General features: G+C 46.3%; 1 protein-coding gene across 6 annotated transcripts; it reads left to right on the top strand.

Annotated features, from left to right (window-relative positions):
• Positions 1-22,727: 22,727 nt before the first annotated feature.
• Positions 22,728-60,947, top strand: LOC144687537 (serine/threonine-protein phosphatase 4 catalytic subunit). Of its 6 annotated transcripts, none has more exons than XM_078553810.1 (9): positions 22,728-22,822; positions 32,325-32,471; positions 40,972-41,023; positions 43,038-43,088; positions 43,435-43,536; positions 47,428-47,601; positions 48,806-48,932; positions 52,501-52,690; positions 56,770-60,947. In XM_078553810.1, the coding sequence occupies exons 2-9, from the start codon at positions 32,374-32,376 to the stop codon at positions 56,897-56,899; spliced, it is 924 nt and encodes a 307-aa protein (XP_078409936.1). In that variant the 5' UTR covers positions 22,728-22,822; positions 32,325-32,373; the 3' UTR covers positions 56,900-60,947. The 6 variants fall into 6 exon arrangements, with proteins under 6 accessions (XP_078409936.1, XP_078409939.1, XP_078409940.1 ...); XM_078553811.1 differs by lacking the exon at positions 22,728-22,822 and adding an exon at positions 22,849-22,972; XM_078553812.1 differs by lacking the exon at positions 22,728-22,822 and adding an exon at positions 28,679-28,804.
• Positions 60,948-71,508: the final 10,561 nt, after the last annotated feature.

Raw genomic sequence — 71,508 nt, 5'->3', positions numbered from 1 at the left:
CGATTGGTCTGCCGGGACAGTCCTGTTTGTGGATTTTGGGTAGGAGGTAGAAGCGTGCCGTCCGAGGTTGGGCGACTATCAGGTTGGAACGTCAGCTGTGCTCTTCTCTGCCAATGCTGCCAGACCTGCTGAGTTTTTCCAGGTATTTCTGTTTCTGTTTTTGTTTTGGATTTCCAGCATCCGCAGTTCTTTGCTTTTATCAATAAATCTGGGGATTCCCTTCAGTATACACCAGCCAGTGGATCCAGTATGATAGTGACCTGCGGTATGTTGCACAACAGAGCACGGCAGAGAGGACAGGAGTTCCAGGAGGAGGAAGGTGCTGAGTATTCTGCCTCTTCAGAGGAGGAGGAAGTGAAGCAAAATGAGGAGGAGGAAGGTGATGGGGTGGGCCCCAACAGCCATGTACACAGCTGTCCAGGATACCTGATTCAGGTATGGTTCACTTAGTGAGAGGGAGTGTAACCCATAAGGTTGTCAAGTCCTAAACATACTCGGTCCTGCTAAACCTCAGCACAAGAAGTCCCGCAATCAGCAATCTATCCCTTCCACATACACCCGTTGTTCCTGTGTGTCAGCTGTGGCTCAATTGGTAGCACACTTGCCTCTGAGAAGGGGCGGGCAGGGGCAGGAGCTCAATGTCCGTCGGGTCCAATGACGACCCGGTGGCCGATTCAAAAGCGGCCGCGGCTGCCATGCGAAGGCTGCCATTGACTTGGAGGACCCTCGTAATGGAGAACCTCTGTGCTGAACACAGCAGGTGGGAGGGGTGGGTCGGCGGGGCAGTCGGCCATGTGTTTTCCTGACAAGAGTCTCGCTGCCCTCCTGGAGGAGGTAGCAGCATGGAGAGAGATCCTCACCCCCCAGGAATGGGAGGAGGAGGCCCTCCCCATCTCACCAAAAATGCCTGGGAGGAGTTGGCATCCAGGGTGAGCTCCCATGATGTGAGGCACACATGGGTGCAGTGCTGTAAGCGCTTCAATGATCTCCTGCAATTGGGAAGGGTGAGTACCGTGTTGGCATGGGTCACTTAGCACAGCAGTTAGAAGCGACCCCACCCACCCCACCACCCCACCCCCAACCCCCCCAGCCCTTCTGGACCTCAGAGCTCTTAGAGTGTGAGTGACAAATGTCAGTGAGGCATCTTCTGGCCAAGGGGGTGAGCCCTGGCTGCTTGGACTGAGTTCCTTGCGGCTCCAGGGTCACGAATCGGCTGAGCCCTGCGAGGTGTTCCTCAGGTGGAGTTGGCCAGGCTGCAGTGGTGCTGCAGGTACAGGGTGGACTGATCAATGCTCCTCTCTCCTTTCAGGAGAAGACATCCCACAACAATGCTGAAAGGTTGTGGACTGGCGGGGGACCACCCCACCTTCTAATCTTGACCAGATACGAGCAGGAGGCACTGGAGCTGGAGAGGCGCCATGCGCCTAGATCAGCCTACCGCAGTGAGGCTGAGGTGCCACAGGGAGGTAAGAGTGCAGTGCACTGAGGTCAGAATGTCTGTAAGAGCGACCATTCCACAGTAGTCTCTATATTGATGTGAGCCTCGAACATGGAATCCCCATTGATAATGGAAAGACGAGGACACCCTTATCCGGGTGCCAGGCAGGCACAGGAACAGTGTAACGACTTTAACAAATGACATGTCCTTGTTCTTCCTTTCAGGCTCACCAGCTGCCTGTCAGGGTCAGGAGCCTGAAGATCCGCCGCTCACTCCAGAGGTCGCAGACGATAGAAGCGCACCAGCATCACACCCTCTCAGCCAGGCAGACACCAGCACAGATACCAGCACCTTGGTGGGCATTGGATCATCAGATAGCATCTCGATGCACATTGGTGAGGGCACTTCACACTTGCTTGAGGTGCAGGCGGAGGCAGAGAGTGCCCAGGTTGCAGGCAGTCGGAGGACTGCAGGGGTCCAGGAACATGCTCAGTCGGTGGCTGATGATGGGCCTCTGGAGTTGTCCCTGAGGCAGCAGATGCTGGATGTCCAGCAGGGAGTGCGGGAGGATCTGGCGAATACATGAGGGAATGCATGCCATGGTCTCCATAACGGAGGAGTCCATGCGGAGCATGAGCAATGCAATAACCCTCATGGCCGACCACAACGCCTCCTCCATGGAGAAAGTGGCAACTCTCACGGAGTGCCTGCTCCAGGAGCTGAATCAGGGCTTCCTGGGGATGCACTCGGACCTGCAAGCCCTCACACTGGCAATGACCTCAGGTGGTCAGTGTCAGTGTGGGAGATGGATTGGGCACCCAGTATCCCAGCTAGGTGCCCATCCATCAATGACGAGTAGGGAGGTCCAGAGTGACCTCACATTGGAGCGTGAGCTGCTTGTCGTCTCTGCGGGCTTCTCTCAGGGCACTCTGGATGAGGGCAGCAGCTCCTCCACCCCTATGCCAGTGACCGTTGAATCCGATGGTGCTGCAGCGACTGGGGAGATGCCAGCCATGCCACTGGCCGCACCCTCCCAGTCAGGGCCAGCACAGGCTCCACGGGCCAGAGGACGCACGCCAAGGTTATCAAGGCCAACAAGACAGCAGAGTAAGCAGGCTATCTCCAATGCCAGTGCCAGCGAGGAGGAAGCACCTAGAAGTAGCACCTGCAAACAAAAACTTAGGGGCAGAATTTTTCAGTCGGCGTGCGGGTGCGTCCCAACGTCACCGCATGCCATTGCAATATTTCGGAAGGCGAGCGTGCTATGAATTCAGAGGCGCACCCGCCATTAATTAATGGGCCAGTTAAGGTCCTTGAGGCAGTAACTGAATATGATTTTTCGCAGCCCATGTGATTTTCAGTGTGTCGCATGGGCGCAATGGGCAGGCAGGTAGGACACATTTTCAAAAACCTCAACCACGGGCGGGTTAAGAGGGGTGAGTAGGCTTAGGCCATAAGACCATAAGACAAAGGAGCAGAAATTAGGCCATTCGAGTCTGCTCCGCCACTCAATCACGGCTGATAAATTTCTCAACCCCATTCTCCCTCCTTCTCCCCGTAACCTTTGATCCCTTTACCAATCAAGAACCTATCTATCTTGGTCTTAAATACACTCAATGACCTGGCCTCCACAGCCTTCTGTGGCAATGAATTCCATAGATTCACCACTCTCTGGCTAAAGAAGTTTATCCTCATCCCTGTTCTAAAAGGTCTTCCGTTTACTCTGAGGCTGTGCCCTCGGGTCCTAGTCTCTCCTACTAATGGAAACATCTTCCCCACATCCACTCTATCCAGGCCTTTCAGTATTCTGTAAGTTTCAATCAGATCTCCCCTCATCCTTCTGAACTCCATCGAGTTTAGACCCAGAGTCCTCAAACGTTCTTCATATGTTAAGCCTTTCATTCCTGGGATCATGCTTGTGAACCTCCTCTGGACCCTCTCCAGGGCGAGCACATCCTTCCTGAGATACGGGGCCCAAAATTGCTCACAATATTCTAAATGTGGTCTGACCAGAGCCTTATAAAGCCTCAGCACCACATCCCTGCTTTTATATTCTAGTCCTCTTGAAATAAATGTCAACATTGCATTTGCCTTCCCAACTACCGACTCAGCTGCAAGTTAACCTTAAGAGAACCCTGGACTAGGACTCCCAAGTCCCTTTGCACTCCAGATTTCTGAATTCTCTCCCCATTTAGAAAATAGTCTATGCCTCTATTCTTCCTACCAAAGTGCATGACCTCACACTTACCCACGTTGTATTCCATCTGTCACTTCTTTGCCCATTCTCCTAACCTGTCCAAATCCTTCTGCAGCCTCCCCACCTCCTCAATACTACCTGTCCCTCCACCTATCTTTGTATCATCTGCAAACTTAGCTAGGATGCCCACAGATCCTTCATCTAGATCATTAATGTATAAAGTGAAAAGTTGTGGTCCCAACACTGACCCCTACGGAACTCCATTAGTCACCGGCTGCCATCCTGAGAAGGACCCCCTTATCCCCACTCTCTGCCTCCTGCCAGACAGCCAATCTTCTATCCATGCTAGTACCTTGCCTCTAACATCATGGGCTCTTATCTTACTGAGCAGCCTCCTGTGCGGCACCTTGTCAAAGGCCTTCTGGAAGTCCAAGTAGATAACATCCATTGGCTCTCCTTTGTCTAACCTACTCGTTACCTCCTCAAAGAATTCTAACAGATTTGTCAGGCATGACATCCCCTTGATGAAACCATGTTGACTTTGCCCTATTTTACCATGCACTTCCAAGTATTCTGAAATCTCATCCTTAATAATGGACTCTAAAATCTTACTAACGACCGAGGTCAGGCTAATCGGCCTGTAATTTCCTGGCTTTTGCTTCACTCCCTTCTTAAACAGGGGGGTTACATTAACGATTTTCCAGTCCTCTGGGACCCTCCCTGACTCCAGTGATTCCTGAAAGATCGCCACTAACGCCTCCACTATCTCTTCAGCTATCTCCTTCAGAACTTTGGGGTGTAATCCATCTGGTCCAGGTGATTTATCCACCTTCAGACCTTTCAGTTTTCCTAGCACCTTCTCCTTGGTAATGGCCACCATACTCACCTCTGCCCCCAATTCTCTTGAACTTTGGGGATGTCACTCATGTCTTCCACCGTGAAGACTGACGCAAAGTACCTATTCAGTTCCTCCGCCATTTCTTTGTTCCCCACTACTACTTCTCCAGCGTCATTTTCCAGCGGCCCAATGTCCACTTTTGCCTCTCTCTTACCCTTTATATATCTAAAAAAAACTCTTGCAATCTTCTTTTATATTACTGGCTAGTTTACTCTCATATTTAATCTTCTCCCTCCTTATTTCTTTTTTAGTTGTCCTCTGTTGGTCTTTGTAGGCTTCCCAATCCCCTGGTTTCCCACTGCTCTTCGCCACATTGTATGCTTTCTCTTTAGCTTTTATGCTGTCCCTGACTTCCCTTGTCTGCCATGGTTGCCTCGTCCTCCCTTTAGTATGCTTCTTCTTCCTAGGGTTGAATTTTTGCTGTCTCCCCCAAATTACTCCCAGAAATTCCTGCCATTGCTGTTCCATTGTCTTTCCTGCTGGGCTCATCTCCCAGTGAATTCTGGCCAGCTGCTCCCTCATGCCTCTGTATTTGCCTTTATTCAACTGTAAAACCGTTACATCTGATTCCAGCTTTTTCCTCTCAAATTGCAGGGTAAATTCTATCATATTATGGTCACTTCCTCCTAAGGGTTCCTTCACCTTAAGCTCCCTTATCAAATCTGCCTCATTACACATCACTAAATCTAGAATTGCCTGTTCCCAGTGGGCTCCACCACAAGCTGCTCCAAAAAGCCATCTCATAGACATTCCACAAATTCCTTTTCTTGGGATCCACTACCAACCTGATTTTCCCAGTCTACCTGTATATTGAAATCCCCCATGATCACTGTAACCTTGCCTTTCTTACACACCTTTTCTATCTCCTGGTGTATCTTGTGCCCCACATCCTGACTACTGTTCGGAGGCCTATATATAACTCCCATTATGGCTTGCTAATGTGAGTTGTTAGAACTTTAGTTTGTTATTACTGCTGCTTGCTCGTGTGAACAGGACAACTTCATTTTGCTTCAGAGCTGCTTTGACAGAAATAACAGGCTTCAGTTCAGGACTTCGGAGGAATCATTACATTTGGGGCCTTCCAGGAATCAGACAGCCTACCTTTACCCTGGGAATAGGGGTTGTGGTCTCTGCTGGAGACATCTCCTCTGAGGAGGAAGAGAGGGCCAGAACGGGGAGGAGGCCAGGAATCCATATTCAACCTCCAGGGGAGCCACCTGTGGGAGGAGAGGCACAGGCACAAGAGGCTCAGGGCCAACAGGAAGTCCAATGTGCAAGGGGCCGCAGAAGACGCCACTATCCTGCTGCTAGGTATACAGGCGGCGAAGCAGCTACCTCAATATGTCTGAGGTATGGTGCTGAAGGAGGCTCCACCTCTCAAGGGAGACAGTGACCTCCATCTGTCAGAGGGTCAGCCCTAAGATCAGCTCCAATTGTGTGGGTGGACACCCCATGCCAGTGCCGCTGAAGGTCACTGTTGCCCTCAAGTTCTTTGCCTCTGGCTCTTTCCAGGGGTTGGTGGGCGATCTTTGTGGAGTCTCCCAATCAGCTGTCCACAGTTGGGTCAAGCTGGTGACAGACGCTCTGTTCAGGAATGAATTGGAATTCCTCAAATGGACTGGCCGAAAGGGCAGTTCAAACGTTCGAGGCAGGCATGATGAAGTTAACTGGAGATTCCTTAGTAACCAAGCTAGCACGCTTTCTTTTCCATTATAGGACCATCTCTCACACAACAACAGGTGTCACACCTGAGGAATTATTGATGAAACACCATCTCAGGATGAGATTGAGCTTAATAATGCCAAATTTAGGGAGGAAGGCGGAAAGGAGTCAGGGAAGTCAGAAAACTAGACACGACTGGCATAGAAGTGAGAGGAAATTTACCATGGGAGAAACGGTATATGTGAAGAACTTTGGAGAAGGACCAAAGTGGTTACCGGGTGAAATTAGTGCAGTGATTGGACCTCTATCTTACCACGTGGAGGTGGAAGGCCGAGTTATATGGAGACGTGTGGATCATCTAAGGAAGAGAGAAACAATGCACCAAGAAATGATTTTACCAGTATTCACGACTGGATCAGCGTTTCCTGTTGAGAGAACTCAGCCCAGTACAGACATATCTGATATTCCTTCAATAATGAAGGATACAGATCTGCAGGAGCCCACCAAAGAACCTGATGTTCAGGCAACTCTGGAAAAGGAGGTTCCTGACAAAGCATCTGAAGCTGTAGAGCTGAAACGCTCTACACACATAACGAAACCCCCAGAATGACTGAATTTCTAGATTACTTATCAGTATAAATATTTTGTTATTTTGAGAAAATTGTAAATGTAAAATGTATTTCCGAGTAAAAGGGGAGGGATATGGTAATTATGGTTTTATCTGATGTGTAATATACTTTTAAGAAGAATGTTAGTATGGAAGATCACATGATCTTAGTATCCAATAGGAGAGTAGCATGGGCTACCTCAGTAGTTAGTTGTGTCGAGATAGAGTTTGAAGTGTAAGCACATGTTTAGTTGCTGCTGAGTACCTTTGTAAAGAAACTAAGTGTTTCCACCTAAGAAGTGTCTATTGATCAACTCTATCAATAGCACCTACTCGACCACCACTCACAACAAGCTGGTGACAAGGATCTATAGGATCCAACACAGGCCTAGTTTCAAAGATGGAAGTCTGTGTATAATTGCAGCTGTTCCTTGCGGGTGAGCCCAGAACAGGAACATGAAGGAAATCAGACTTCAACTATGAGGAGATTGGAGTGGGGGTAGGTTGGGTGGAGGGGACTGAGAATGAGCTGACATATCAAGCAGCTGCAGATTGAGAAAGCCGTCTGCATGGTTTGAGTGTGTGAAGTGGTTGCTATAGTTCCCAGAAGGTTGCATAAAAACAAACCCCGCCTATTGGTCGAAATCCAGCAGGGTGCTGATTGGTACAGTACGTCAATATGTTATACTTTATTTTCTTTCTTAGTTCCTCTTATAAAGAAGCTGATTCTTGATGAGATTCTGTCTCAGGGGTTCCAATCGCCCTGCAGTAACTTAACAGCACTGAGCTGTGTGCATTACTGGATTTGAGTCCAGCTCTCTGGGGCACAGGCAGGTTAGCTTCTGCCCGCCAGGGTGACTGTGATTTTCAAAAGTTAAAACTGGGACACCTTGACCATGTCCTGGTAATACTGAGTTTCACATTGAGGGGATGTAAGAATCTGTGTGATTGTGCCCCATTCCAGTGTCATACTGAGCGGTTTCTCCCCCGCTCCCCCATTGAGAGCTTATCCCTGGAGCTGCACCACCTACCACACATCCTCCACTGTCAGCGGGCTCAAGGTTGCTAAAAGACGCTGTGAACAATACCTCCAGGAGAGTGGCCCAGACTCACGAGAGCTCCTGGAGCTCAAGCCGACTGGGGTTGTCTCCTTGGGATCAGCTGTCAATTGTCCCAGGGCGTACACCCCCAGCCCAGCTGTATCTTCTTGCTTCACATTCCGGTTGCATTAACATTTTGCTGCCACCTTGTTCCCATTGGCATAGTTTGTCCAAAAAGTAAAAAAGCGAAAACCAGACATTTGATAAAGTTTGAGGAAATTGTTACGACACCGGGAATGTTTAATGAAAATTCAGCATTGTCCCGGCAATACCAGGACATCTGATCACCCAATGCCTGCCTAATGCAGAGGGCTACATCCTTCATCCTCACTTATCTGCAATTAATTTCATACAAGAGCAGTGCTGCGTAGGACCATCAGTTCCCGACAGTTTTCCAGTGGGGTTGGCCCAGCCAGAATTCCGGTTTAGTATCTTTGGATACTCAGCCGGCTAAAGCTATTTCTCAGGCTCTCTATCACCATGTCAAAAAAGGCATCACTCGCTCCAGTTGACCTGGAAGTCAAAAAGGGCAGATTTGGGATGCGGACGCCTATATTAACATGTCCGAGCGGAATGCATGAACAAGAAAAGGACATCCCCCAACCCTTCCACTCACACCCCCCCCCCCCCCACTGGAACAACCCAAATTGCTTAGCAAATTCCCACCACTTTCGAACCATCAACAGAATAAAACTCAGATCAGCCTATAGTGAAACGACCTAAGTCTGGACACTGGTTGGTCAACTGCAGTTGGGCTCAGCTCATCAAGGCCAGAGGCAAGAGCAACTCCTGCAAACTGTGTGTGTGGGTGTGTTTGTGTGTGTTTATTTTTGTGTGCATGTATATTCTGTGTGCTTATGGGTGTGTTTGTGTGTTTACTTGTTGGTGTGTGAATGTATATTTTGTGTTTATGAGTGTTTGTGTGTGTTTATTTGTGTGTATATGTATATTTTGTGTGTTTATGAGTGTGTTTGTGTGTGTTTATTTGTGTGTATATATATTTTGTGTGTTTATTTGTGGGTGTATGTATGTTTTGTGTGTTTATGGGTGTGTTTGTGTTTATTTGTCAATGTGTGTATGTATATTTTGTGTGTTTATTTGATTGCATATATGTTTTGTGTGTTTGTACATCTCTGTGTGTGTTTGTGTGCATATATTTGTGTTCATGTGTGTTTGTGTGTGAGCATGTAATTGTGTCAGTGTGTTTATGTGTACATTTGTTTTCGTGTGTGTGTGTGTAAATATTTGTTTCCATGTGTGTGTGTTTGTATGTATATTTGTATGAGTTGTGTGAGTGTGTATAATTATGTGTTTGTGTAGGTGCTTGTATGTATATTTGAGTGTGTTTGAGTGCATGTGTGTGAGTGTGTGTTTGTGTGTATAATTATGTGTTTGTGTAGGCGCTTGTATGTATTTTTGCGTGTGTGTGTGTGCGTGTGTGTGTTTGTGTGTATAATTATGTGTTTGTGTAGGTGCTTGTGTGTATATTTGAGTGTGTTTGAGTGCATGTGTGTGTGTGTATGTTTGTGTGCATGTGTGTTTGTGTATATAAGTATGTGTTTGTATGGGTGTGTTTGCATGTGTGTGTGTTTGTGTGCATGTGTGTTTGTGGGTATAAGTATGTGTTTGTATGGGTGTGTTTGCCTGTGTATTTGTGTGGGTGAGTGTGAGTCTCTGTTTGATGAGGTAATACTCACATGGAACATACTGGATCACATCCATGTACAAGGCGTTAGAGCCTCCAGAATGGAATAAGCGATCATTGAATTATTTTTGATCTAAAATAAGTTATAAGCTAAAAAGACTTGCATTTATATAGGGTCCTTCATGATCTGAAGACATCCCAAAGCACTCCACAGCCAACGAATAATTTTTGAAATGTTGCAAAAGTGTTGCAATGTATGAAAATTCAACAACCAATTTGCGCACAGTAAGATCCCATGACCAGCAATAAGAAAATCTATTTTAGTGTTGTTGGTTGAGAAACAAACATTGGCCATGATAGAACCATAGAAAAGTTACAGCACAGAAGGAGGCCATTTGGCTCATCTTGTCCATGACAGCCCGAGGACACCCAGGTGCCCTTTCTAATCCCACCTTCCTGCACCCGGCCCATAGCTCTGCTTCTTACAGCACTTACAGTGCAAATCCAGGTACTTTTTAAAAGAGTTTAGAGTTTCTGCCTCTACCACCAACTTTGGCAGCGAATTCCAGACACCCACTACCCTCTGCATAAAAAGGTTCCTCCTCATGTCCCCCCTACACCTTCTGCCACTTATCTTGAATCTATGTACCCTGGTTCTAGAATTCTCCACCAAGGGAAACAATTTTATCCTGTCCACTCTCTCAATTCCCCTCATAATTTTGTACACCTCAATCAAGTCACCTCTCAGCCTTCTTTGTTCTAAGGAAAATAACCCCAACCTATCCAATCTCTCCTCATAGCTACACTTTTCTAACCCTGGCAACATTCTTGTAAACCTCTTCTGCACTCTCTCCAGAGCTATTACATCCTTCCTGTAATGTGGTGACCAGAACTGCACACTATACTCCAGTTGTGGCCTCACCAGTGTTTTATACAATTCCAACATTATATCGTTACTTTTATATCCTATACCTCTGCCAATGAAGGAGAACATCCCATATGCCTTCTTTACAACCTTGGGGTAACTCCCCTGTTCTACATTGAATAACAGCATGGAATCCTCTATATCCCCCTGACAGAGCTATTAGGGCCTTAGTTTAACATTTCATCCAAAAAATGGCACCAAAACAGTGTACAACACTCCCTGTGTACTGCACTGGATTATTAGCCTACATTATGTGTGGAGTGTGACTTGAAAAACATTTAGGAGAGATTCCAATCACTGAACCATGACTGACTTAAAGGAAAAAGGAAGTGATTTTTGGTTTTATTCATATTCCAGTGACCAATCAGACTATTGCAGGAACATAGGAGCAGGACTAGGCCATTCAGCCCATCGAGCCTTCTCTGCCATTCTGTACAATCATGGCTGACTGTCCACTTCAATGTCTTTTTCCCACACTATCCCCATATCCCTTTACATCATTGATATTTAGAGAACTGTCAATCTCTGCTTTAAACATACTCAGTGACTGAGCTTCCACAGTCCTCTGTGGAATTCCAAAAATTCACAACCCTTTGAGTAAAAATGTTTTTCTTCATCTTGGTCCTAAGTGGCTTCCCCCTTATTTTGAAATGGTGTCCCCTGGTTTTAGACTCCCCAGCCAGGGGAAACATCTTACCTGAATCTATCCTGTCTATCCCTTTAAGTATTTTGTAGGTTTCAAGGAGATTACCTCTCATTCTTCGAAATGCTATAGAATACAGGCTCAGTTTCCCCGATCTCTCTTCATAAGACAGTCCTGCCGTCCCTGAAACAAGTCTGGTGAGCCTTCGTTGCACTCCCTCTATGGCAATAATATCCTTCCTAAGGTAAGGGGACCAAAACTGCACACAGTACTCCGGGTGTGGTGTAACCAAGGTTCTAAACAATTGACGAAAGACTTTGATACGCCTGTACTCACTTCGTCTTGTGATAAAGGCTAAAATACCATGAGCCTTCCTAATTACCTGCTGCACCTGCATGTTAGCTTTCAGTGACTTATTGACGAGGACACCCAAGTCCCTTTGTACATCTACACTTTCTAATCCCTTACCATTTAAGAAATACTCTGCACATCTGTTTCTCCTACCAAAGTGGATAACCTCACATTTTTCCACATTATAGTCCATCTGCCATATTCTGCCCACTCACTAAGTCTGTCCAAATGCCCTTGAAGCTGGTTTGCATCTTCCTCACAGCACAAATTCCTAGTTTTGTGTCATCCACGGTCTTGGAAATATTATATGCGGTCCCCACATCCAAACCATTGATAAATATTGTGAATAGCTGGGGCCCAAGTACTGATCCTTGCTGTGCTAGCCACTAGTCACAGCCTGCCAACGCGCGAATGACCCCTTTATTCCTTCTCTCTGTTTTCTGCCTGTTAGCCAATCCTTAACCCATGCCAGTATATTACCTCTTATCTCATGTACTTTAATTTTCTAATCAACCTCCTGTGGGGGGCTTTATCAAAATCCTTCTGAAAATCCAAGTATACTATGTCCACTTTTATCAATTCTGTTGATAACATCTCAAAAAATTCCAACAGGTTCGTCAAACATGATCTCCTATTCATAAATCCATGTTGATTATGCCCAATCCGATCATTATTATCCAAGTGTCCATTTATCACATTCTTTAGAATAGATTCTAGCATTTTCCCTACCACTGATGTAAATTTAACAGGCCTGTGGTCCCCTGTTTCCTCACTCCCTCCTTTCTTAAAAAGTGGGTGACATTGGCAATCTTCCAATCTGCAGGAACCATTCCAGAATCTATAGAATTTTGGAAGATGGTCACCAATGCATCCACTATCTCCATAGCCACCTCTTTCAACACTCTGGGATGTAAAATATCAGGTCCCGGGGACTTATCAACCTTTAGTCCCATTAATTTCTCCAATGCAACCTTCTTAATAATACTAATTTCCTTCATTTCCTCATTCTCCCTAGTCCCTTGGATCTCTAATTCTGGAAGGTTTCTTGTATCTTACTCAGTGAAGACAGACACAACGTAATCACTTAGCTTCTCTGCCATTTCTCTATTCCCCATTGTAAATGCTTCTGACTCTGCCTGTAATGGGCCCACATTTGTCTTAGCCAAACGTTCCCTTTTTATGTACCTATAGAAGTTTTTACAGTCTGTTTTTGGTTTTTGCTTGTTTACATTCATATTATATTCTTCTTTTCTTAATCAGTTTCTTGGTCCTCCTTTGCTGTATTCTAAAATCCTCCCAATCCTCAGGTTCACTACGATTTCTGGCAACTTTATAGGCCTTTTCGTTTAGTCTTATACAATCCTTAAATTCCCTTGTTAGCCATGGCTGACTGGCTTTCTTTCCTTATCCTTTCCAGAAAGTACTTGAGGAGCCACTGTCCTCTTCTCTGAAAATCCAATCACTCCCTTTCAATCCATAGAAACATAGAAACATAGGGAGCACGAGTAGGTCACTCGGCCCATCAAGCCTGCTCCACCATTCAATATGATCATGGCTGATCCTCTATCTCAATGCCATACTCCCATCCTCTCCTCATACCCCTGATGCCTTCACTCAGAGGGTGGCGAACCTGTGGAGCCAAGTCTAGAAATCTATCTATTTCCTTCTTAAATAGATTCAGTGACTTGGCCTCCACAAATTCACCACCCTCTGAATGAAGAAGCTTCTCCTCATCTCAGTCCTAAATGGTCTACCCCATATCCTGAGATTGTGACCCCTTGTTCTAGACCACCTGAGCCAGAGGAAATATCACCCCTATGTTCAGTCTGTCCATCCCTGTCAGAGTTTTATATGTTTCAATGAGATCCCCTCTCGCTCTTCTAAACTCCAGTGGATACAGGCCAAGTCAACACAATCTCTCCTCATACAACAATCCTGTCATCCCAAGAATCAGTCTGGTGAACCTTCACTGCACTCCCTCTATGATAAGCATATCCTTTCTTAGGTAAGGGGACAAAACGGCACACAATATTCTAGGTGTGGCCTCACCAAGGTCCTGTACCGCTGCAGTAAGACATCCTTGCTCCTGTACTCAAGTCCTCTCGCAATGAAGGCCAACATACTATTTGCTTTCTTAACTGCTTGCTGCACCTGCATGTTTGCTTTCAGTGATTGGTGTACAAGGACACCCAGGTCCCTTTGCACATCAACATTTCCCAATCTATCACCATTTAAATAATACTCTGCCATTCTGCTTTTCCTACCAAAGTGGATAACTTCACACTTATCCACGTTATACTGCATCTGCCATGTATTTGCCCACTCACTCAACCTGTCCAAGTCGCCTTGAAGCCTCTTAACATCCTCTTCACCGCTCACATTCCCACCTGGTTTTGTGTCGTCAGCAAACTTGGAAGTATTATATTTGGTTCCCTCATCCAAATCATTGATATATATTGTGATTAGCTGGGGCCCAAGCACTGATCCCTGTGGTACCCCTCTAGTCACCACCTGCCATTCTGAAAAAGACCCATATATTCCTACTCTCTGTATTTTTTTATTCATTCACGGAATGTGGGCTTTGCTGGCTGGGCCAGCATTTATTTCCCATCCCTTGAGAAGGTGGTGGTGAGCTGCCTTCTTGAACCACTGCAGTCCATGTGGTGTAGGTACATCCACAGTGCTGTTAGGAAGGGAGTTCCAGGATTTTGCCCCAGTGACAGTGAAGGAATGGCGATATATTTCCAAGTCAGGATGCTGAATGACTTGGAGGGGAACTTCCAGGTGGTGGTGTTTCCATCTGTCTGCCCCCCTTGTCATTCAAGATGGTAGTGGTCGTGGATTTGGAAGGTGCTGTCTAAGGAGCCTGCAGTGCATCTTGTAGATGGTACACACTGTTGCTACTGTGCGTCGGTGGTGGAGGGACTGAATGTTTGTGAGTGTGGTGCCAATCAAGTGGGCTGCTTTGTCCTGGACGGTGTCAAGCTTCTTGAGTGTTGTTGGAGCTGCACTCATTCAGGCGAGTGGGGAGTATTCCATCACACTCCTGACTTATGCCTTGTAGGTGGTGGACAGGCTTTGGGGAGTCAGGAGGTGAGTTACTCATCGCAGGATTCCTAGCCTCTGACCTACTCTTGTAGCCACAGTATTTATATGGCTAGTCCAGTTCAGTTCCTGGTGAATGGTAACACCCAGGATGTTGATAGTGGGGGATTTAGTGATTGTAATGCTATTTAATGTCAAGGGATGATGGTTAGATTCTCTTTTGCTGGAGATGATCATTGCCTGGCACTTGTGTGGCACGAATGTTACTTGCCACTTGTCAGTCCAAGCCTGGATATTGTCCAGGTCTTGTTGCATTTATACATGAACTGCTTCAGTATCTGAGGAGTCACAAATGGTGCTGAACATTGGGCAATCATCAGAGAACATCCCCACTTCTGACCTTATGATGGAAGGAAGGCATTGGTGAAGCAGCTGAAGATGGTTGGGCTGAGGACAATACCCTGAGGAACTCCTGCAGTGATGCCCTGGAACTGGGATGACTGACCTCCAACAGCCACAACCATCTTCCTTTGTGCTAGGTATGACTTCAACCAGCGGAGAGTTTTCCCCTGATTCCTATTGACTCCAGTTTTGCTAGGGCTCCTTGATGCCACACTTGGTCAAACGCTGCCTTGATGTCAAGGGCAGTCACTCTCACCTCACCTCGGGAGTTAAGCTCTTTTGTCCATGTTTGAACCAAGGCTGTAATGAGGTCAGGAGCTGAGTCGCCCTGGCAGAACCCAAACTGGGCGTCAGTGAGCAGGTTATTGCTAAGCAAGTGCCGCTTGATAGCACTGCTGATGATCCCTTCCATCACTTTACTAATGATCAAGAGTTTACTGATGGAGAGGTAATTGGCAGATGCCAGTGTTGTAGCTGTACTGGAACAGCTTGGCTAGGGGCATGGCAAGCTCTGGAGCATAAGTCCTCAGCACTATTGCCGGAATATTGTCAGGGCTCATAGCCTTTGCACTATCCAGTACCTTCAGCCATTTCTTGATCACGTGGAGTGAATCGAATTGGCTGAAGACTGGTATTTGTGATTCTGGGGACCTCCATAGGAGGCCGAGATGGATTATCCACTCAGCACTTGTGGCTGAAGATTGTAGCAAATGCTTCAGCCTTATCTTTTGCACTGATGTGCTGGGCCCCCCCACCATTGAGGATGGGGATATTTGTGGAGCCTCCTCCTCCAGTGAGTTATTTAATTGTCCACCACCATTAATGACTGGATGTGACAGGACTGCAGAGCTTAGATCTGATCCGTTGGTTGTGGGATCACTTAGCTCTGTCTGTCACTTACTGCTTATGCTGTTTGGCACACAAGTAGTCCTGTGTTGTAGCTTCACCAGGTTGACACCTCATTTTTAGGTATGCCTGGTGCTGCTCCTGGCATGCCCTCCTGCACTCTTCATTGAACCAGGGTTGATTCCCTGGCTTGATGGTAATGGTAGAGTGGGGGATATGCTGGGCCATGAGGTTACAGATTGTGTTTGAGTACAATTCTGCTACTGTTGATGGCCCACAGCACCTCATGGATGCCTAGTCTTGAGTCGCTGCTGTTTACTGTTTGCTAACCAATTCTCAATCCATGCCAATATATTACCCATAATCCCAAGTGCTTTGATTTTCTACACTAACCTCTTATGTGGGGCTTTATCAAAAGCTTTCTGAAAATACAAATACACCACATCCACTGGTTCTCCCTTATCTATTCTGCTAACTATGTCCTCAAAAAACTCCAGTGGGTTTTCCAAACATGATTTCCCTTTCATAAATCCATGTTGACTTTGTCTAATCCTGTTGATATTTTCTAAGTGTCCTGTTATCATATCCTTTATAATAGACTCCAGCACTTTCCCTACCACTAATGTTAGGCTAACCGGTCTTTAATTCCCTGTTTTCTCCCTCCCTCCTTTTTTAAATAGTGGGGTTAGATTTGTCACCCTCCAATCTGCCAGGATTGTTCCAGAATCCACAGAATTTTGGAAGATGACAACCAACACATCCATTATTTCCATGGCCACCTCCTTTAGTACCCTGGGATGTAGAGTATTGGGCCCTGGGCATTTATTGGCTTTCAGTCCCATTAATTTCCCCAGCTCTGTTTTTTTAGTAATACTAATTTCCTTCAATTCCTCCTTCTCACTAGAACCTCAATTCCCTAATATTTTTGGGAAATTATTTGTCTCTTCGTCCATGAAGACAGAACTAAAATAGCTGTTTAATTGCTCTGCCATTTCCTCGTTCTCTATCGTAAATTCTCCCATTTTGGACTGCAAGGGACCTACATTTATCTTCACCAATTTTTTTTTCTCTTACATTCTTATAGAAGCTTTTACAGTCCGCTTTAATGTTCCTTGCAAGTTTACTCTCATTCTCTATTTTTACCCTCTTAATCAATCTTTTGGTTCTCCTTTGCTAAATTCTAAACCGCTCTCAATTTTCAGGCTTGCTACTTTTTCTAGCAACTTTATACAACTCCTCTTTGGATCTAATACCATCCTTCATTTCTTTTGTTAGCCATGGTTGAACCACTTTTCTTGTTGTGTTTTTGCACCAGAAAGGAATATATAACTATTGCAATGCATACATTAGTTCCTTAAATATTAACCATTGCCTATCCACCATCATGCCTTTTAATGAAGTTCCCCAATCTATCTTAGCCAACTCATGCCTCATAACTTCATAGTTTCCTTTGTTTAGATTTAGGACCCTCGTTTTGGATTGGACTACTTCATTTTCCAACCTAAGGAAGAATTCTATCATGTTATGGTCTCTGTTCCCTAAAGGACCCTGCACAACAAGATTATTAATTCACCCCTTCTCATTGCACAAAACCAAATCTAGGATAACAGTCTACTGTTCCCTAGTTGGTTCTTCAACGTACTGGTCTAAAAAACCATCTTGTACACACTCCAGGAATTCATCCGCCACAGTATAATTGCTAATTTGGTTTGCCGAGTTTATATGTAGATTGAAGTCACCCATGATTACTGTAGCACCCTTGTTACATGCATCTCTAATTTCCTGTTTAATACTGTCCCCTACCTACCACTACTGTTTGGAGGCCTATAGACAACTCCCACTAATGTTTTCCGCCCTTTGTTGCTTCTTTGCTCCACCCAGACTGATTCTACATCTAGATTTTCTGAGCCAATATCCTCTCTCACTATCGCACTGATTTCATCACTGACTAACAATGCCACACCACCTCCTTTTCCTTTTCACATGTCCATCCTAAATATCGAATACCCTTGGATATTCAGTCACCCTGTGGCCATGTCTCTGTAATCACAATCATATCGTACCCGTTTACATCTATTTGCACCTTATTGTGAATGCTCCATGCATTCAGATACATGCCTTTAGACTTGTCTTTTTAACATTTTTAAACATTTTTTTTGTACTATGGCCCTATTTGCTGGTAGCCCTTGTTTCCTCTGCCTTCCACTTTTGCTTTTTAATTTTCTGTCTTTCTTTCCTATCTTTGTTTCCCCCTCTTGTGTCTCCCCGCTCAGGTTCCCATCCCTCTGCCAATCTAGTTTAAACCCTCCCCCACAGTACCAGCAAATACCCCTGCGAGGTTATTGGTTCCGGTCCTGCTGGGGTGCAACCCGTCCGGCTTGTACAGGTCCCATCTTCCCCAGAATCAGTCACAATGCCTCAGGAATCTAAATCCCTCTCTCCTACACCATCACTCCAGCCGCGCATTCATCTGTTCTATTCTCCTGTTCCTGATCTTGCTAGCACGTGGCACTGGGAGTAATCCTGAGATTACCACCTTTGAAGTCCTGCTTTTTAATTTATTTCCTTGCTCCCTATATTCTGCTTTCGGGACCTCATCCCTCTTTTTACCTATGTCGTTGGTACTGCAGCTGCTCTATGACATCCTTGACCCTGGCACCAGGGAGGCAACATACCATCCTGGTATCACGTCTGCGGCTGCAGAAATGTCCATCTGTTCGCCTTAGAATAGAATCCCCCATCACTATAGCTCTCCCACTCTTTTTTCCCTCATCTGTGCATCTGAGCCACTCATGGTACCACAGACTTGGCTCTTGCTGCATTCCCCTGAGAAATCATCTCCCCCAGCAGTATCCTAAATGGAAAATCTGTTGGAGAGGGAGATGAACCCAGGGGACTCCTGCACTACCTGCCTAGTGCCTTTACTCTGTCTGGCAGTAACCCATTCCCTTTCTGCCTGTGCACCCTTTACCTGCGGTGTGACCACCTCACTGTATGTGCTATCCACGAAGATCCCAGCCCTGCAGATGCTCCACAGTGACTCCAGCTGCTGCTCCATATCCGAAACACGGATTGCGAGTAGCTGCATCTGGAGACACGTCCTGCATACATGGTCACCCTGGACACTGGAAGTGTCCCTGACTTCCCAAATTACACATTGCATCCAGAGACCCTTCCACTCCCAAGCCCACCTCAGTTCACAGAGAAACTCAACTTCTGTCAAGTCTCCTTTATTGCCAGTTCCACCTGCAGCTCCAGCTGAGTGCTGCTATTGGTTTCTGGAAATTATAGCCCTGCTTCTCCCAGGGACAGCAATTCCTATATGTAATCCAGAATGAAGAAAATGCTGCTGCTGGAACAGAATGTAGAAGGACATCAATGAAAGTATGTGAAGTATAACAGTTACTGTGGCCCAGATTCATAATCTGCCAAGTTTTAAAATCAGGGCATAAAAATGATTCAGTTTTTATGGCACAGCCACCTCCGCCTCAACGTGTGTCTGTGGCACAGTTTGCTTCATTTGGCATTCCTGTCCCTTTAACACCAGCAAGGGTGCCTTAACTCCAGCATGGTGGGGAAAGGAGCAGTCCCTTGAAAACATGTCCAGTCCTTTAACTCCAGACAGGTCCAGGAGGTAGCAGTTCCTTTAAAATGGACTGGTTTTGGAGGGAGTTGTCCTTCTAACTGCAGGTTGGCCTGGACAGTGCAGTCCCTAAACTGCAGTCTGGTTCAGAGGGAGTTATCGCTAAGCTGGTCCATGTGGGAGTGGTTCCTTTCACACCATGCTTGTCCAGAGGAAGTGGTTTCTTTAATTAAAGGCTGATTTGAGAGAGAGCCATCCCTTTAACTCCAGGCTGATCCAGAGGGAGTGATTCCTTTAACTATAGGCTCGTCTGGGAGGGAGTGGTTACTTTAACTCCACGCTGGTGGGCAGATTATGGCCCCTTTCATTACAGGCTGAATGGGAGAGGATAATCCCTTTAACTCCAGGCTGGTCCAAAGGAAGAAGTCCTTTTAACCCCAGTATAACAATGAGTGATAACCTTAGTTTTAAAGATCAAGATGTAGAATCAGTTTGGGCTGAGATAAGAAATAGCAAAGGTAAGAAGTCACTTGTGGGAGTGGTTTATAGGCTTCCAAACACTAACTACACTGTAGGACAGGTTATACAGGAGGAAGTAATGGGGGTTTGTAAGAAGGGTGTGGTAATAATCATGGGTGATTTTAATCTACACATAGTTTGGATGAATCAGATTGGCAAAGGTAGCCAGGAAGATAAGTTCATCAAATGTTTTTAGGACAATTATTTAGAGCAGCACATGCTAGAGTCAACCGGAGAGCAGGCTAGTCCAGACCTGGTGCAATAACGCATTCTTAATTAAAGATCTTATAGTAAAGGAACCTCGAGGTAGCAATGATCATAACATGATTGAATTTCACACTCAGTTTGAGGGCTAGAAGATTGGGTCTAAGACTAGTGTTTTAAACTTCAATAAAGTCAACTACAAGGGTATGAGGACAGACTTGGCAAAAGTGAACTAGGAAAATAGGTTAAATGGTAGGACAGTAGAGAAAGCGGCAGACACTTAAGGAGATATTCCATAACTCTCAGCAAAGATATTTTCCATTGAGAAAGAAAGACTCTAGGGGAAGGATGCACCATCTGTGGCTAACTAAGGAAACTAAAGATCGTATCAAATTGGAAGAAAAAGTGTATAATACTGCTAAGATTAGTGATTGGATAGATTTTAGAAATCAGCATGACTAAAAAAGTAATAAGGGGGGGAGAGATTAGATTATGAGAGAAAGTTAGCTAAAGTATAAAACAGAGTGTAAGTATTTCTACAAGGATTTGTAAAGGAAAAGAGTAACTAAAGTGAGTATTGTTCCCTTAGAAAGTGAGATTGGAGAATTAATAATGGGAAATAATGAAATGGTGGACACATTGAACAGATATTTTGTGCCTGTCTGCACTGTGGAAAACACAAAAATCATACCAAGAATACTTGAGAATCTAGAGGTTAGAGGGAGGAAGGAACTTATAACAATCACAATCACTAGGGAAAAGGTACTGGGAAAACTATTAGAACTAAAGGTTGACAAGTTCCCTAGACCAGATGTCCTGCATCCCAGGGTCTTAAAAGAAGTGGCTGCAGAGATAGAGGATGCATTGGTGTGATCTTCCAAAATCCCCTAGATTCTGAATAAATCCCAGCAGATTGGAAAATCATTTGTTTAACATCTCTATTCAAAAAAGGAGGGAGACAGAAAGCAGGAAACCATAGGCTAGTTAGCCTAACATCTGTCATTGGGAAAATGCTAGAATCCATTATTAGGGGGTAAAGCAGGATATTAAGAAAATCATAATACAATCAGGTAGAGTCAACATGGTTTTGTGAAAGGGAAATCGTGTTTGACTAATTTATTATAATTCTTTGAGGAAGTAACAAACAATACGGATAAAGGGGAGCCTGTAGAGTGGTGTACTTGGATTTCAAAAAGGCATTCAACAGGGTTCTACATCAAAGGTGACTTCACAAAATAAGAGCTCATGGTGTAGGGGGTAACATCTTAGCATGGATAGAGGATTGGTTAGCTAACAGGAAGCTGAGGATAGATATAAATGGGTCAGCTTCAGGTTGGCAAGCTGTTACTAGTGGAGTGCCACTGGGATCAGTGTTGGGGTCTCATCTATTTACTATCTATATCAATGACTTGGATTAAAGGGCTGAAGGTATGCTAGCTAAAGTTGCTGATGACACAAAAATAGGTAGGAAAGTAAATTGTTGAGAGGACATAAAGAGTCTGCAAAGAGATTTAGATAGGTTAACTGATGGGCAAAAATTAGCAGATGGAATATAATGTGGGAAACTTGTGCACTTTGGCAGAAAGAACACAAAAGCAGTATATATTATTTGAATGGATAGAAGCTGCAAAATCCGATGGATCCCTCTGATCCATCGGATTTTGCAGCTTCTATCCATTCAAATAATATATACTGCTTTTGTGTTCTTCCTGCCAAAGTAAAACCCTTTTACCCAGAGGGTGGTGACTGTCTGGAATGCGCTGCCTGGGAGGGTGGTGGAGGCGGGTTGCCTCACATCCTTTAAAAAGTACCTGGATGAGCACTGGGCAGGTCATAACATTCAAGGCTATGGGCCAAGTGCTGGTAAATGGGATTAGATAGGTAGGTCGGGTGTTTCTCACGTGTTGGTGCAGACCCGATGGGCAAAGGGCCTCTTCTGCACTGTGTGATTCTGTGAGTCTATCATCTTACTGAAAATATAAGATTCTGAGGGGCCTTGATAGGGTGGAAGCTGAGAGGATGTTTCCTCTTGTGAAAGAGTCTAGAGCCAGGGAACACAGTTTGAAAATTATGGGTCTCCCATTTCAGACTGAGGAATGGAGATTTTTTTTCTTTCAGGGGTCATTGGTCTGTGGAGCTTCCTCCCCCAGAGAGCAAAGGAGGCTGGGTCATTGAACATATTTAAGGCAGAGTTAGATTTTTCATCAACAATGGTGTCTTAGGCTATTGGGTTGGTGGGGGGCCACAATCAGGTCAGTCATGATCTTATGAAATGGTGGAACAGGCTCAAGGGGCTGAATGGCCTGCTCCTGCACCTAACACTCAAGTTCTTGTGTTTGCCCTGGGAGGGAACAGTCCTTTTAACTCCAGGCTGTTTCGTCGGGGAGCGGTCCCTTTAACTCCAGCAGAACAAAAACAGAAATACCTGGAAAAACTCAGCAGGTCTGGCAGCATCGGCGAAGAAGAGCAAAGTTTGCCGATGCTGCCAGACCTGCTGAGTTTTTCCAGGTATTTCTGTTTTTGTTTTGGATTTCCAGCATCCGCAGTTTTTTGTTTTTATCCCTTTAACTCCAGGCTGTTCCCTGGGGGAGCGGTCCCTTTAATACTCTGCCTCGGTTTGATTTCCGGTTCCGTGGAAACACTGGACTACAACTCCCGGCATCCTCCTCGCCGGCCACGCATGCGTGCCTCTCTTTTCCTTTAGGCCGCGGCCGTGCTGCCGCTTCCGAGTTTCGCTGGATCCCCGGCCGGCATCAGGTAAAGAGCTTTCACCCCGGCCCCTCTCACTGGGAGTGCCCGGGATCACTGAGGGAGGGACCAGCTCCCTATGAGGACTCGGAGCGCAGGCAGGCTCTGCCAACCGGGGTGGAGGGATTACCTGAGCAAGAGGGGGTAAATGCCCAGGAGGTAAATACCCGGGCTGGGGGGGGGGGGTGATAAATACCCCGGAGTTAAATGGGGTTCAATACCGGGGATAGGGGTAAATATCCAGGGGTTGAATGGGGGTGTTGAGTAATAACGGGGGTGGTAAGTATTGGAGGTAAAGACCCCGGGGGTGGAATGGGGTGGGGGCTGTGAAACAGCCAGGAGTCTGGGAGGGTAATTGTTGGGGTTGGGGATGGGCGGGGGGTCGGGTCAGTAGCCGGGGGAGGTTGGGGGGTGGGAGCCTAGGGATGCTCGGGTGGTGTTGGAGTGAGTGTGGGGGAAGGGCAGGTGGTGGGGATTAAATACCAAGGGCTGTAGGAGGTTGTAGATACCAGGCGGAGTGTCTGAAACACTTGGGGCTGTCGTGGGGGGGAGGGGATGGTGTAAGGGTGAAGCACACAGAGGGAAGAGTGAGTGAGGAGTCAGTAGCCTGGGAAGTAAAGGGGGGAGGGGGTGTGAGGTGAGAGTGCGAGGGAGGGATGGGGTGAGGTGAGAGTGCGAGGGAGGGGGGGTGAGGTGAGAGTGCGAGGGAGGGGGGGTGAGGTGAGAGTGCGAGGGAGGGGTGGTGAGGTGAGAGTGCGAGGGAGGGGGGGTGAGGTGAGAGTGCGAGGGAGGGGGTGAGGTGAGAGTGCGAGGGAGGGGGGTGAGGTGAGAGTGCGAGGGAGGGGGGGTGAGGTGAGAGTGCGAGGGAGGGGGGGTGAGATGAGAGTGCGAGGGAGGGGGGTGAGGTGAGAGTGCGATGGAGGGGGGTGAGATGAGAGTGCGAGGGAGGGGGGGGTGAGGTGAGAGTGCGAGGGAGGGGGGGGTGAGGTGAGAGTGCGAGGGAGGGGGGGTGAGGTGAGAGTGCGAGGGAGGGGGGTGAGGTGAGAGTGCGAGGGAGGGGGGTGAGGTGAGAGTGCGAGGGAGGGGGGTGAGGTGAGAGTGCGAGGGAGGGGGGGTGAGGTGAGAGTGCGAGGGAGGGGGGGTGAGGTGAGAGTGCGAGGGAGGGAGGGTGAGGTGAGAGTGCGAGGGAGGGGGGGTGAGGTGAGAGTGCGAGGGAGGGGGGGTGAGGTGAGAGTGCGAGGGAGGGGGGGTGAGGTGAGAGTGCGAGGGAGGGGGGGTGAGGTGAGAGTGCGAGGGAGGGGGGGTGAGGTGAGAGAGCGAGGGAGGGGGGGTGAGGTGAGAGAGCGAGGGAGGGGGGGTGAGGTGAGAGCGAGGGAGGGGGGGTGAGGTGAGAGAGCGAGGGATGGGGTGAGAGTGCGAGGGAGGGATGGGGTGAGAGTGCGAGGGAGGGAGGGGAGGTGAGAGTGCGAGGGAGGGAGGGGGGGTGAGGTGAGAGTGCGAGGGAGGGAGGGGGGGTGAGGTGAGAGTGCGAGGGAGGGAGGGGGTGAGGTGAGAGTGCGAGGGAGGGAGGGGGTGAGAGTGCGAGGGAGGGAGGGGGTGAGAGTGCGAGGGAGGGAGGGGGTGAGAGTGCGAGGGAGGGAGGGGGTGAGAGTGCGAGGGAGGGAGGGGGTGAGAGTGCGAGGGAGGGAGGGGGTGAGAGTGCGAGGGAGGGAGGGGGTGAGAGTGCGAGGGAGGGAGGGGGTGAGAGTGCGAGGGAGGGAGGGGGTGAGAGTGCGAGGGAGGGAGGGGGTGAGGTGAGAGTGCGAGGGAGGGAGGGGGTGAGGTGAGAGTGCGAGGGAGGGGGGGTGAGGTGAGAGTGCGAGGGAGGGAGGGGGTGAGGTGAGAGTGCGAGGGAGGGAGGGGGTGAGGTGAGAGTGCGAGGGAGGGAGGGGGTGAGGTGAGAGTGCGAGGGAGGGAGGGGGTGAGGTGAGGGTGCGAGGGAGGGAGGAGGTCAGTAGCCGGGGGGGAGGATGGCGCGAGGGGGTCAGTTGCCGGGAGAAAGTTGGGCGCGAGGGGGTCAGTAGGTGTGGGTAGATGGGTGTTAGGGGTTCGGTAGCTGGGGGAAGGTGGGTGTGATGGGGTCAGTTGCTGGGGGGAGTTGAGTGTGAGGGGGGTCCGTAGCTGGGGGGAAGGTGGGAGTGAGGGGGTCCGTAGCTGGGGGGCAGGTGGGTGTGAGGGGGTCCGTAGCTGGGGGGAAGGTGGGTGTGAGGGGGTCAGTAGCTGGGGGGAGGTGGGAGTGAGGGGGTCAGTAGCTGGGGGGAGGTGGGAATGAGGGGGTCAGTAGCTGGTGGGGAGTGGTAGTGAGCGGGTCGGTAGCTGGGGGGAGGTGTGTGTGAGGGGGTCAGTAGCTGGGGGGTGGTGGGTCTGAGGGGCTCAGTAGCTGGGGGAGGTGTGTCTGAGGGGGTCAGTAGCTGGGGCGTGGTGGGTGTGAGGGGTTCAGTAGCTGTCGGGATGTGAGAGTGAGGGGGTCAGTAGTTGGGGCGGGAAGGTGGGAGTAAGTGGGTCAGTAGCCGGTGAGGGGAGGTGGTAGTGAGGGGGTTAGTAGCTGGGGGGCGGTGGGTGTGAGGGGGTCAGTAGCTGGGTGGAGGTGGGTCTGAGGGGGTCAGTAGCTGGGAGAGTTGGGTCTGAGGGGGTCAGTAGCTGGGGGGAGGCGGGTGTGAGGGGGTCAGTAGCTGTGGGGAGGTGTGAGTGAAGGAGTCAGTAGCTAGGGGGAGGTGGGAGTGAGAGGGTCAGTAGCTGGGGGCGAGGTGGGAGTGAGGGGGTCAGTAGCTGGGGGTTGGGTGGGAGTGAGGGGCTCAGTAGCTGGGGGCGAAGTGGGAGTGAGGGGGTCAGTACCTGGGGGCTGGAAGGTGGGTGTGATGGGGCCAGTAGCTGGGGGGAAGCTGGGTGTGAGGCGGCCAGTAGCCAGGGGGGGCCGTGGGGGGTGGGAGGTGGGAGTGAGGGTGTCAGTAGTTGGGGAGGTGGGTGTGAGGGGGTCAGTAGCTGGGGGGAAGGTTGGTGTGAGGGGGTCAGTAGCTGGTGGGGGGGCGGTGGGAGTGAAGTGGTTAGTAGCTGGGGGGATGTGGGAGTGAGGTGGTCAGTAGCTGGGGGGATGTGGGAGTGAGGGGTTCAGTAGATGTCGGGGGAGGTGGGGGTGAGGGGGTCAGTAGACGGTGGGGGAGGTGGGAGTGAGGTGGTCAGTTGATGGCGGCGAGGTGGCAGTGAGGGGGTCAGTGGCTGGGGGAAGGTGGGAGTGAGGGGGTCAGTTACCAGGGGCAGGTGGGTGCGAGGGGGTCAGTAGCTGGGGGGAAGTTGAGTGTGAGGGGGTCAGTAGCTGGGGGGTAGGTGGGTGTGAGGGGGTCAGTAGCCGGCGGGGGGCGGTGGGAGTGAAGGAGTCAGTAGCTGGGGGGAAGATGGGTGTGAAGGGGTCAGTAGCCGGTCGGGGGAGGTGAGTGTGAACGGGTCAGTAGCTTGGGGGAGGTGGGTGTGAGGGGGTCAGTAGCTAGGGGGAGGTGGGTGTGAGGGGGTCAGTATTGGGGGGAGGTGGGTGTGAGGGGGTCAGCAGCTGGGGGAGGTGGGTCTGAGGGGGTCAGTAGCTGGGGGGAGGTGGGTGTGAGGGGGTCAGTAGCTGGGGGGAGGTGGGTGTGAGGGGGTCAGTAGCTGGGGGGAGGTGGAAGTGAGGGGGTCAGTAGCTGGGGGGAGGTGGGAGTGAGGGGGTCAGTAGCTGGGGGGAGGTGGGAGTGAGGGGGTCAGTAGCTGGGGCGAGGTGGGAGTGAGGGGGTCAGTAGCTGGGGCGAGGTGGGAGTGAGGGGGTCAGTAGCTGGGGCGAGGTGGGAGTGAGGGGGTCAGTAGCTGGGGGCGAGGTGGGAGTGAGGGGGTCAGTAGCTGGGGGCGAGGTGGGAGTGAGGGGGTCAGTAGCTGGGGGCGAGGTGGGAGTGAGGGGGTCAGTAGCTGGGGGCGAGGTGGGAGTGAGGGGCTCAGTAGCTGGGGGCGAGGTGGGAGTGAGGGGCTCTGTAGCTGGGGGCGAGGTGAGAGTGAGGGGCTCAGTAGCTGGGGGGAAGGTGGGAGTGAGGGGGTCAGTAGCTGTGGGAATGTTGGGTGTGAGGGGGTCAGTAGCCAGGGGGAAGGTGGGTGTGAGGGGGTCAGTAGCTGAGGGGAGGTGGGAGTGAGGGGGTCTGTAGCTGTGGGGGGGAGGTGGGAGTGAGCGGGACAGTAGCTGGGGGGAAGGTGGGTGTGAGGGGTTCAGTAGCTGGGGGGGAGTTGAGTGTGAGGGCGTCAGCTGGGGGGGAGGTGGGAGTGAGGGGTTCAGTAGCTGGGGGGGAGATGGGTGTGAGGGGCTCAGTAGCTGGGGGGTGGTGGGAGTGAGGGGCTCAGTAGCTGGGGGGAAGGTGGGAGTGAGGGGGTCATAGCTGGGGAGGAGGTGGATGTGAAGCGGTCAGTAGCTGGGGGGAAGGTTGGTGTGAGGGGGTAAGTGGCCGGGTTTGGTGGGGGGTGGGGTGGTGGGAGTGAGGGCTCAGTAACTGCGGGGAGGTGGGTGTGAGTGTGTCAGTAGCTGGGGGGAGGTGGGTGTGAGTGGGTCAGTAGCTGGGGGGAGGTGGGAGTGAGTGGGCCAGTAGCTGGGGGGAGGTGGGAGTGAGTGGGTCAGTAGCTGGGGGGAGGTGGGTGTGAGTGTGTCAGTAGCTGGGGGGAGGTGGGTGTGAGTGTGTCAGTAGCTGGGGGGAGGTGGGTGTGAGTGTGTCAGTAGCTGGGGGGAGGTGGGTGTGAGTGTGTCAGTAGCTGGGGGGAGGTGGGAGTGAGGGGGTCAGTAGCTGGGGGGAGGTGGGAGTGAGGGGGTCAGTAGCTGGGGGGAGGTGGGAGTGAGGGGTCAGCAGCTGTGGGGAGGTGGGAGTGAGGGTCAGTAGATGGGGGCGAGGTGGGAGTGAGGGGGTCAGTAGCTGGGGGTAGGTGGGTGTGAAGTGGTCAGTAGCCAGGGGGAGGAGAGGTTGGGGGAAGGTGGAAGTGAGGGGCTCTGTAGCCGGGGGGAGTTGGGAGTGAGGGAGTCAGTAGCCGGGGTTTGGGGGGGCGGTGGTGAGGGGGGGTTCATGTGTGTGTGGTGAGAGTGAAGGGGTCAGTAGCCTGGGGGAGGAGAGGTTGGGGGAAGGTGGGAGTGAGGTGGTCAATAGCCGGGGGTAGGCTGGAGTGAGTGGGTCAGTAGCTGGTGTTTGGTGGGGGTTGGGGGTGGGTCGTGTGTATGGTAGGAGTGAGGGGGTCAGCCGCCTAGATTCGGCATAGGTGGCCAAATTGCAGCAGTGTCCTCAAGTACATTAGTGGTGCCAATTTGTGCGTATCCTTCTTGGACGTCTCTCCGAAAAGACTATGTGTACTGCTTAAAATCTACCTCTTTGGTCATGTCTCCTAATATCTCCTTATGTGATTTGCTGTCAAATTTTATAAATGCTCCAGTGAAGTGATTTGGGATGTTAGGCTATATTAAAGGTTCTGCTAAAAATACAAGTTATTGTAAAACTGATTGTCTGACAAGGATTGTAACAATCGGCCTGTGTAAATAGCATTGGCTATGGCGAGCCTTGAGCCTAATAACCCTAGATCTTTCAAATTTATCTGTGGCTATTTCGACACCAATTGTCGAGTGCATCTGTTCAACTTCCTTTCTATATGCAGTACTTTACTTTTAAATCTATGTTAAAGATCATCTGCTGCTTGTGTGCTCCTTGATGTATTTTAGTGAGCTCATGTAGTTAAACCTTGGCTCTTGTTTGAGATTTGTCAGCCACTTTGACCAATTAACGTTGAGCTTCTGAGTTGAAGTCACAGGCCCAGTTATGGCAGGGATAGGGGAAGGTGTTTAGATATGAAAAGGGCTTGGATGTGGTTGTAAGAGCTCTGCGGCATTAGCCCAAGAGGCAATGACTAGCTGCGATTGCTGAGTGGATTTTATGTCTATGGTGATGTACATCGGAGTGCTGCAGTATGGCAGGGTAAGGAAAGTCACTTCTCCATCTCTCAATAGTGAATTTGGGGGCAAAAATTATTGCATTTTAAGGAAAAGAGCTTTGGTCAGTTTTGGCTTGAATTGGAAGCTGCAGTTATGCTGTCCACTGCACAAAGTGGAAAACTGATATAATAACTGAGATTTACTTGCCATGTTTTGGGATGTCAAATTGGCACTCCTGTTTGTAGCCTGGTTCCTGTCTCCCAGCATTCAGGGGGTGGCTTGGAGGCTGTGTGTAATGTTGTTACAATGTGATGACACCAGTTCCCTGGAGGAAGCACTGGCCAATAAGCCAGGACTTCTACCTGCAGCCCCAAGTGTTGAACAAAGTTCACCATGGTTCAAACTCTTTCGAGTTATCAACAGTCACAGATTGCAACTCTTTCGAGTACAATCACAGTTCTTGGTTTTCCGGGAGTGGGACATGAACCCACAACCCTCTGATTCAAAGGTGAGGGTGCGATGAACTGAGCCACAGCTGTTCAACTTTTGCACGAGGATGAATGTTGTTAATTGTATAAATTAAGGTTAAATATACACAGGTGGAGGGCAGTAATTGGATGATTACTTGAGCACATAAAATGAGACACTTTGCCCCTTTAAGGGGCAGTTAATCAGTTAACTTGTTATTAGTGCATTTATTTAATTGATGTACGCAAGAGAGCAGAAAGAGACACTTAGGGGAATTCTTGTGGTGCAATGGGTGGTGTCCCTGCCTTTGAGTTAGAAGCTCTGGGTTCAAATCCAACCCCAGGATGGACCTCAAAAGTACATTCATAACGTGACCAAACAGGTTGATAATCAACTTGTAAATCCATCCAACATATGTCAAAGGTAAGAGCAGGAGAGATTCCTGGTCAGCCATGTGATGGAAAGAAAATAGGAGCTTCTACCATCACTATCCATAACTCCAGGCTACAATATGCATGTTGTCATAGCAACTCGGGCTCCTGGGGCCGGGGAGGTTGGGGGGCAATTGGCTTAGTTGGCTGGGTGGCCGGTGTGGATCATGTTGGAGTCAACAGCATGGGGTTCGAACCCTGTTCTGCTGGGGTGGATTCGGCACCTGCTTCCTTGCCCTACCTATGGTGGAACGGTCAGTACTCTACCTGTTTTAAGATTATCAGCCAGGCTTGCAGTGTGGCTCACTTACGCTTGCTAGAAGTTGCAAGAATGTGTCCAGACATTAAGCTTTTCTCAATTAAGCAAAAGCACGGGGGGCAACGACTCCCTGGTGGAAGTTGTGCTGCTGTGGGTTGGACTTGCCCTCGGGCAGACAACTCGAGAAGAAGACTACAGCAGGGGTATGCAAACAGCAGCTTTTGGGTTGTCGGGAGCAATTGAGACCTCAGTGATGCAACACAGCTTACTACAAATCAACCTGCAAAACCTTCCAATAGTCCTATGACAGGCAGTAATAGCGGGAGAGTCATTTGGTCAGCCAAGTTGATGCGGAATGGCACCCCTCAAGCTATAGCCTCTGGAAAACCTAGCAATGGAAACAGATGTAAGCATGTGCTTTGTCTACTTCATGACTCTATAGACACGAGATGCCTTCTAAGTCTAAGAAAATGGTATTAAGAGACACTTATTGACACCTATGGGAGAAGAATTAGTAGCTGTACACTTGTAATGTTTCACTCTGTGACTAAATCTAAAACTGAGTAAAGATTGGCTTCTGGTCTCCTACTTCACCAACTGGCTGTCAGGAGTTTAATAAATGTAACATCAGTAATATCAATTGAGCTTGAAATACCAGCACAGGAGGAGTTAATTGTATTTGGCAAATGAGCTCTGGCTGAGGTGTTGCCATGGAGAATGCATCAGGGAATAGTTGTCTCCCTGCTTTTGTTCAATTGAAAAAAATGTAATGCCTGGACATATTCTTACTGTTTGCAGAGGACAAGGCCCTGGTGTATGAATATATGTGACTTCTAGCAAGAATAAGTGAGCCACATTGCAAGTCTGACAATCTTAAACAGGCAGAGTACTGACCGTATTCAACCAACTTGTGGTTCTAAAACTGAGTATTAGATGTAATTCCACAATTGGACAGCACTTATTGATCAACCACAGGTGTGTTATGAATGACACTAACAACCAATTTAAGTCAGGCTCGCAATGTAGCAATGCCTTGACCAATCACAGTCCACTTGCCAACCAATCAGCACCCTTTTCTCATGCAGTATGAATTGTTGTTCCCTGTGAAATTTGGTGGTATTGCGTCTGTCCTGATCAGTGCAAGATGAAAAACTTCAATAACATGCCTTTTTTTTTAGCAAAACTCAAATTCTGTACTACCAAATGCCTTGTATATTCAGCATCAATTCCTTACATTCTGTGTAGTTCCCCTATAGTTATTTATTTATTTTATTCATTCATGGGATGTCAGCATCGCTGGCTAGCCTGCATTTATTGCCCATCTCTAATTGCCCTTGTTCAGAGGGCATTTTTAGAGTCGACCACATTGCTGTGGGCCTGGAGTCACATGTAGGCCAAATGGCAGATTTGTTTCCCTAAAGGACATTGGTGAACATTTTTAAAACTTAATCCCATTTGTGCTTTGGATGGCTTTTCCCGCCTGTAATTTTAATCTTGAAACTTTGGAAAATTATACTGTTTCGTGTCTTTCAGTCCTTTTCTCAGTGTACGTAATTTATTTCCTTGAACTGCATTTTCCACCCCTCTGCCCACTCTCATAACCTACCTAATCTAATGCAGCCTACCACATTTGGCCACAGCTTGACATCTCCTAATCTGGTGTCATGAGCAGGTTTTGATGAATGTCCAAATTATTGGCAGCTTTAGAGAACACAGTTCTGTATCCCCTGGACACTCCATTGGCTACATCTCGCCAGTGTGAGAACCGTCCATTTAGCCAATTCTGTACCTATGCTGTCACTTTATCTTTGATACCATAGGGCTTCAGTCTTTGCACTGCATCTCTAAAGTGAACACTTCATGAAATGTTTGGAAAACCTCAATGTACCACATTCATTTTGTCAACACACTGCCATTGCCTTAAAGAAATTGACTTGTCAGTCATAATCTGTTCTTCATAGGTCCCTGCTGACTGACCCAAACCTTTTCAAATTCTCACTGATGCTAGCCCTGGCACTTCCTAGAAGTTTAATAGGTTTCCTACCATCAATGTGAGATTAACTGGATTTCAGGTACCCCGATTATCACTTTGTACAATGGCACAACCTTTGTCATTCTCCAGTTGTTTGGTGCAGAGCTGATTCTCAATGGATTTTGGTGGGCGCCTCTTGTTAATTTACTGAAGGGTGTAAGCAGTCAATTTAAGTATTCATGATAACACTGCACGCTCAGACTGATAGGTGCGACCTAATCTATTCAGCATGTGTTCCACTGGCATTTTGTTTTCATTTGTTTTATTTTGGATCAGGGTTTGATGTCACAGATTTGGATCGTTGGTGTTACATTACAATGTCTTTTTAGGGATTTCTTTTAACTGAGCTGTTTTGTATTATGTTTCAGCCAGTTGTTGTGGTGAGGATCTCCTCCCCCCTCATTGCCATTTGTCATCATGGCTGACACAAGTGACCTGGACCATCAGATAGAGCAGCTAATGCGTTGTGAACTCATCAAAGAAAGTGAGGTGAAAGTGCTGTGTGCCAAAGCCAGGTATGGAATTAAGCAGAGTATAACCTGTTGAAGGATTGGTGGGGAGTGAGCTACTTGTTTACAATTTAAATTTTGTGTTTAAGCAATGGTAGCGTTGCACACAGAATGTGTGTTTGCAGCAGGAGGTTGAAACATTTTGCAATTAAAATGAATGAGTCTTATGTTTGAGTTTTGAAATCCAGGAAATCATCCAGGCGAAGGACAGCATTCTATGTTTAATGGAGGTAAGGGTCTGAGTGTTTAGGGTTTTATTTAACCCTGCAGTTTAAGGTCACTTTGACCTTGGAGAGACCTGTCCCAGCACTGCCTGTCGGTGTTCTGAATTACGCAAATTAAATGAGCATCGGAACAGGTGTTTCAATCATGTAGATCCTTGAGCCTGTTAAGCCATTCAATTAGATCATGGCTGATCTGCACCTTAATTCTGTTTACCTGTCTTGGTTCTGTAACCTTTAATACCCTTGCCTAACAAAATTCCTATCAATTAAAAATTTCAGTTGACTTAGTCACTTGGCCTCAGCAGCTTTTAGGTGGGGTGGGGGGAAGAAAGTTCCAGATTTCCACTCCTCTTCGCATGCTCTCTCCTCTGACCTGGTTGCTAGAGGCAGCCTCAAACGTCAAGCACAAGGTCTCTTGTCCAAACCCTGGTCTGTGCTGAGGTAGCTGATCTGAGTTTTGAGAAGCATTCTACAGTTGACCTTTGTCAGCAATGTGAAATCAGCAGGGCATCTACTCCTGACTGCCAGTCAGTGACCCAAGCAGGAAAATGTACCAAACTCCAGCAGGATGAGCTATGACTACCATGGTTTCCACAGTTGGTTAGCCTATCATCATTTTCTTTCTATCCCCCCACTACCCTGGCCCATCAGTGCTTTCCTTTTAGGCTGGAATTCAGCCAGGTGGCCGAACAAGTACTCTGTTTGCACGATTGTGTAATACATGCACAGTCCTCTAGAATCCTGTAGATCTTCAAGGCCTGTTTCAATAGCAACAGTTTATAGATTCTGTGGCAAGACTACTGAAGATAATGTGTCAATGTAATTAAGTATCTCAAAAAAAGACAGCTTATGTTTAGTAAAATTAAGCCTTTTAAACTTTTAAAAACAATGGACTGTACACGCTGCTGCTTGCTATTTATAATAACTGTGTCTCACCTGATGCTTCAGCTACACACTGGTGGTATTTTAATTTAAAGTTGATACTTAAAACAGTGGACCTCTTGTTTTAGTTCAGAGTTTTACGTGATGAATGTACAGTTAAACTGCAGCATAGAATGGCAAATCTTCTGGTATCTTTAAAGATGAAATGATCCCTGTTAACAGGTAAATTAAGGCAGACTTGCATTGAAGAAGAACCCTTTCATGACCTCAGGACACCCCAAAGCACTTTCTAGTCAATGAAGTGTAGACACTGTTACAATGTAGAAAATGTGATGGCCAAAATTGCACACAGCAAGCTGCCATAAACTGCAGTGTGATCAAGTCCAGATCATCTCTCTCGAGTTGGTAGAGGAATAAATATTGGCCAGGAATCTGGGGGAATCTCCCTTGCTGTTTCTGAAATTGTGCCCTGGAATGTTTTAAGTACACTTGCAGATCAGTAATCAGCTGCTGTAACATTCAACAGTGTGCACTCTGCTCACTGGCATTTCTAGGAAATGAGAAAACTATACTCTGATTTTCAGTTTCAAAAAGAGTAATGCCTAATCTTGAGATTTTTATTGGGATATGCAACCTGAGTGTACAAGTTGTGAGATGCCTTCCAGTGCAAATCGCTGGGGGCTGGAAGTTGTCAGTTTACACCATTTAGAGCATCAATCGGGTTGTGCAGGGCAAAACTGCTGAGGGGGAACTGGATGATGGATTCTGCAGCTGTGGAATTGCGAATGTGTACATGGACTGCTGCAGGGCCTGTTGTTTTCCTGTATCATGCACCAAGGTGAGACCCAGTGAACCTTCAATAAAATCGTGCTTCAGTTGCTGACTGCCAGCTGGAACCCATGGGGAAATCTGAATCAGTGCCTCTTTCACATGCCCTCGCCTTACTCTGAGACAGAATGGGTAAATGTGTGGCAGAAGGTGTTCAATGTGTGAGGTCATTCATCCACTTTGGATCTGAGACACATCACATCTTCGCGAGAAGAGACTAGGAATTAGTCTGAGTGAGTGCTGTTGACCGCATCTTACAAACTACTGCCCCATCTTCAACCTCCCTTTCCCCTCAAGTCAGTGAATGTGTTCTTGCCTCCCAGATCCACGCCCATTTTTCCTGCAGCCCCATATCTGAATCTCTGCAATCACGTTTCTGCCCTTGCCATAGCACTGAAATGGTCTTTATTAAATTCATATGTTGTCCTATTTGTCTGACCATGGTAAACTATCTCATCTCCTCCTCATTCTTGACCTGTCTGTGGTTACACCAACTTCCTCCAACACATCTCTACCATTGCCGAGATAGGTGAGACTGCCCTCACCTTCCATTCTTATCCCATCTGCTTCCATTCTTATCTATCCAATTGTAGTTGGAGAATTGTCTGCAATGGACATTAAGGGATATGAAGAAAAGCAGGTAAATGGAGTTGTGTACAGATCAAACATAGTCTCATTCGATGGCAGAGCAGGCGCACGAGGCTGAATGGCCTTCTCTTGTTTCTTTGGCCAATCCTTTTCTCTCTCTACCTGCTGTTTCTTGTTCCCAGTCCTGCTCTGTTGCTACCCTGTGGTGTCATAGCCTGTATTTCATCCACTTTGAGTTCTTAACTGGCTGTGTAATTATTATGGCATTAGTTTGGGTTCGATTTGGATTACCTGATAGATTTTTTTTTTAGTTCATTTTATGTGGGCGTCACTGGCTAGGCCAGCATTTATTGGCCATCCCTAATTGCCTTTGAGAAGGTGGCGATGAGCTGCCTTCTTGAACCACTGCAGTCCATGTGGTATGCACCCACAGTGCTGTTGGAAGGGAGTTACAGGATTTTGGCCCAGCAACAGTGAAGAAACGGTGATATATTTCCAAATCAGGATGGTAAGTTGCTTGGAGGGAAACTTCCAGGTGGTGTTGTTCCCATCTATCTGCTGCCCTTGTCCTTCTGGATGGTAGTGGTCGTGGGTTTGGAAGGTGCTGTCAGAAGGGCCTTGGCGAGTTTTTGCAATGCAACTTGTAGATGGTACACACTGCTGCCATTATGCGTTGGTTGGGGAGGGAGTGAATGTTTGTAGATGGGATGCCAATCAAGCGGCTGCTTTGTCCTGGATGTCAAGATTCTTGAGTGTTGTTGCAGCTGCGCTCATCCAGGCAAGTGGAGAGTATTCCATCACACTCCTGACTTGTGCCTTGTAGGTGGTGGACAGGGTGCACCTATATCACATGGACTGCTGCAGTTCAAGAAGACAGTTCACCATCACCTTCTCAAGGGCAATTAGGGATGGGCAATAAATGCTGGCCTAGCCAGTGATGCCCAAATCCCATGAATGAATGAAAAAAAACATTTGTCAGGGCCCATAGCCTTTGCAGCGTCCAGTGCCTTCAGTTGTTTCTTGACATCATGTGGAGTGAATTGATTGGCTGAAGACTGTCATCTGTGATGCTGGGGACCTCTGGAGGAGGCCAAGATGGATCATCCACTTGGCACTTCTGGCTGAAGATTGTAGCAAATGCTTCAGCCTTATCTTTTGCACTGGTGTGCTGGGCCATCATTGAGGATGGGGATATTTGTGGAGCCTCCTTTTTTAGTGAGTTGTTTACTTGTCCACCACCATTCACAACTGGATGTGGCAGGGTTGCAGAGCTTAGTCTGACCTGTTGGCTGTGGAATCGCTTAGCTCTGTCTATCACTTGCTGCTTATACTGCCTGGCATGCAAGTAGTCCTGTGGCTTCACCAGGTTGACACCTCATTTTTAGGTGTGCCTGGTGCTGCTCCTGGCATGCCCTCCTGCACTCTTCATTGAGCCAGGGTTGATCCCCTGGTTTGATAATGGTAGAGTGGGGGATATGTCAGGCCATGAGATAACAGATTGTAGCTGAGTATGATTCTGCTGCTGCTGATGGCCCACAGCGCCTCATGGATGCCCAGTTTTGAGTTGCTAGATCTGTTTGAAATCTATCCCATTTAGCCTGGTGGTAGTGTCACAACACCGTGGAGGGTATCCTCAATGTGAAGACGGGACTTTACCTCCACAAGGGCTGTGCGGTGGTCACTCTTTCTGGTACTCATGGACAGATGCACCTGCGGCAGGTAGGTTGGCAGGCATCTGCAAGTTCCATTGAATGAAAGGTTAGTAAGCTGAATTTGAAAATAACATTTCCCTCTACTGATTGGAGGCACTTGGATAAAGTGGAGGCCTGGGACTTGTGAATTAGACCAAGGACTTTACATGACTGGGTCACCTGGACCAGTAATAACATAAAAGGGGAAAAGGTTTGGATAGTAACTGAAGCAAGGCAGGAGTTTGTAAACTCTGCCAGTAAAATACAGAGTAAGCAATTAGAAGCTGTAAGTATCATTACAGACCTCAGTAATTCACTTGGTTTCCCCTTTGGTTGCTGTGGTTTCACCCAAATAAATGGGGCCATTGAAACTACCTTGTTCCAATTGGCCAGCATGTAAATAGATTAGGTTTTACAACTTGAGGTCATGAAGAGATTGACTTTTGACTTACACAGATGGCGTTGAAAGAAAGGCAAACCCTGTTAATATAGTGTGTTAGTGACCGCTTGTCTGTAATTGTGAGAGGAGACATTCCTGTCAGTACAGTGTATTAGTGACTGAATTGCTCCCCCTTATTTTTTCTTCCTACCCCCCGTCCCCCCCTCCCCCCCCCCTCCTCCCCCCACCACACACTTTTAAAATAAAACTCGGTGAATCCTGTACCTGTTCATGATGCTGTGCTTCCTGCTGCTTGGCTTTCTAGTGGGGACGGAATGCGCATTCAGTTGGTTTAGTTTGTAGTTGCTAAATGGCCATTTGGATAAGAAGCCCAAAATGTGCTCATTGGCTGTGGAACTGCACCCCTGTCCCCCCCCCCACCGTCCCCCCCCCGTCCCCCGTCCCCCAACCAAACGTTTGGAGGAAGGAGACGAGTAGAATATTGAATAAGAAAGCACCTCTGATCGCTCTGATCTGCTGTGGCATGCCTGTCTATAGTTGGAGGCACGGATTTCCAGGCCAAAGAACTGCTACATTCACCTTTCTCACTCCACAACAGGTGGAAAATGCTGTCATGTATATGAGATTACTTTGCTGCTCCCTGGAGGCAGAGCTGGCACTGCAACATTAGACACAAAAAACAAAAAATGCTGGAAGAGCTTAGCAAATTGAGGGAAGTGCTTGAAAAGGGAGTTTGGGCCCTTGGACGGTAAGGATGGGGGAAGTAAAAGGGCTGCTCCTTTACTTCCCCCCCACTCCTTCCTGTCCAAGGGCCCAAACCTCCTTTCAAGTGAGGCAGTGCTTCACTTGCACTCCCCTCAATTTAGTCCACTGCATCCGCTGCTCCCAATGCGGTTTCCTCTACATTGGAGAGACCAAACGCAGACTGGGTGACCGCTTTGCAGACCACCTTTGGTCTGTCTGCAAGCCTGACCCAGACCTTCCAGTCGCTTGCCATTTCAGCACCCCATCTTGCTCTCATGCCCACATGTCCATCCTTGGCCTGCTGCAAAGTTCCAGTGAAGCCCAGTGCAAACTGGAGGAACAGCACCTCATCTTCTGATTAGGAACTTTACAGCCTTCCGGACTTAACATTGAGTTCAACAACTTCAGACCATGAACTCTCTCCATCCTCACCGCTTTTTGATCCCCTCTTTTTTCTATATTCATTTTTTTTTTCAATTTTTATTTATTTCTTTTCCACTTATTTTCATTATTATTTTAAAAATTTATTTCCATTTTATTCATTGTTTTATCCCCAGCTTTTTAGCCTATTTTCGATCTTTTCTCCCACCATCGTCCCCTCCCCCTCCCCACCCCCACTAGGGTCATCTGTCACTTTCCAGAGTGCTTCCCCTGGTCCGGCCATTATCACATTCTGCTTTTCACTCTTAATGTCCCCATCAGCACCACCTTTAGCCAGTACCACCACTATTAACAGCCCTTTGACCTTTTTTATGGCACCTTTTGCAATCTCTCCTTTGCCTCCAACTATCGCTGGCCTTCTATCCAGCTTCACCTGTTCCCCTTAAACAATATTTAAAAATATTTCACCACATTTCTACTTCCCTTTAGCTCTGAAGAAGAGTCATACAGACTCAATGTTAACTCTGTCTTTCTCTCCACAGATGCTGTCAGACCTGCTGAGTTTTTCCAGCATTTTTTGTTTTTGTTTCAGATTTCCAGCATCCGCAGTATTTTGCCTTTATCTTACTGCAACGTTAGAGGCTGGCTCTCATTTGTTCCCCTATTTGAGATAGTACATCTACGAGTATCGCTGTTCTTGCCCTGTGCCCAAGGCCCAAATTATCTGCAGTGCTATCACGTCTCTTGCCAGCTGTGTTTTTCCCTCCGAGTATTTCCCATCTTCTCCAATTCACCTACAAGTCAGACTGTTTGATGCTCTCTGCCCATTGGTCTTGTCTGTTTTATTCAGCTGATTTTGTAAGTGCTTGAATCCAGCCTCTTAAACCTCTATAATCAAAACGTTTAAAGTAGCATTATCCTCTTCCTTGTTTTCAAATCTCTCCAGGGCCTCGCCCTTCCCCTCTCCATCTCTGTAATGTTCCCCAGTCCTACAGCTCCTCCAAGTCTGGCCTTTTGAGGGTCCCTGATTTTAAGCATTCCATAAATCGGTTGCTGTGCCTTTAGTTGCCTGAACCCTAATCTCTGGAATTCCCTCCCTAACCCACTCCCTCTCTCTACCTCAATTTCCTCTGTTCAAGAGACTCCTTAAAATTTGCCTCTTTGACTAAACGTTTAGTCATTTGCCCTAATACCACCTCATATGGCTCAGTGTCAAAAATTTTGTTTAAAATGCCCTAAAGAGTATTATTAATTCATTAGGTACTGTATCAATACAGGTTGCTGTCTAGACTAGGAGATAGTTAGAATCAAGAGTCCAACATTGGCCTCCACTTGAAATTGCAACATATCTCGTGTTGTTTAATGTGCTGTGGGCTCTGTGTGTGTCTGTGTCTGCTGTTGACCATAGCTGAGCTCAGCAGTGCTTTAAACACACTAGGCGATGCAATATTTTAATTTAAGGTACAGGAACTCCACTTTGTCCAGTATGGGCCTACTCATCATAACCAAGCAGTCCCGTATTGTCAATACAGGCACTTAAGAGCCACTGGTTTAGCTCGCTACCACTTGGCACCTAGCTCTTTCACTCAGCTCCAAACACAGCTAGCTGCTTTTTATTAGTTTAACATGCATAATTTATCAAAAAAACACAAATATTGTGCGTTTATACAACTTTTTTTCAGGTTTTTTGAAAGGTAAGGCTATTACAGGCTACAGAAACGAGGTGAATAGAGATACACATCATCCATAATCTAATTAAATGGTGCAACAGGCTCCAAGAACTGAAAAGTATAGGAGAATGCATATCTAGATGATCCATTACGCCCCAGTATACTAACAAATCTCATGTCAAAGATGTAGAAAAGCATCCAGTTATTTATTTCTGCAAAGGGAGGTGCCAACGAAGCATGAGTTAATCTTGGGATATGTTCAGGTCACTTCCCCCATGGGGACATCCTGAGCCAGTTTAGCAGGTGTAGATCCGAATCAATGTTTCAGACCCCACATGAGCTGTCAACAATGCCGGTGTCCACTAATGAAAAGACATTATCTTGATGTTACTCCTCCCAACAACGGAGAGACTTCCTGATGTTTACACATTGCTGAATGCATTGGGGTTTGTTACAGAAGTTGGAATGGAGGGGCTGTGAATTTGTGTCTACAGTATGTGCCCTTCAGGCAAGCACAGTGCTACCTCCTTTCTGAGAAATGTGGGAGGTTTACCAACAGCTGCCCTCTGTGCCGAGGAGGTAGACCTCTGACTCACCATTGAATCACATTTGATTAGCCCTTGCTTCAGTATAAAGCCTGGAAATAAAACACCACCATGTATTTGTACTGGTCTAGCCAGAAGTGCTGTTTCCAACACCAACAAAGAATACTTTAATTTAAAAGGTACCTCTTCACATCTTCAAGTCCTTAAAGATTGCACAGCCAATCAGTTTTGGGGATGCAGTGGCATAGTGGTTATGTCATTGGACTAGTAAACCAGAGACCCAGGCTAATGCTCTGCAATGCCCACATCCCATCAAAAAATATTTTTGAAAATTTTTTTTCTCAGGATACACTGGAACAGGATGGGGTTGGGGGGTGGGCAGTGTGGTGGAGTCCTACAAGTAGCAAGTGAGGATCAATCTGTTTTCAAAAGCGTGTTGTATCACAGCATCAGCAATATGAAGTCAAGGTTAGAGCTGTTCTTTAACAGAGGTTAACAGTGCAGTTGTGTTACCAGAAGAGTCTAATCTCAAATCTATCTTATTTCTAAACAGGGAGATTCTTGCTGAGGAGAGCAACGTTCAACAAGTAGATTCCCCGGTCACTGTGAGTTCATTTATTTATATTTGTACATTAGTTTGGAACTCGTGCAGTGTCTTTGTGTGCATTCATTGTGGAGATGTGGAAGGTTTTATATTTTATCTTGAGGTTTTTTTTTAATTGCTCCTGATTTTGTTTTCTTTTCAGCTTAGAATTATTTGAAGCATGTTTTGTTTTAGCGAGATTAACACCGTCAGGCACCGGGGAACCTAGCAGAGCTGGGACATATCTGGTATCTGAACACCATGGCTTGGGGATTGTCCTGCATTTTAAATGGGTCAGAGTATTTTCCCTCTGCCCCCTTGCTTCAAGGGCCTGAAGTGAAATGAGCTTGTGCAGTCTTGAGCCATTCCCTCGAATATGAGTGTAATGCACTACAGTAAATTCATTTCTAAAATGGAAATGTCTGCAGGTTAGGAGCAGAGGGGAAGGCTAAGATCCTGCTGTGGTTGGGATTCTAAAGAGCTGGCTTTATTCTTTGGGCTATGTGTTGCCTGACTGATTTAGTTATCAGACCAAATAGTTTCCCACCTAAGAAAACACAAAATTCATCCTTACTTTTCCTAAATGAGCTGCTAGGTAATCATGATACTCTGGAACCATTAGGCTTTGCAGTGTTTCTACGAAAGAAATGTCAGTGCTAATAGCACTGTATAAAAGCGTTGTCGAGCAGTGATAAAGAAAGTCACTTGTTTCAGCCAAAGTTCTGCACCACTTAATTGATAAGTCAAGTTTTTCAAAACTTCTCCAATTTGTATCTTGTTAAACAGTAATCATTCAAGATGACTAAGTATCTTGAAAGAAAATTTCCAACTAAGATTTTAGCCCCAGTCTTGGGCTGCAGGTGTCTTTCTTTTACAGCCATGTACTATCCTGTCAGTGAGCTATAGTAATTTAATATTCACCGCCATATATCTTTGCCCCTGGTGGTACTCGGAAGCCAGTGTATAACCAAACCAAGGATACCAATGTGTTCCAGGTTTGGTTCCTAGGCTGAAAGCAAAAAACTGCGGGTGCTGGAAATCCAGAACAAAAACAAAAATACCTGGAAAAGCTCAGCTGTTGAAGGGTTATTCGGACTCGAAACGTTAACTGTGCTCCTATCCGCAGATGCTGCCAGACCTGCTGAGTTTTTCCAGGTATTTTTGTTTTGGTTCCTAGGCTGTGGTATGTTAACTTAACTTGTGCTACGATTAGACATTACACCCCTGGACTGAAGGAAATAAATCTGCTATGGTTCCCGTTGCCCTCTGATCACCTAGTGCATGTGTGCAAATGTTGGGTGAGGCCTGTATTGGGCTGAGATGCCCTGCAGAATCCCACTAATATTACGTAGGGTTGCTTGAAGAATGGATGACCAGCTGTAGGATGCCAGGAGCACGTAGAATTGAACTCCAGTAGGAGACCTATCACCACATGGATTGCAGGAGTCAAGAAGAAGGCACCTCCATCTTGTGGAAAGCTAGCGATGGGCAATAAATGCTGCTGTAGTGAACCACACCCTCATCCCAAGGACAATTTTATTTTCAAAGAAGTGTCATGCACTATTCTTCTAGTCATACGAACTAGGGGCAGGAGGAGGCTACTTGGCCATTCAAGCCTGCTCCGCCATTCAGTAAGATAATGGCTGATGTGATTGTGACCACCTGCCTACCCCCGATAACCTTTCACACCTGGCGAGATGTGAAACGCATCCACCTCCAGTTTCAGGAAGGACTTTAATTCCTCTCGGACCCCCTAAGGAGATTGAGTGAACGCCACCAGTTTGGGGTTTCCCCTGATATTTAAGCGGTGGCCCAGTATTTGTGGATCCTACCATTTTTTTTCAGGGAAGCTGAACTTTTTGAAGGTGCATGTCAAAAAATTATTTCCTCACCTTGTTAACCAGCCCTTTCAAAAGTGTTTACTTTTGAGCAATTGAAAATGTTTCAATTCTCCAGGAAAGAAGCTCTTGGACATTTATCCTGAAGTAATGGCCTTGCAAACGTTTATTTTCTCAGTTGGTTGTTTCTCCTTGCAGGTGTGTGGGGACATCCACGGGCAATTCTATGATCTCAAAGAACTCTTTAAAGTAAGTTGTATTCGAATAAAATTGACAAGTGTTGTGATTTGCATGAGTATAGTGCTGTGTGCACTGCATTAAGAATACGAGAAAAGTCACTGTAGCCTTGTGGGTGCCCATGTCTGTCTGCATCAAGTTGCCATGTTCGCCCTAGGTGTGTGTCAGGCTGCTGCGCACCTGTTCTCTCCCATAAGCCTAAGCCTATGACTGAGCAGGGCTGAATGAGCTGATAGCTGACTCTTTCTTGTCTGAACATTTGCAATTGGATGCTGCGGGAGTTGCAGAGTTGGGAGTGAATGTGTGTGCGTTTTGCTAACTGTATACTGTAATTTGACATTTACCCCTGCTCCCACAGGTGGGAGGGGACATTCCCGAGACCAACTACCTGTTCATGGGAGATTTTGTCGACCGAGGCTTCTACAGTGTTGAGACGTTCTTGTTGCTATTGGCGCTGAAGGTGAGGTGAACCAGAACTGAATATTTACCCACTCTGCTGTCTCCTTGAGCTGAAGGTGTTGACTCTGGCAGCAGTAAATCCCACGAGCGCAGGCTGTCCTCTGGTTACCCACCTCCCCACCCACCTGGGTTGGCGTCGGCTGAGGAGCATAATGCCTGAGACTACTTGCCCACAAGCTTTTTCCACCAATCATCCCTGAATACTGATGTAGAGTCCCTGGAGTCAGAGCCTGGGTGCTCTGTCTATACAGTGCCCCCTCTGCCATCCAAGCTGCTTCTGTTGGTTTAAAGCAGATTGCAATTTGGGGTTTTTATTTCTGTATGTAATCACATTCTGAAGAAGGAATCTTTAACCACTGAGCTTGGAATTTTTTTAAGAAGGTCCTTCATTTTGCAACATGTCACTTTTTTAATAAATTTGCTATAATCTTTACTTCAGCTCCCAGGTGAATATCTTGCTCCATATCACAAAACTGCGTTCTGTATCACTGACTGCTTTCCTAACATAATCTTACCCATAATAGCCATGTCTTGTACAGGAATCGTATTGTGAATTTAAAATGCATAAAATCATTAATTTAATATAATTGGCCCCAATTACCTCCTTGAAACTAAATTTGTCCTTCAGGGGAGCCCAAATTGTATTGAAATCTCACTCCCAGCCCTGAGTCGGTGCCTGTCAAAGCTGCAGTCAGCAGCCAGGATCCCGGTACCATAACCACTCACCCTTCCACCGTCAGCGAGAATAAATGGGACAACTTCAAAGAGCTATAGGTGTCAAGATTTGGGCAGCAATAATTCTTTGGCATTCTCTCTTTTTTGCAGTGAATTTTAAATCTGACAACCCCTTTGCTGGCTCATGGGCTTAGCCATGGAATAATTGAAGGTCCCATCTTCGATTCCCGTTCTAATCACCATTTGGGTAGTGATAGAGACATCATAATTGGCTCCAGCTCCCAATGTGAAGTGAGAGCCAATTAACCAAGGTTTCTCTCCCTGATTGTTTATTGAGTAATCCTTAATGCTTATTTTTTAAAAAATTTGTTTAATTTTCAAAATATATACAATGTGCAGTATTACACATGCATGTGCCTTATCACAATTGATCCATTGCTGTGAGCATTAGACGTGGACAGGATAAAATGGACCTTGCAATCGGATAGCTTGCTGACGTAAATTGCCTTGTAGCATGAGACCAAACAATGAAACCCAACTGGCACCAGTGAAATTATGGATCTCCCACAAGGATTCAGTGTTTCCAAAAGAGAGAATTAGCGATCGTACATAAGGTGCTCCACCTAATGGCTTAGTGAGTAAGTGCAGCTATCTGACCTACAGACGGAATTATTTTAATATTGCATAAAATTACATTAGCAGACCCAACAGATCTACGCCAACGTTTATGCTCCTCCCACCCCTCTCCATCTCACCTTATCAGCATGTTCCTTTTTCCTATTTTGTCATCTCTCGTACTTATCTAGCTTACCCTTAAATGCATCGAATGTGTAATTATTAATAATCATCATTCTATACTTATTCCTATGAAATACAATAAATGCTGTTGACCATGTTATCTTGTGGATAGTTTAGAAGTAAAATTATCCATTCTGTAATACTATTTATTATCTTGCATCTGGCACTTCACACCTGCAGGCATCCCACCCGTCTACAACAGAAATTAGTGATTGACCAAAATTAGTCTTAACCTTTTTAGTCAATGAATATTTAATTGAGTTATCACCAGTGGTTTTGTTCGGTAAGAATCTGAATACTGATGATCTCTGCTGTTAGCTGTAGGAAGCTACCGTGTACCCTAGCACCCCTGGATTACGGAGGGGAAAATCAGCCCACGTTCCTGTTGCTAATAGCTATACAATAACTGACTAAACAGCATTGTTGCTTTATTGTTTATTTATTGCAGTTTTTTTTTACATTTCATTCTTGGGATGTGAGTGTTGCTTCATTTACTGTCTATCCCTAGTTGGCCTGAGGTGGTTCTGGTGAACCTGCTCTATGAAACACTGCAGCCCATGTGGTGAAGGTACTCAGTGCTGTTAAATAGTGAGGTCCAGGATACTCAACTTGTGATGATGAAGGTCAGGATTGTTGTAACTAAGAGGGAAACTAGGAGGTGATGGCATTCCCAATGCACCTGCTGGCCTTCTCAGTAATCGAGGTGGCAGGGGATGGAGATGCTCTCAGGTGTTTTTGGTGTAACCTGAACTGAGCATTAGTGAATAGGTGCTGCTGGGTGACACAATTGATGACTTCCATCACCTTTAGATTGAATCTAACCCAGCCCATCTACTGCTTTTTAAATGGGACATGCCAGGGCAGTCGTCCTCATTGTTGGGTAGATGCCAGTGACATTGCTGTACTGTAATAGTGTGGCTGAGAATGCGGTCAGCTCTGATACACAGTCCATCCTTGCTATAGCTGGGTTTTTACCAGGACCAGTGGACTTTGCTATACCCAGTGTATTTAGCCAGTTGTGAAGTGAACCATATTGGCAGGACACTTGCATCTATGATGGTGGAAACCTCAGGAAGAGGCTGAATAAGATCACCCATTTGGCACTTCTAACTGAAGACATTTGCAAACTCTTCAACTTTGTGGCTTGTGAGGATGGGGTTGTTCAGAGCCATCGTCCCCTTTTAGTTATATGATTGTTCACCATTCTGGACCTGATGTGGTATGGTTAGGGGGCTTTGCTGCTTTTAGTGTGCAGGTACCCCTGTGTAGTAGCTTCACTAGGTTGGTACGTTATTCATAGGTATGCCTGGTGCTGCTCCTGGCATGCCCTTAATTGAACCAGGGTTAGTCTCATGGCTTGATAATCCAGAGTTGAGGTGACTGACTGTGGTGCTACATGATTCTATTGCTGATGTGGCCCATAAGATTTCATGCATTGCCTGGCTTTGAGCTGCTAAACCTGTCCTTGGTATGTCCCATTTAACATATTGGTAATTCCATACTACATGATGATGGATGCAGATGCGTCTTGGTCTTCATAGGACTGTACTGGCGCATTCTATCAAGCTTATAGTGGCACATGTTTGAAACAGATAGGTTGATGAGGACAAGGTCAAACAGGACCTTTCCTTGTGTTGGTTTCCTTGCCACCTGATGGAGAGAGAGTCTGGTTGCTTTATATTGCAGGACTTAGCCAGCTCAGTGGTACTGCTGAGTCAGCTATAGTGATAGATATTGAAGTCCCCAACCCAGAGTACATTAACTTCCTTTGTTTCCCTCAGATTCCTTCAAGTGATATTCAGAATGGACGAATGTTGATTCATTGAGGTGGGGCTGTTAGTAGCGGTAATTACCAGTAAGTTTCCATGCCCATATTTGACCTGAAGTTGAGACTTCAATAGGTCTGGAATCAACGTTGATTCCTGCAGCCACTAGCCCATTCACCACCCCCCCCACCCCCCAACCAATCCTAAATATATATTGTGCCATTACCTCTGGTGGTTATGTCCAGCCTTTGGGACAGGGCATACCCAAGAATAGTGATGGAGGAGTCTACGATGTTAGCTGATGGATATATTCTGAGGACCTGTGGGGCCATTGAGTGTGTGTCAATTCTGCCACACTAGGCAGCAGTTTTGGTTTGGTGAGGGAAGCTTTGCAGGGCTGACTAAGGTAATCCCAGTTCAGTCTTGTGATAGTTTGCAACCCTTCCTTTAATGACAATGTAGCACTTTTCACAATCATTTTCTGGTGCCAGCCCACAATCGACCAGATTCATTGCATTGTTCGCAATTTGCCATTACTCGGATTTTAAACTCATGACCTTTGCGTTTCTGATCCAAGACCATAACCAATAGTCTTATTACAAAAACTAGTTCTTTCATTGCTCTTGGCTAACCTGGGTCTCTCAACGTGACAGGTCCGCTATCCGGATAGAATCACACTGATCAGAGGGAATCACGAAAGCAGGCAGATTACTCAGGTTTATGGCTTTTATGATGAGTGCTTGCGCAAATACGGATCAATAACGGTTTGGAGGTACTGTACAGAGATCTTTGACTACCTCAGTCTCTCCGCTGTCGTGGATGGAAAGGTAACCTATGAAAAACTAATTTAAACTATATATGTTTAGTGCATGGTATGTGTCTTAGTTAGCATTGTCATCATGGGGTTGGGATAATGAGGATGATCCTCTGCCTTTAACCTCTGGAGAGACTCAGCACTTAGACTTGGACTTAATCTGTGGCAGAAAAGGATCTGAGGCACCACCTGATTTGAGTTGTAAACTGATACCGACAGGCTTGGATAATGCGTATGTAAGCAGCTGATTGGAACTGTGGGCACATACCTTGAAGGTATGAGTACCAAATTACTGAACATCAAGGAAGCCTTCAGCAAAGTTGCTGCCATGTCCCTCCAAGGACATGTGGAACACATGTGTATAAAGAAATGAAGTACTGCTTGCTTTCACCTGCATGGTTATCCAGTGCCATAAATTCTTAACTATGCTTTTACCACCTTTAGATACAAATTCTGCGATGTCCCCTTTGCCAGTTTCTCTCCCTCTAACTTTCCTTTGCCATAAACTTCAACTTATTTGAAATTCAGCAAGTCATGCCCTATTTGCTATGAATTATGGCCTATCCATTAATCACCATCTTAATACCAATAGACGCTGCTTCTGTCTACATCCCTGAGTGCATTAAATTGAAAATCATTATCCTACCTCTGCAGTATCCAACACTCTCCCCTTTCCCATCGCGCCCCCCTCCAACCAGCACCCCTAAAGCCAGTCCTGCCTCTGCTCAGTACCCCGTTCTACCCCTACTCTGCATCATGCGTCTGCTCAGTGCCCAATCTTGAGTCCTATACTGTACCTTTCCACTCTCTGGCCCTGGCCATTTACAGACCTGTCCCTTGCCCTACTTTTGGCAGGAGCCTTGCTGTATGAAACTCCCTCTGTACCTTCCATCCATCTTTTGTCCCCACTCCCTTGCTTTTTGTTCTCCAGTATGCTTCCAACAAAGGTAACCGATGCTGTATTCTGTATTGAATGAGATTGAAGCTTCCAGTAAATCGAGTCCCCAGTGCACTAAAGTAATATCTCTGAATGAGAAAAATGAGTCAGGATAGTAGCAGAAAGGTCCCTGAGTTGTCCCATTGTTAAAGGTTCTACACTCTGCATGCGTATGTGTCCTGCCTGCCTTAGTGAAATAGATTGTGTGATCAATCCAACTTTCAATAAGTTTTTGCTTTTATTAAAAAAACACATTTTCTTCATGTCCTCCCTCTTGTAGATCTTCTGTGTTCATGGTGGCCTCTCTCCATCCATCCAGACCCTGGACCAGATCAGAACAATAGACAGGAAACAGGAAGTGCCCCATGATGGTCCAATGTGTGATCTCCTATGGTCTGACCCAGAAGGTAAGCCCTGGAATTCAGTTAAAGCCAGTTTGACCTGCCTCACCACCGCCCCCACCCCCAGCTCCCCTTGAGTGCTGGCTATTGGTCAGTTACACACCCACCAAACAGCCATTCATTTGTGAGCCCAAATGAGTTGTTTACCGTAGAAGGCATCACTGCCCTGTCTGATTCAATGTGCTCCTGAGGACCATTTTTCTAGCAGGAGTCACTCGAGTGTGAACTGATTTTAACCCATGGAATCCCTACCTCCTTGCTTTCCAGTTTCATTGAATTAACAACATGAGTTGAGAGAACTTTGCAGAAATCTGCAGCCTCCTAATCTCTCTGGTTTTGCACTACAGCCCACTGAGATGTTGGGCATGGTAACTCCATGTGACAAGGAAAGCTTTTTGCCCCAACTTGGTTTGTCTGTCAAGTGAGATCCACCCCCACCCCCATTGAAGTGCCTGGTTGTTTCTTAAATTAAGGAGATTTCTTTTGCCCCAACTGTTCGATCTGGGAGTTTATTCCACATGCTGATCACACTCTGAGAGTATTTTCCTGCTGTTTGTGTGAAATGTATCTTTAGCCATTGCTTGCCTTGACCCACACTCATAATTTAATTTCAAATAATAACCCAGATTTGGCTTTTCCGTTGCTTTATCAACCTTCAATCTCCCTGTAAGATCGCCCCTCTCGCTATTCCCCATCCCTCCGCCCGTCCCCCTTGCTCTCATCCCCCCCCACCACCCCCCGTCACGCCTCTTGCTCTTTCCCTGGCCCTCTCCCTGTCCCCGTCGCCCCTCTCACTCTCTTTCTCACCCCCCCCCCCCCCCCCCCCCCCCCACCCCTTCCTGTCCCCGTCGCTCCTCTCGCTCTCTTCCCCCCCCCCCCGTCGCCAAGGTTGCCCCTCTCTTCCACTTGCCAACCAAATCAGCACATTCCTCTCATGAAATATAAATTGTTGTTCCTTTACATTTGGCATCTTGGGAATGTCCTGATGAGTGCAAGACAAAAAGCTTCATGTGTTTTTTTTCAGTGATACTCAAGTTCTGTACTACCAAACAACTACTTGTATATCTTCCCCTTTTGGTTTACCAAAATCCTTCATGCTATTTTTAAAAGAAAACTCTGAAATCATAGAATCATACAAATTTACAGCACAGAAGGAGGCCAGTCAGCCCATCATGTCCATGTCGGCCAACAAGGAATCACTCGGCCTAATTCCAAATTCGAGCTGAGAGTCCCTTGTAGATTACGGCACTTTAAGTGCATACCCAATGTTGTGAGAGTTTCTCCCTCTACCTTCTTTGCAAGCAGTGAGTTCCATTACCCAACTGCCCTCTGGGTGGAAAACAATTCTCCTCAAAATCCGTCTAATCCTTCTACCTCCTACCCTAAATCTATACAACTGAGTTATGGACCTCTCAACCAAGGGCAGTCAGGTTTTTCTATCCACTCTTATCTAGATCCCTCAATGTTATATGCTTCAAATAGCCTCCCCACCACCTTTGTTCCAAAGTAAGCAATCCTAGCCTATCCAATCTTGTCTCTGAATGAAAATTCTCCAGTCCAAGCAACACCCTTGTAAATCTCCCCTGTACACTGGAGTGCCGTCACATCTTTCCTATAGTGCAGTGACCAGAACTGCAGTACTCCAGCTGTGGTCTCTGCGGTTCCAGCAAAGCGTCCCAGTTCTTGCTTTCTATGTCTTAGCTAATAAAGGCTAGAGTCCCGTATGCCGCCTTCACCAACTTATCTAGCTGATGAAAGATAATCAAATGTTATCTCTGTTTCTCACTGCACGGATGTTACCTGATTTGCGTATTTCCAGCATTTGTTTTTATTTCAGATTTCCAGCATCTGCATTGTTTTGCTTTTTGACCACCTTGTCTACCTGTCCAACCACCTTCAGGGATTTGTAGACATGCACTCCAAATTCCCTCTGCTCCTTTAGACTTCCCAGTATCCTTCAATCTATTGTGCATTCCTTTACCGTGTTAGCTTTCCTCAAATCCATAAACTTCATGCTTCTGCTCCTTTAGACTTCCCAGTATCCTTCAATCTATTGTGCATTCCTTTACCGTGTTAGCTTTCCTCAAATCCATAAACTTCATGCTTCTGTGGATTGAACTCCATGTGCCACTTCTGTCCAAATGACTAGTCCGTTGATTTCTTCCTGCACTCTACAGCTTTCTTCTTTCACGGAATCACAGGAGCGCTATAGTACAAAGCCTCCACATAACCTTCTCTGTTCCAGTGGAAATAATCTCGACATCTCAAATATCTCTCCTTGTAACTAAATTTTCCCACTCCTGGCATTGTTCTGGTCTATCTACACTGTAGACTTGCCATAAATTTAATATCCTTTCTGAAATGGGGTATTTAAAATATAACTATAGCTAGTTGTGCCATAACCAAAATTTTGTATAAAGTTCAATCTTATTCTTTGCTCATATATTCTTAATTAAAATCACATTCTCTCAATGTTTTTAATGACTTTATCTGCCTGTACCTGTACTTTCATTGAATTATGTATTTAAACTCGTAGGTTCCTAGTATCTTTCCATTGAGTTTGTACTGTTTTTTCACTGATCTCCTACTCGAGGGCTTTCATACTCGTTTGCATTGAATTTAATCTGTCATGTTTAGTCACAACCTGAATGGTAACTTGCACCAAGTGAAAATTGGGATGTAATTTTGAGGCTACTGCCTATTAATGGGATCTCGGGACTTGTTATCAGTCTCTGATCTCTCACATTATCCCATGGTAACAAACTGTTCATAGGTACTAGTCATTTCAGAGGTTGCTCCCTTGCCCTTTGTGGGGTGGAGGACTCTGTCCCAGGTGGGTGAGAGATGAATGTCAGTTCTCTGAATCCTACTCTTAACTGGTGAGCAAGCCATGAATCAGTAGCATGTAGTGACTCACTGTGTAAGTTATCTGTGGTTGAATCTCTGCCCCTTTCCCAGCTTGTGCATTGCCAGCAGCTGATGAGCTCTTTGAAGATCATTTAGATCAATCGCAATTCCCTTTCCAATCTGGGCACTGCAAACTTTACCTGTCTTGTAGTAATCTCAGGTGGGCTGATGTCGAGAATGCAGGCCTTAGCACTGCTCCATTATCTGCTTGTTGTTACATCAAATTTACAGTACAGAAAAGTTATGCACTACAGAAGCCACCTCCTATCCCCCATTTGTGCCTCCCCATCAGCATAGCCTTCTATTCCTTTCTCCCTCATGTACTTATCTAGCTTCCCCTTAAGTGCATCCATGCTATTCACCTCAACTACTCTCTGTGGTAGTGAGTTCTACATTCTCACCTTTCTCTGGCTAAAGAAGTTTCTGCTGAATTTCCTATTAGAATTTATTAGGGACTATCTTATATTTATGACTCTTAAGTTGTTCAGAGATGAATATGTACCTACCATGAGACAACTAAAGTGAGTTGGGCATTCAGTCATGGTATGGTGCTGGCAGTGGTCACCCCACTGTTGAAATGGTATTGGTTTTTGAATAACAGTGTACCTAACCTGTCTTTGCTTGATGTGGAATCCTGAGGCTGACAGCAATTTTGGGCTCTTTACAGATACCACCGGTTGGGGCATCAGCCCCCGTGGAGCTGGCTACCTCTTTGGCAGCGATGTTGTTGCCCACTTCAATGCTGCCAATAGCATAGATCTGATTTGCCGTGCCCACCAGCTGGTGATGGAGGGATACAAGTGGCACTTCAATGAAACTGTTCTAACTGTGTGGTCGGCGCCCAACTACTGCTACAGGTAAGAGCTTACTAAGTATGGAGCTCACGTGATGGGAAATCTCTCTGGCTTCCTGTCCTTCAATATAATGCAGTTCAACAGGTGCTGGGTGCCTGCTGAGGACAGGACACTGAACAGCTTCCAGTAATGTGGTTTCCAAACTGGTGAGGTGTAGCAGGATACTGTCCTCCCGCACATTCACAGCAAGGGTCATGGGAGAGCAGTCAAGAGTGAAAGCACTAGCTGACTGCCTTTCCTCTTTCCCAACGTGTCAGCCATGTCTCAGTGGGTAGCACACTTGCTTCTGGGATGGGATTTGAACACTCAACCTTCTGACTCAATTTTGAGCACATGATCTAGGCTGACACTCCCAATGCAGTTTCAAGCAGGTGCTGCATTGTTGTCTTTCAAATGAGACATTAAATCAAGGCTTGGTTTGCCCCTTCAGGTGGGTGGTTAAGATTCCGTGATGAGCAGGACAGTTCTCCCGGTGCCCTAACCAATCTTTATCCCTCAACCAACATCTCTAAAACAGATTACCTGGCCATTATCTCAGTGCTGTTTGTGGGATCTTGCTGTGCACAAATTGGCTGCTGCATTTCCTGCATTACAATGATGACTACACGTCAAAACTGTTTCCTCTGGATAAGAGGAGCTTAAGAGGGATCAACCCAGCAAATCCAAAATATATTTAAGAAAAGTTCACATCGTAGGGATGGTGGCTACCAGTGGAGGGGGAGGTGGGCAAAGGGTAATTAAGGCAATTGAAGCAGTTAGAACAAATGGGATCAAGCCAATGGATGAGTTTTGAAAATTGAGCCAATGGGAGAAGTTATGTCAGTGGGATCCTTCTCTGTGAGGTTTGGGCTGATTGGGTCTAGTGGCACTTTTCACTTTCGTCAGAGAGCAGTGTGCCTTGTCTAGATGGAGGCAGTAGCTTCATAGAGCAAATAACTGAGCTGCCTTTTTGAACCACTGCAGTCTACCTGGTACACCCAGAGTGCTGACTGGTTTTTTTTCTGAAAAGGGCTCGATATAGCTTGCTAGGCCACATCAGAGGGCCGTTAAAATTCAACTACATTGCTGTAGATTTGGAGTCACATGTAGGCCAGACCAGATCAGGGCAACTGATTTCCGTCCCTAAAGGACATGAGTGAACCAGATTGATTTTTCACAACAATTTGATAGTTTCATGGTCACCATTATTGGGACTAACTTTATATTCCAGCTTTAGTAACTAATTGAATTTAAATTCCACCAGCTGCCATGGTGGGATTTGAACTCTTGCCTCTGGGTTAATGTAACTAGTCCAGTAATGTTACCACTACACTACCTTCTCTTATGGTCTGAGCAAAGGAAGGAATGTGTTTTGATGTTGTGTCTCAGCACCTCCTCAGGATAGCTACCTTTTAAGATGAGCATGATTGTGCACTGTATTGTAGACGAGGTGCAGAACCAGTCCATGTACAGCAAGTTCCCAGAAATGTTGAGATAATTTGCTGTTTTACATAACAGGAGGAGGCCATTTAACTCAAGTCTGTTCTACCATTCAATGAGATTGTGGCTGATCTGTGACCTAACTTCATTTACTTTGATCCATATCCCTTAGATTTTTGTTAACCAAAGATGTTATCAATCTCCAATTTAAAATTAACCGATTTATCATCAATTGCTGTTTTTGGGCGAGAATTCTAAACTCCGACCAGCCTTTGTGTCTTTGTGTTCTTATTTTTCATGAAAGGTCTGGCTCTAAATTTGACTCCTCAACCAGCAGAAATAGTTTCCATCTGTCTATCCTATTTGTTCCCCTTAATATCTTCAAAACTTCAATCAAATCACCCCTTCCCTTTTAAATTCTAGGGAATACAACACTAGTTTGTGTGTTCTCTCCTCTTAAACTAACCTGAGGAGTCCAGTTATCATTCTAGTAAATCTATGCTGCACTGCTTCCAAGGCCAGTATAACCTTCCTAAGGTGTGTTGCTGAGAACTGCTCACAGTGCCCCAAGTGTGGTCTAACCAGGGTTTTGCACACCTGTAGGATATTGAAGGTAAACTTACCTTAAAATTTCACTAGACTGATTCTTGGGATAAGGGGTTGTCCTTGAAGAGAAATTGAATAGACTAGTCCCTAGAATTTCAAAGAATGAGAAATGTTCAAATTGAAGCATATATAAAATTCTTAAGGGGCTTGATAGGGTGGATACAGGGATCATGTTTCCCTTGCCTGGGAAGTCTAGATTGAGGGTTCACAATCTCAGAATAAGGAGTCGGCCATTTAAGACTGCGATGAGAAGAAATTTCTTCCCTCAGGGTGGTGAATCTTCAGAATTCTCTACTCCAGAGAGCTGTGGGTGCTCAGTCGTTGAGTATATTTGAGCATGATTGATAGGATTTTGTAAATTCAGGAATGTTGGGATAGAATGGGAAGGTGGAATTGAGGTAGAAGATCAGCCTTGATCTTATTGAATGACAGAACAGGCTTGAAGAGCTGAATGGCCTACTCCTAATCCTCATGTTTTGTAGCAACCCTCTGCCCCCTTGTCTTCTAGTTCCTTAGATATTAAGGCTAGCATTTTATTATCCTTTTTGATTTTTTTGTTTCTCATGACATTTTTATGACCTTTGTACCTTTATCCCCAGGCCCTTTTAGACCTTCATTGTTTCTAGCTTTACATCATTTAGGAAATAATAATTTATCTTATTTTTAGGTTCAAAGTGGATGGTCTCTGATTTCCCTGCATTGAAATCTATCTTCCACAGTTTTGCCCATTCACTTAATTTATTGATATCTTTAATTTTATGCTCCCATCTCCACTGCATACAATACTGCCAATCTTTACAGCATTGGCAAATTTGAATATGTGGCTTTCTATTCCATCCTCTAAGTTATTAATAAACACGGTGATTAGTTGATGCCCCAACATCAATCCTTTTGGAACACCACTTGCCATATCCTGCCAGTTAGATTATGCCCATTATCCCTACTCTGTCTCCTGCCACTTGGCCAGTTTTCTAACCAGATCAATGATTTGCTTTCAATTCCATGAGCTTCAGCTTTAGTTAATAGTCTGTTATGAGGAGCTATCAAATGCCTTCTGAAGTGCATATAAATAACATCTACTTTAGTCACCCCTTCAATGTAAATTCAATCAGATTTGTCAGATATGACCACCTCTTTACAAATCCACACTGACTCTCTCATTTGCAAGGTGTTCAGTCACTCGATTACAGACTCTAGTAATTTCCTGATAATAGCTGTAAGACTAACTGGCTCATAATTCCCTGGTTTCCCTCCCTCATCTTTCTTATATAGCAGAGTGACATGCACAGCTTTCCAATCTAAAGGGACAAGTTCCCGAATCCCGAGAACTTTGGAAGATTTTAGTTAGAGCGTTGGCAATGTTCTCATCCACTTCCTTTAAACCCTGGGCTGGAAACCATCTGGTCTTGGGGATTTGTCACTTTTTTAGTTCTTTTTCATTACTGTTATTTTGCTGATGAGTATCTGTCACTGATTCAATAATAGTTTCCTAGGGATTTTTGGCATGAAGAGCTCTTCCTCTACTGTAAATACTGATGCAAAGTAATTATTCGGCATGTCTGCCAGCTCCTCATTTTCATTGACAGTATCACTGTGATCAGATTTCAAGGACCTACTGTGCTCCTGAGCACCCTCTTTTTCCTTACATAATTGTAAAAAATATTTGATATCCCTTGCAAGTTACTTTTCATAGTGCCTTTTGTGGCTCTTGCGACCTGTCTTGTCACCTATTGCTGCCCTTTCTAACATCCATTCACCAGGACCTGTGCTGCGTTTTGTGTAACTTTTGAGCGTTATGTCGTCTCTTGGCTCTTTAACCACCCATTTTTTTGGGAAGTAGGGCTCTAGCCCCTTAAGGGAATGAACTGGTTCTGTGTCACCTTAAATTTAATTCAGGGAGGCAATGTGTGTGGAGTTTTTTTGAAGTCAGATGCTATAAAACCAAAACGTCTATTGATCAGGTAACTCTGGTATTGACGTTTAACATCAACCAGTGTTTTATTTACCCAAACCTGTCTATTCGGTGTCTGATTTGACTGTACCCTGTGTTCACCCAGGTGTGGAAATGTCGCTGCTATACTTGAATTGGACGAGCATTTGGAGAAGGAATTTACAATTTTTGAAGCTGCACCTCAGGAGTCCCGAGGGGTGTCATCCAAAAAGACAGTTGCTGACTACTTCCTCTGAAGGAGCGCCACCCTCGGTCTGAAATCTTGATGCAAACACCGAGGCTGCTGAAGACTTCTTGTGGAGGGAGGGAGGGCAATAAAATAGTGTACAGTATTTGAAAATGATCCTACATTCCTGAAGGCAAAGACTAGGCGATCTGACTGGGAAGTAGCACACGTTGCCCAGTGCTGTACATTGTGGGGACAGTAGTGTGAGCTCTCAATCCAGGGTGTTCATCCTTTAAATTGGGGAAAAAAAAGTGAACTGTTTTTAAAGAAAGTGTGTGCCTCTTTAAGCTGACAGCAGTGTTGAAGAAACGATTTGCCGGGTAGTGACTGCTGTTTACACTTGGACTAAAACAGAATTGGCACTTTTTTGTTTTAAAAGAATTTTTTAAAAGATTTTTTAATTAGTCACAATGAAAATTCCTTTGTTTGCTGTGATCCTTGGATTATATCTTCCCCAGATGCACTTCTTGTGTATACTGGTAACTGAGTTTTACAGTGAGGATTAACTTGTTAAAGAATAGCAGCAGTGAAATCTTGTCCTGAAATACCCTTCTGAGCTAGTTTAAACTGGCAGAGATGCCTCGTATAGTCTTAATGTGCTGTACCTTGTTTTATGATTGTCTGATTGATGTGCAAAATAAGAGAATTGGATTTTGTACTGAGCTATTTGGAATGGTCAGCCGGACAGGTTGCATGGTGGCCGGCTGTGAAACTACGATTTGACTCATTCTCACTTTTCAATCCCTCCCTGATCCGGGGAAGTGTTTCCCTCGGCAGCCCAGAGCGCTGTGTGGGCTGTGATGATATGAACCCATGGCAGATGGTCTACATCTAAGCCATAACTGGCACCCGACCCGGAAACCTGGTTGCTTGCTGCAGCCTGTTTGGTGAAGGAACTCAGCCTGTCCGTGCATTCAAAACGGAAACTTCCAGATTGATGTCTGTGGATGGTTTATTCAGTCTAACAAGGAGGGACTTGGTTACTTCACGTGGGGACCAGGATGCTGGTTATGTAGGTGCAAGTTCCACTAGTGGAAAGAGGATCCAGCTGTGATCCTGCAGTCCAGCAGCCTGCTGCTGTTCACCGAGTGGGACTCATGTTGGTGAGGGCATGCTCGAAAGACCTTGGTGGATGCCCAGTACCCGTGAAGTCACACTCAGTCAAGCAGTCAGCAGTGCAGGGAGGGGAGAGGACTGTCTTAAGAGGAAATCAGTCTGCCTGATACGGCTCCACAGAGGAGAAATGACTGATGCCAGAGTGCCTGAGTAGGAGCTGGGCAATTGCTAAGAGGTTCCTCTGCCAAGCTGGGGCAAGGGTCATTGCTAGCATTTCACCAGGTAAAACCATACTGACACTCCTGCACCCCCTCCATTCCTGAATCTGTTCTGACAGCAAAGCCAGCCTCCAAATCAGAAAATTAGTGCCATCTGTCTGGAAGCTGCATGAATGAAAAACAAGATTCCCAGAAATAACTCGGTCAAATCAAATTCAGAGCTACTTTTTATCCAATTGTTAGTCCCTATCCCAACCCTATTCAAGATGTGTTTGCACTGGCAGTTACTGCTCCTTTACAAATGTTAAACTGACGGTGTCAACCCAGAGGCTGGAGATAACCCTGTGGACCAGAGACCTTCCTCCCTACACCCAGTGGGGCACCTTGAACTGCTGCTGTTTGTTAAGAATGAAATGCAAATGCGGACGAGGTTTGAAACTGTACTGGAAAGGGTCTGAACTTTGAATTCTCCTGGTGTTTCTCCCCCTTGTGTGCTCCCAATCCACCTCCAGCTCTCACTTTGAGATCCAGTCGTCAAGTAACTGGCCACGTGAGAAAATGAAGACAGGAGGCTGTGTTGTAGTGATCAGTGAGACTAACTGAGGTATTGCCTTGCTGGGCTGTTTGATCTCCAGGTCAGTTGAGCATCATTCAGGATCTTTAGCTTGGATATGACTTTCAAGATTCACTAGTTGTGAGGGCTGCTTTCATTTCCCTTCTCTTTCCCCGTCACCTCTCCTTTCATCTGTGCCCCGCTCATCCTCTTTCTCTCTCTCTCTCTCTTTGCCTCTCTCTCTCTCTCTGCCTCTTCCTCTCTCTCTCTCTCTCTCTTTCTGCCTCTTACTCTCTCTCTCTCTCTCTTTGCCTCTTCCTCTCTCTCTTTGCCTCTTCCTCTCTCTCTTTGCCTCTTCCTCTCTCTCTTTGCCTCTTCCTCTTCCTCTCTCTCTCTCTCTCTCTCTTTCTTTGCCTCTTCCTCTCTCTCTCTCTCTCTCTCTCTTTGCCTCCTCTCTCTCTCTCTTTGCCTCTCTCTCTCTCTCTTTGCCTCTTCCTCGCTCTCTCTCTCTGCCTCTTTCTCCCTTTGCCTCTTCCTCTCTCTCTCTCTCTTTGCCTCTTCCTCTCTCTCTCTCTTTGCCTCTTCCTCTCTCTCTCTCTTTGCCTCTTCCCCTCTCTCTCTCTCTTTGCCTCTTCCCCTCTCTCTCTCTTTGCCTCTTCCTCTCTCTCTCTTCGCCTCTTCCTCTCTCTCTCTCTCTTTGCCTCTTCCTCTCTCTCTCTCTCTTTGCCTCTTCCTCTCTCTCTCTCTCTTTGCCTCTTCCTCTCTCTCTCTCTCTTTGCCTCTTCCTCTCTCTCTCTTTGCCTCTTCCTCTCTCTCTCTTCGCCTCTTCCTCTCTCTCTCTCTCTTTGCCTCTTCCTCTCTCTCTTTGCCTCTTCCTCTCTCTCTCTCTCTCTTTGCCTCTTCCTCTCTCTCTCTCTCTGCCTCTTCCTCTCTCTTTGCCTCTTCCTCTCTCTCTCTCTCTTTGCCTCTTTTTCTCTCTCTCTCTCTCTTTGCCTCTTCCCCGTGCTCGCTCTCACCCCCTCTCTCCCAGTGATTTTACCCTGTCTGGGAGCAGCTATCTTTTACTTCTGATTTAGGTTTGGAATGTTAAGCCCCTCTCCCCTAGATTTTTAACCAATGGATCTGACTTTATTTTAAAACCTGGAGGTTATGTTAATGCAACAGAACTAAACTAATCTCTGTCTGACAGGTGATCTTTTCACTTGCTGAAAATCCCTCAATCCAATTGCTGTGACTCGGGAAGAGCTGTTCAGACCAGGCCCAGGAGGGGGCAGTGTAACAGTGATTTAGGGAATGTGATGAACGCCTCATCAGGCTGCTGAACAGTCAGTGTAACTCCTGGAATAAGATTCTCTGTTCAAATGATAACCCAGTGCCCTGAAGTAGGAAAGGGGTGAATTGGCAGGGGCTCCTGCTTCTGATCAAGTGACCTCTTGTTCGGGGGAGAGAGAGAGAGTGGGTATGGATGCTGCATGAGAGCAGAAGGGCACTTTGGCTAGGATGTGCTCCCCAGCTGAATAATCAGTCAAAATGCCTTGTCCAGGCACAGGTGAGGGATGGGATGCTTTGGTGCGGTCAGGGGTTGATTTGGGGCAGGTTGTGCTTTGTATAATTCAAGGCAAGTCTAAGGAGAGAAACCCATGCAGTGATACACACCCTGTTAGATTGTCTGTCCAGTTACTTGCCCTGAATTTTTCAAGCTCTTGCTGCACTGTGAGCGGGAGGACCAAAGGTGCTAGTGTAAACTGTGTCTCTGACGTTTTGTTCCAGTTCATGGTCCAAGGTGAAGGTTTGAGCCCCCCCGCCCCCAGCTAAACCCGGGTTAAATAGCTGTCAGGCTGCAGATAACCATTAGTAGACTGGACAATGTGAAGCTGAATTATAATATCCCTGATGGAGTCACAAGCTAAAAATTTTCCAGGAATTGCCAAATTTTTAGTTTTTTAATCCATTTAAAGAATTTTGCATAAATTAGCAGTTTTTCCGATGGGGAAAGTGCTGTTATTTTTGTAATAACTTGTATTCTGTTTCTGAATGTTTCTGTAGAGTAATATTTGACTTCTATTAAACATGCTGGATGTCTGTACTATATAGAGCCAGAACCCTGGACAAATACAGGACTAGTGTTTGGTCAGACCTGTTGAGCCACTAGAAGTTGCTGGATAAGAATTTGTTAAATCCACCTGTGATTTAGCAAAACTGTTTTAAATAAAGTTTTAATATTATGACAACCTGTTTCAAAGTTGTGTAAAATCAGTGCTGTAAAACCAATCTTACACTGGCCCAAACCCTTGGGTATCTGAAATGAAAAATTCACAAGGGTTGGGTTGTGATGAGAGGAGAGGATTAAGTAAGAAGTACATGATTACACCAGCTACTGCCCAAGAGTCAGAACAGACTGAGGAAGGAGGGAAGAAAAGCTTGCATTTATATAGCACCTTTCATGACTGTCAGACATCACAAAAGCGCTTTACAGCCACAAGTTCTGTTGCAGTGTAGTTACTGTTGCAATGTAGGAAAAGTGGCAGCCATTTTGTGCACAGCAAGATTCCACAAAGAGCGATGTGATAATGACCAGCTAACCTGCTTTTGCTATGTTGATTGAGGGATAACAATTGGACAGTGCACTGGGGAAAACTCCCCTAGTCTTTGCTAAAATCATGCCATCTTTTACATCATGTGAGAGGTGGGCACAGGCTAAGTTTAATGTCTTGTGAAAGATGGCACCTCTGACTGCAGCACTCAGTTCCCTAGTGGAGTGACAGCTTACACTTACAACCAAGACCTCAAATAGAACTTAACCCACAACCTTCTGACTGAAAGGCAAGAATGATACCAACTGAGACACAGCTGACACTCCAACGTGGGAGAAGTGGGAAGAGAGGAGGATGAAGGTACACATCACTAATCTCTAGCACTGCCAGTGGGCACTGCTGCCATTTCCCTTCCCAGGGCAGCCAGCATTGTCTCTATGGGGTTAAAAGGTGCAGGCACGCTTGTCGTCCTCCAGTTTCTTGCTGTCGTGTGCCACTTTCTGCTGTACGAAAGAAGGAAGTGTGTCAGTGAGTGTCGTACAATATGTTTAGCTGATGTGGCTGTCATTGAATAGCTGCCTGTGTGTGTGCGCAAGCTGAGAGTTTTGGGTGAGAGGTTTTGAGTGAAAGTGTCAATAGTATATGAATTGCCAGGTTCAGTACAGATTGATTGATATTGTTGGTTGGAGCTGATGAAGGTTTCATGGATGCATGGTTGAGGCATGTGGTGCAGTTGGTGAGATATATGCCAGGTGGTGAGGCAAGCCAGTTGAAGATCAAACTCACTCACCTTGACAACTGTTTTGAAATTGTTGAGCTTTTTCCTGCTCTACATCCATGTTCTTGGACAGTAACAATCCCTCTAGAGACCAATAACTTTTTATTCATTCAAGGGATGTGGGCTTCGCTGGCTAGGCCAGCATTTATTGCCCATCCCTAATTGCCCTTGAAAAGGTGGTGGTGAGCTGCTGCCTTGAGCTGTTGCAGTCTCTGTGGTGTAGGTGCACCCATGGTGCTTTAAGGAGGGAGTTCCAGGGTTTTGACCCAGCGGCACACTGATCAGTCTGTTTTTAAAAAAAAGTTCCCATTAACTGACCGAAAGAATCGCACGATAAGGTTTCATGGCTTAAGACTTTTACTGTAACAAACAAACTAAAACCAACATTGACTAAACATCATATTTATTAGGTAACTAATACAGTAACCTACAGAAAAGATTCTTCCCCATTAGATAATTAACACAACCAAAAACATGTTACATCTTGCTCTCAGCTGATATATTGCCTTGTAGATTAAGTCTCACACTCTGAGCTTTCAACAGGCTCCCTTCTTCCTGCCACACCAGGGTGAGTCTTCCAGTGTCATTTGAAAGTTGCTTCAGTCTTCTGAGTATCCCCGAATGGACTTCCAGCAGCAAGGCCCACTCCAGTAACTCTTTGGTGCTAAAATCTCCAAGTCTCATATCTTTGAACAGAAAATCAGTTCTCCTTGGAATACTACTTGGTGGCTAACACAAAACAATCTGTTGTGTCAAGGTGTGAAACCCATCACTTGATTTTCAATAGATTTCAGCCTGGGCCTCTTTTCCCCATGACAACCAAACCACATGGGCCTGTCTCTGAGTAGATTCAGTATGATTTCACAATTTTCCCATTCAGGTCATTCTATTTCACTTTAAATTAAAGGAAATATTTTAAAATATGGCCATCTTAGAAAGTCTCTCATTTCTAGCAGGAACGACAACCTTGGTATTGGCCTGGGCTGCAACTTTCTTTCCACTGCCCCCTGAACCCCTGTCTTCTGCCACCCTGTGAGTACTTCTCCTTTCCAGCTCTTCCACCAAGACTTCCAGTGTCAAGTTTAAAATCCTCGATGCACTCACCTGTTCAGCTATTGCTCAAAGTGTTACAGTGCAGAATCTGTTCACAAAGGATACCCACCACGTGTTGCAGCCACGATGCACTCTCCTTTAAGAGGTGCAGGTTACCTTTAAGTAGCACTAGGTATTCATGGCATTGGACCCCCCTGTGGATGCAGATGGAGCCAGTAAACAGTGAGTGGTGCTGAGTGCATGCAGCAGTCATGTGTAACAGCAGGCAGTGTCCATTCCCCAGGCTGCCAGCACCTCAATGGACAGCAGCAGGACGATCACAAGCTATGATATAAACCACACTGTCCCAGTGTTGAGGGACCTCAGCTGTAGGGTGGAGTTTAACTTTTAAAAGGGTTTATTGTCTTAGAGCTATTGATTATTGGGTAATTGATTACAGTCCATCACACACTGATTAGTCTTTGTGCCAGTGGCACTGAGCCTACAGATACCCTGGGTGAGGAGGAGTGGGGGTGAATTAGCTGTACACGTACTGGGATGGGGGGTGGAATGATCCTACAGATACTCAGTTTGGGGGAGGTTGGGGTGGGGGAAACTAACCCTACAACTACCCAGGGGTGGGGGGGCACTGACCCTGCAGACACACAAGGTTGGACGGGGGCTGCTGGTGGATGACTCTGCAGATATCTGGCTGGGGGGGTGGTGTGTAAGGGGCGACACTGACTCTAATGGCTATTCACACGGTTGAATAACTCAATGGTGCTCACTTGAGGAATGTTCACATGGGCAGGGTACCTGTGTTGGGGGGAGGTGGGTGGGGATACTGCTACTATGGAAACTCCAGTGTGAACCAGAAAACACAGGAGTGGAGGAGCGGGAGCTGGCAATGTGTGGAGAACTAAGGGAGAGGGATAGGGGTTGATAGGGAGAGTGAGGGTGAGGTGGCAGGAGAGCAGAGTGACAGAGAGAGAGAGAATAATGTGTTGATGCTAAAACAAAAACAAAAATAGCTGGAAAAACTCAGCAAGTCCGACAGCATCTGCGGAGAGGAATACAGTCGGAAGATACCGATTAGGCATTTTACAGCCTTCCGGACTTAACATTGAGTTCAACAACTTCAGATCATGAACTTTCTCCTCCATCCCCACCCACTTTTCCAATAATTTATTTTTTTAATATATATTTTTTTATATATATTCTTTTCCCACCTACTTCTATTATTTTTAAATGTATTTCCATTCATTGTTTTATCTCCACCTTTTAGCCCATTTCGATCCCTTCCCCCACCAGTGCTATCTGTCACTTGCTCGTCCTGCTTTCTACCCTTAATGTCACCATTAGCACATTCCTTAGATAATATCACCACCATCAACACCCCTTTGTCCTTTTGTCTATGACAACTTTGGCAATCTCTTCTTTGCCTCCACCTATCACTGGCCCTCTATCCAGCTCTACCTGTCCCACCCCCCTCAACCAACTTACATTTCATCTCATTTCTATTTTTCCTTAGTTCCGATGAAGAGTCATACAGACTCGAAACGTTAACTGTGTTCCTCTCCGCAGATGCTGTCAGACCTGCTGAGTTTTTCCAGCTATTTTTGTTTTTGTTTCAGATTTCCAGCATCTGCAGTAGTTTGCTTTTATATCAACGTGTTGATGCTGTGCAGTTTTCAACATCCCCACAAGGTGGTGCTGTGGGCTATAAAATCCATTTCATCTCATTTCTCCCCCTCTGACTCCAGTTGGGCCTCACTCAGTATCCCCGAGGCTTTTAATGAGCGATAGGGAAAGAACCAGTGAAATATGCTCAACTAACTGCCCCTTCCACACAGCTTGTGACTGCCTGTAGTTATACTATCGCTGGGCTTTCTTCCCATTGCAGCCAATGACTATTTTTTACATTGCTGCAGTGTTACATAGAATCATAGAAATTTAAGGCACAGATGGAGGCCATTTGGTCCATTGTATCAATGCTGGCTCAAAAATATTTATCAGCCTAATCCCATTTTCCAGCTCTTGGTCCGTGGCCTGTCAGTTACAATTCTCAACTCCCCTCTAATCCTTCTGCCAATTATTTTGAATGGACGCTCCCTGGTTACTGTGCTAAGGGAAATAGCCCATTCTGATTCACTCTTTCGAGGTCCCGCATAATTTTATACCCCTCAATTAAATTTCATCCTCAGCGTCCTCTGTTCTAAAGAAAACAACCCCAGCCTATCCAATCCCCATCACTAAAATTTTCCAGTTCTAGCAGCATCCTCGTAAATCTCCTCTGTACCCTCTCTAACACCTCCTTCCTGTAATGTGGTGACCAGGATTATATGCAGCACGCTACTTCTGGCCTTGCTCATGATTTATACCATCCTGGCATAAACTCCCTGCTCTCAAACCCTTTTCCTGTATGCCTCTCTACCTGCTCGTGTGGTGTCAGCTGTGGCTCAGACATGAGCACTCGCTCATGCTCCTATTGTGAAGAGAATGCGAGCTCTCCCTGCTGTCCTGGCCATTATTTATTCCTCAATCAACATCAATAAAACCTGGTCATTATCGCTTGCTGTTTGTGGGAGTTTGCTGTCTACAAATTGGCTGCCAAGTTTCCTACATTACAACAGTGATGACACTGTTCAAAAAGTATTTAATTGGCTGTAAAGCACTTTGAGACGACCTGTGGCCGTGAAAAAGTGTTCTCTAGATGCAAGTATTTCTCCCTTCAGGCTACCTTCAGGGGCCAATGCACATGCATTCCAAGCTCCTCCCTTTCTCCACGATTCTCAATATTCTACCAGTTATTGTGTATTCCTCTGCCTTGTTCACCCTTCCCAAATACGTCACCTCACACTTCTCCAGATTGAATTCCATTTGTCACTGTTCTCTCCGCTCCACCAGTCCATTGATATCTTCCTGTGGGCCATGGCTTTCTTCCTCATGATCGACCACACACATATTTGTATTATCTGCAAACTACTTAATCATACTCCCTACGTATAATCTAAATGATTAATTTATACCACAAATGACAGGGGAATGAATACTGCAAAATCCCACTGGAAACAGCCTTCCAGACACAAAAACAGCCATCAACCATTACCCTCTGTTTCCTGCCTCTGAGTCAATTTTAGACCCCACTGGCCACCTGCCCATGAAAGCCAATGGGCTATTACTTTCCTGATGACTCTACCATGTGAGACCTTGTCAAAACCTTGCTAAAACCCAGATAGATTACATCAACTGCACCACCCTCATTTTTTTTATTCATTCATGGGATGTGGGCTTCGTAGGCTGGGCCAGCACTTATTGCCCATCCCTAATCCTCCTGATCCCCCTTGAGAAGGTGGTGGTGAGCTGCCTTCTTGAACCACTGTAGTCCATGTGGTGTAGGTACACCCACAGTGCTGTTAGGGAGGGAGTTGCAGGATTTTGACTCTTGTTATGATGGGCAGGTGGTGTTTGTCAGGCTGATCACAAGGGAAGCTTGGCCAGGCTATCACAATGATTTTGCTATTTGTATTTATTATGAGGAGGCTGGTGCACTGAAGTCAGAAGTAATGAGTCCACTACAACCTTTAGAGATTTTAAAGATTAAATTAAAACATTTATTAATAAAAGAAGAAAAAAAACCATAAAGACACACAAGATTACAGTTACACAGTTAGAACGATTCCCAAAATTCCTAGTTAACCAGACTCCAAACTACACACCCCCTTTAAGGCAACAGTTCAAATAGATTTCCAATTTATAAAGTCATCCAGTCATATTACCACAAGCATCCACTGCACTATGGACTTCCAAAGGCTTTTAACATAACTTTGGTTACTAGAACAGCAAAACTTCTGCAGGGTGGCTAGAAGCTTTTTCTCCAAGTCTGTTTCACATGGTCATCCCTCACACAGCCTTCCATCCCTCTTTAAATATATTTTATCCCTTTTAATTTGTAAATCCCATTGTTTCCACTTGTCTTTAGAAGTTACTTTTCCCAGACTACAAAAACTTTCATGTTATCATTATGGCCAGAGCTTCTGTAAACATTTTCCATGTCCCCTTGAAAATCAAACACCTTCCTCACTTATATAAAAATGCAAATTTTATTCACACCGTATCTGCTGACCTCCCTTAGCTTTACTCATCTTCATTTCAAACAATTGTTTTATATCTCACTTCTTTGATAATATAAACCTTGCAGTCTAACTGTCTCTAATTAAATTAACTTAGCAGCACGTACAGGACCATACACACACTCACGCCTACACACACACACACACTCACTCCTACACACACACACACTCACTCCTACACACACACACACTCACTCCTACACACACACACACTCACTCCTACACACACACACACTCACTCCTACACACACACACACACTCACTCCTACACACACACACACTCACTCCTACACACACACAAGCACACACAAATACACATAAACCTGCTTTAAAATATCCCACAATAATATTAGGAAAAATATGATAGTTTCTTGACACTCTGTATTATGTGTCAGCAACCCTCCGTGTTACCTCCTGAAAAATTCAATCATGTTAGTCAGACATGGCCGTCCCTTAATAAATCCGAGCCGACTGTCTTTGATTAAAACGTGTCTTTCTGAATGAAGATGTATGGTGTCTCACAAAATTTGTTCCAATAATTTGCCCACCATTGAGGTTAGGCTGACTGCTCTGTAATTACTTGCTCTTTCCCTTTCTCCCTTGTTAAACAGCAGTACAATATTAACAGTCTTCCAGTTTTATCCCACCAAACCTGTAGCCTATGAGGATTGGAACATAATGGTCAGAGCCTCCACTATTTCTTCCTTTGCTTCTCTTAACAGCCTGGGATACATTTCATCAAGTTCTGCTGATATATCTACAATTCAAAGATGCTAAAGCACTTAATATTTCCTCTTTTGTTGTGCCTATCCCCTCCAACATTGCACAATCCTCCTCTTTAACTATGTTGCCTGCATCATCCTTCTGTTGTACAGATAAAGGTAAAATATTAATTAAGAACCACGGCCATGCCTGGTGCCTCCATGTACACATTACCTTTTTGTTCTACAATAGGCCCTACTCTTTCTCTTAATTTATGAAAAATCTCTGGGTTTTCTTTGATTTTACTCAGCAATATTTTGTCATGCCCTCTTTTTGCTTTCTTAATGTCCTTTCTCATTTCACCCCTACACTTTCTCTCTTCCTCTAGGCTTTCTGCACTATCTCTTGGTGTCTGACACACTTTTTGTTTTGCCTTTTTCTGCTCTGTATTTGCTCTGATTTGGGAGTCCCACCCTTTTGCTTTGTGAGAACATATTTGTTGTGAACCCTCTTTATCTCCTCCATGAATGCCTCCATCTGCTCTGACAGTTATTTCCAAGCAGCTGTTTCCAGTCCATTTCTGCGAAATCACATGTCAGCTTCATAAATAGGACTTTCCCCAATTTAACACTTTTGCTTTTGGTCTCAATCCTTTTCCATAACACTAAATCCAACTGAATTATAATCACTACCACCAAAATACTGATACCCCTTCCACCTGCCCAGCTTCAATTCCTTAAAACCAAGTCCAGAAATGTCCCAACACAAACGCCATGGACACTGGGAATCTGAAATAAAAACAAAAAAATGCTGGAAATACTCAGCAGGTCAGGCAGCATCTGTGGAGAGAGAAACAGAGAGCGGAAATGTCCCAGATTTGCACTACGTGCAGTAGCGAGTGGGTAAAACCAGACACAATGGTGGCTTCTCACATCGTATCGTCCCAAACCCACCGCGTTAAGCAAGTGCACCCTCCCCTGGAGACACCCACCCAGGTGACTCCGGGAGTGTCCGGCCCATCCAACTCCCCTCTCCCTCTGACCTCAGCAGCTCCAGCTCCACAGGTTGAGGAGGGTCTCACTGCCACACAGCAGGACCCTGAAAACAGGCCGGGGCCCTCCAGGTCTCGGCCCCCCAGAGGACTCCCACCAAATTCATCTCAGACAGGGCGTTGCAGTCAGCAGGCTGGCTCCACCTCCGCTGTGGATGTCTGGGGAGCAACAAGACATAGCGGCAGGGTTAGGACAGTTAAGGAGAGTTAGTTACACAGCCTGGACAGGGGTGTTAATCACTTGTACACAGTGTTCACTATTGTCAATAAACTCTTAAGAATGTCACCCTGTCTGTGGCTCCTTGTTCTGATGAGCAGTGTCCTTGTCACTCAGATATGAAACCTTTCTGCACAAGATAAAGGCAAGTGTCTCAGTCCAGGGCCTCTTCCCTGTGCTTTGTGCAGCCTTCAGGCCACAGTGATTGTCCGGCCTCACACTCCCTGGACACCTCGGCAGTGCTGGTCATTGCTGTCAGAATGTAGTGGGCAGGCGTCACAGCGTTCTCTCATTCTCTCTGTGTGCTCTCAGCACCTTTAAGGAGGGGCTGGCCCCCATCACACCAGCATCTGTGACCAGTGATGCTGTGCTCCTGAAGGGCTCAGGTGCTGAAGGTGGACAAAGGATTAGATGCTTTTAAAGTTGCATGGCTGTGTGTCTATGATATGGCCCTGATCACAGAGTGCAAGTGAGTTGCCCTCGGCTAGACAGGAGTCAGATATTCCCAGAGGCTATGTGAGGATCTATGGAGTGTCCTCACTGCATGTTGTCATCATCCTCCTCCTGCAACCGAGTGACTATTCAGGCCTGCACTGTGTCTCCATGACAGGAGCATTCTCACAGAGGGTATTCTTGGTGCCATAAGCCAAACTGGAGTCAAACGTTCACAGATGCGATGTGAGGAAATATGAGGTCACCTCACTGCATGTTGTCATCATCCTGCATAAATCTAAAAGGTGTGAGCATCTACCCAGCATTCCTGCCTTGTCTGGCCAGTGGGAGGGCTTCATCGCTGTCATCCCTGTCGGCATCCCCTCATTGGAGGAGACCTCCAGCTCCTCTATCTCCTCCTCAGCCAGCTCCTCTCCCAGTTTTAGTGCCAGGTTGTAAAGGGCGCAGCAGACGACAAAGATTCATGACACCCTCTGTGGACTGTGGACACTACAGTGTATTTGCACATGAGCAGGGGGGAGACCTCATCGTGAGTGAGACACAGCCAGAGTGAGTGTGGGTATTGGCAATTTGGTACACAGTGGGAATTCAGTGCAGGGGGGGAAAGGTGCTCTTTGCATTTTTTCTTTGCTATCCAACTTCTTAAATCTTCAGAGAGTGGTCTTGCCCTGCTGCAGCAGTAGAGGGTACAAGGGAAAGGAATGACTGGTAAGTGGTGGGTAAGGTCGGGTAAGTATTTACTACTTTTATCGCTTATAGTTTAAGGTCTTTTTGTGGTTTATAGTTTGTACAATCTGTAGTAATGAGGATCAGGAAAGAAGGGCCCTAGAGTAATTGATTTAAAAGGTTTAATTTAAAGGGATAGCTCATGGCAGGAGAGCTCAAAGCCGTGGTGTGCTCCTCGTACTCCATGTGGGAAGCCGGGAATATTTCCAGTGCCCGGGACCAGCATGTGTGCAATAAGTGTGTCCAGCTGCAGCTCCTGGAAGCTCGGGTTTCAGAGCTGGAACGGCGGCTGGGGACACTGTGGAGCATCCGCGAGTCTGAGAACATCGTGAATAGCATGTTTAAAGAGGTGGTCACACTGCAGATGAAGGGACTTGAGGAAGGAAGGGAATGGGTGACCTCCAGGCAGTCCAAGAGAAACAGGCCGGTAGCTCAGGAGCCCCCTGGGGTCCCGCTCGTAAATCGGTATTCCATTTTGGAGGCTGATGAGGGCGCTGGTTCCTCCAGGGAGTGCAGACAGAGCCAAGCTTCTGGCACCACTAGCAGCCTGTCTGTACAGGAGGGGAGGATGAGCAATAGTAATAGGGGATTCTATAGTCAGGGGAACAGATAGGCACGACTGTGGCCATCAACGTGTCTCCAGGATGGGGTGTTGCCTCCCTGGTGCCAGGGTCCGGGATGTCACTGAACGGCTGCAGGGCATCCTGAAGGGGGAGGCTGATAAGGCAGAGGTCATGGTACATGTTAGTACCAATGACATAGGTACAAAGAGGGGCAAGGTCTTGCATCAAGAGCTCAGGGAGTTAGTCAGTAGACTAAAAAGCAAGACCTCTCGGGTTGTAATCTCTGGATTACTCCCAGTACCACATGCTAGCGAGCTCAGAAATTGGAGAATAGCGCAGATGAATACATGGCTTAAGAGTTGATGCAGGAGGGAGGGTTTTAGATTCCTGGATCACTGGGACTGTTTCTGGGGAAGGTGGGACCTGTACAAGCGGGACAGTCTACATTTGAACCAGAGCAGGACTAACATCCTTGCGAGCGGGTTTGCTAGTGCTGTTGGGAGGAGTTTAAACTAATTCGGCAGGGGGAGGAGACACAAGTTAGCAGAATAGGGACACATCACAATACAGTAAAACAATCAAGTCCGAGGGAGTACAGCTGCA

Source organism: Cetorhinus maximus, chromosome 12, assembly GCF_964194155.1.
Source record: "Cetorhinus maximus chromosome 12, sCetMax3.hap1.1, whole genome shotgun sequence".
NCBI lineage: Eukaryota > Metazoa > Chordata > Chondrichthyes > Lamniformes > Cetorhinidae > Cetorhinus > Cetorhinus maximus.
Note: the sequence above shows the minus strand (reverse complement) of the source record. Positions and strands in the feature narration are given on the sequence as shown.

Excerpts from the sequence above, each read along its gene's own strand:
- LOC144687537 (XM_078553810.1), top strand. The coding sequence starts at position 32,374 with ATGGCTGACACAAGTGACCTGGACCATCAGATAGAGCAGCTAATGCGT. Across the intron at positions 43,537-47,427 it reads TGTTGCTATTGGCGCTGAAG|GTCCGCTATCCGGATAGAAT; the intron begins GTGAGGTGAACC and ends TCAACGTGACAG. Across the intron at positions 47,602-48,805 it reads CCGCTGTCGTGGATGGAAAG|ATCTTCTGTGTTCATGGTGG; the intron begins GTAACCTATGAA and ends TCCCTCTTGTAG.